This window comes from Jaculus jaculus, chromosome 2, assembly GCF_020740685.1.
Source record: "Jaculus jaculus isolate mJacJac1 chromosome 2, mJacJac1.mat.Y.cur, whole genome shotgun sequence".
Classification (NCBI taxonomy): domain Eukaryota; kingdom Metazoa; phylum Chordata; class Mammalia; order Rodentia; family Dipodidae; genus Jaculus; species Jaculus jaculus.
Window position 1 is genome coordinate 81,249,325 of NC_059103.1, and position 67,817 is coordinate 81,317,141.

Consider the following 67,817-nt stretch of genomic DNA (forward strand, 5'->3'; position numbering starts at 1 on the left):
ACTTTTATGGGAGAAGCAGGATTCACTGAAGCTTACAGAGACAGGGGAAGTTCCATAATGACAGATGAAGCTGGCTCCCTTTCACAGGTGCACACAGGGAGGTATACCACCACCAGCACCATAAGCAAGCACACTCCAGGAAACCCAGGCAGAGTGCAAGCACTCTGTACATCTTTAGGCTGGAATTCAGCTTGGCCCCCCAGTGATCGATTTTCCAGCCAGGTGGTTAGAGATCTAAAAACAAGCTTTAATACACTCCTGAATCTTTTGGAGGACTTCTATTTAAACTACTACATTTTTGCCCCAGGCCCCCAATAGATTCATAACTATCTCATATTGCAAATTTATTTCAGTCTACCTTCAAAAGTCCCTATATTCTTTACCAACTTAAGATAGTCCTAAAGTCCCAAGTTTCATGTGAGATTTAAGATTGTCTCTTAGCTGTGAATCATGTAAAATCAGACATGCTACATACTTGCAATATATAATGGCATAGAGTAAGCATTTATTTGCATTGCTATAAGGTATAACAACAAAAGGCTGTACCAATGTAAACCCAATAACCATCAAACAGACATCAAATAGCTATAGTGTAAGTGCAATATCCATAACCAGTGACCAGTGACAAGTCTCTGAATTTTCCAATTCCACCCTTCCAGTTGGGCTGAGTGATCAGAGAAATTTCTATCCCAAGCCAACAGCACTGCATGGTAGCCCTTGTACAGTCCTGGTATATCTAAATACCTTTGGGTCTCCACTGTAAACCAAGGTCTATCTTCCAATGGCTCCACAGGCATATCAGGGACATTATGCCTTATCTCACTTGGTGCATCTCATCAGTGGCTGCTGGAACCATGTGCACCTTATGACTCACTCCAAGCATTTTTCATGTTTCCAAAACCAATACCAGGTATGCAGAAAACAGCCATGTTGTTAATTTAGGCATGAGATAAATTGTGATCCTGAAGAGCAGGATAGGTTCTTTCCCTTTAGTCAACTCCTTTCAAAAGGATTTTTCTTTCTACCACTTAGTCTTTCTTTAGGCAACCCTTTCATTGTTTCAATGTAAAGTACTTGGGTCACCTTCCTTAAGATGGCTACTATATTTAATAACAATAGCAGGTTCAGTAACTTAAAACTAGTCTCTGTGCTAGTAAATTTTAAACTTGTTTCATTTTTTCCAATTTTAAATACCATATTTCTGTCAGTTTTATATTCTAGCCCAGCACATCAGTCCAGCACGAATTTAAACTTGATCTAACACTCTGGGTATGGGCAGCAGAACACAGTCAGCTCTTAGATCAATAGCCCAGCTCTGTAGTCTTTCTATCCCCTGTGAAAGATCATAAGCCAGACTGGGTGTGGTGGTGCATGCCTTTAATCCCAGCACTTGGGAGGCAGAGGTAGGAGGATTGCTATGTTCAAGAGTTCAAGGCCACTCTGAGACTACATAGTGAATTCCAGGTCAGCCAGAGCTAAAATGAGACCCTACCTCAAAAAGGGGGGGCTGGAGACCCTAGCATGCCCATATGCCCATATCCTCTCTCTCCCTCTCTCTCTCTCTCTCTCTCTCTCTCTCTCTCTCTCTCTCTCTCTCTCTCTCTCTTTGCTCTCTCTCTCCCTCCCTCTCCCTTCACTTTTGTACCTCTCTGTCTGTCAAATAAATAAAAATTTTCAAAAATATATTTAAAAAAAGATCAAATTCTCTCTATACTTAGTACTTTCAAATTCTCACCAGAATAATTCATAAAACTTGGCTTACTACTCTGTAAGGTGTTTTTTTGTTTAAATTTGGTGGTGCTCACTTTTAACTTTTTTTTATTATTGACAACTTCCATAATTATAGACAATAAACCAGGATAATTCTATGCGCCCCCAACTTTCCTCTTTACAACTCCACTCTCCATCATATCCCCTCCCCATCTCAATCAATCTCTCTTTTGTTTGGATGTCATCATCTTCTCCTGTTATTATGTTGGTCCTGTCTAGGTATTTCCAAGCACTGTGAGGTCATGGATATCCAGGCCATTTTATGTCTGGATGAATGCATTGTAAGTAGTTCTAGCCTTCCTTTGGCTATAACATTCTTCCCACCACCTTTTCCACAATGGGCCCTGAACCTTAGGTAGAGATAGTATAGATAGAGATACCTATATGATAGAGACGTTTCAGTGCTTAACACTCCTCTGTCACTTCTTCTCAGCACTATGGTACCTTTTGAGTCATCTCAGCTGAAAAAAGAAGCGTTTCTAACAAAAACTGAGAATAGCATTAATATATGGCTATGACCATTAAGAGAAGTGTTTACCTGGGCAGTTTGGAGAGCATAACATATGCATTTAGCCAGACACCAGCAGGCATTACACCCCTAGGGCTCATGACTTCCCCCATCATGGTTTTTCAATATCAGGCATGCAGTCCCTCCCATAGAGCAGACCTCCAGTCCAAACAGAGAGAAACTGGTTTCTGCCATAACATCATGCCGCTATTGAACCCACTGGCTCATTTGGCCTGGATAGCCAAACTTAAGGCTTGGAGTGCCCACTGTTGTTTATCTCCACTGATGACTTCTCTTTCTCCAATGGAGCTGCATACAGTGGAGCTTTTTCCAGCGATTTTTCAGCTTGTCTACAGGGAAGAGGTTTTCAGCTCAACTCCAGCAATATTTCTCAATGTCCTTGCAGACCAAGCTGTGTGTCTTCAGCAATAGGGTTTGTAAGGAGTCTCTAGTTGCAAGCATCAAATCCATGTCTATTCCCTTGTGGTGGTTTGATTCAGGTGTCCCCCATAAACTTAGGTGTTCTGAATGCTAGGTTCCCAGCTGATGGAGATTTGGGAATTAATGCTTCCTAGAGGGAATGTGTTGTTGGGGGCCGGCTTATGGGTATTAAAGCCAGTTTCCCCTTGCCAGTGTTTGGCACACCCTCCTTTTGCTGTGGTCCACCTTATGTTGGCCAGGGGTTGATGTCCACCCTCTGCTCATGCCATCGTTTTTCCCTGCCATCGTGGAGCTTCCCCTCGAGCCTGTAAGCGAAAATAAATCTCTTTGTCCCAGAAGCTGCTCTTGGTTGGGTGATTTCGACCAGAAATGCGAGCTGGACTGCAACATCCCTCAAAACAAAAGTTATAAAAGGCCAATATCCACATGGGTTAAATTTATTGTACAGCAACACCCCACTTGTAGTACCAATTCTGTCATAGTCAGCATCACATTGCTAGGATGAACTTCCAAAACTTGCAGTTTATGGGAGGAAGAGGATCTATTGAACCTTGCAGATCCATGATGGCTAAGAACCAGACCTCATTTCACAGGTGCACAGAAGAAAGAAATACCACCACTAACACCATAAGCAAATACACTCTAGGAACCCCAGCAGATCTCAAGCACTCACTGTAGACCTTTAGGCTTGAATTCAGATCTGTCCCCAGTGACACCTCCTCTAACTAGGTAGCTAGAGATTTAAATTACAAGTTTTAATAAACTCCTGAATCTATTGGGGTCATCCATTTAAACCAGCACACAGGAATAGTGAAGAAGAGTAATCAAGGGCTGAGAAGATTTCTCAATGGTTAAAGGCTCTTGCTTACAAGGCCTGAAGACCTGGGGTTTCTTCCCAATACCCACATAAAGCCAGAAGCACACAGTGGCACATGCATCTGGAGTTGGTTTGCAATGGCTTGAGTTCCTTTGCACTCATACTGTCATTCTTCCTCTCTCTAATAAAAAAATAAATAAATTTTTAAATGAAGGGTAATCATGGATGGAGAGATGGCTTATCAGTTAAGGCACTTGCCTACAGAGCCAAAGGACCCAGGGTTGATTTCCCAGGACCCATGCAAGCCAGATACACAAGGTAGTGCATGCATATGGAGTTCATTTGCAGTGGCTGAAGGCTCTGCCATGCTCATTCTCTCTCAATCTCTCATAAACAAACAAACAAACAAACAAACAAACAAACTTTTAAAAGGGTAATTGAAAGGAAAAGGGCTAGAGAGATGATTTTGCATTAAGGTGCTTGCTTGCAGAGCCAGAGGACCCAGGTTGAAAACCCTAGGACCTACATATGCCAGATGCACTAGATGATGCATGTGTCTGGAGTTCATTTGCAGTGGTGTGTGTGTCTTTCAAATAATTAAATAAAAATACTTTTTTAAAAAAAATTAAAGGTAGGAGGATCGCCATGAGTTCAAGGCCACCCTGAGACTACAGAGTTAATTCCAGGTCAGCCTGGACCAGAGTGAGACCCTACCTCGAAAAAAAAAAAAATTAAAAAGGAAGGAAAGATTAAATGCTGAGGTATTACATATCATAAAGATAGGCATGGTGGCATATGTCCATAATCTCAGCACTTAGAAAGGGGAGACAGGATGGTCAGAAGTTCAAGGCCAGCCTCAGCTACATAGCAAGATCAAAGCAAGGCCAAGTTATATAAGATACTGACTTATAACAGGAAAGAAGAAAGGGGGGAGGAAAGTAAAGGAGTGAGGGAGAGGAAGGAAGGGAGAGAGGAAAGAAAGAAAGAAAGAAAGAAAGAAAGAAAGAAAGAAAGAAAGAAAGAAAGAAAGAAAGAAAGAGAGAAAGAAAGGAGGATGAGGAAGGAGAGGACAGGAGAGGAGAAGGGAGAAGAGGAGAGGAGAGGAAAAATACCCACATGAAACTGTCTAGGCTCCTTTCCTTTGCACATTGAGCAATGATTTTGTGCCATCTCTGGCACAGGTTATTGGTGCATTCCTGTGGACAAGCAACAGGAGGAGTAGAAAGTCTTGCACTGCAGTCTTAGGTCTGTAAGTGGAACCCTTTGGAAAGGCATTTTTCCTGAGGAACTTGTCTTCTCTGACTGAAACCGATTCACTAAGACTGCTCATTGCTGACCTCCTGCACCCTTGACACTGATCTGTCCCAAAGAGGATGCCAAGATATTGTCTGTCAAATCTATAGCAGAAAGCCACAGCATAGGATCCCCATTTCTATATTACACACAATGCTTTATGTCAAAGTTTGATCAACATGAAATCACATTTTCAAAGGTTAAAGAACAAGTGTCAGTCATTCGAGAACAGTTGACCACTGTCAGTGTCTCACTGGTTGACCTTGAACTCCTCCATGACTCTAGGGTCAATGAATTGTCACCAGAGAAAGATTTTCTGATTATATATTTGAGAAGTTCACTTCTTGGATGATGGTCTTGACATTAGAACCAATTTTATGCTGTACATCTTTGAACAACTAACTAGTAAATTAAAAAATAAATCTGCAAAGGAATCAATCTTTCTTTCAATTGTGCAACTTTCATGCAGTGGCTAAACTAATGTTAATAGGAACTAAACATGTTGATCACTGAAACAAATAACACGGATGTCAATAGCAGCTCAGGTTCAATAAAGGAAATAAGAAGTTAAACAAAAAAAATAAAATTTTCTATATTTTCCAAAACTATTATTAGATATATCCCATTTCACATATATGTTCTAAAAAAGCAAGTATGTGCAAATTTCTCAAGGAAGTATGACATTCCCTTATTATATTATATTATGACTATCATACACATCTTAAATAAATACTGCCCTCAGATTTTTAGATGCACAATATGTTATCCAAATACATTAAGGCTATTTAAAGAGTTCAAGATCAGTATTTCATAGTAAATATAACTCAAGACAGGCTTACTTTGATTACATAACAGAAACAGTCACAAATAATTCTTATTGTTCTAAAATGCTATGGGTTGTGTTTACTAGGTTTTGTTTTTGTAGCTGAGTGATTTTGTGTACCTGAGAAAAACAAAGAGAAGAAAGAAATCAATTTGTATTTTTCTTCCTTCAGTCTCTTCAAGAATCAATGTTATGAATAGCAGAGATTTTAAATGTCATAGATTTATTGTAGATATTCACAGAGACCACAGTGATCAACCTTTTGGGATTTTTTTCCCCCATTCTTTGAAAGTTAAAATTTAACTTATAATTCTCCAAGATACAAACAGTAGGCATTAAATGTGTATTTTCAAGTTCTCAACCATAACTTAAAAGAAAGTAATATCTACCAGAGTATTTGCTGAAGTATAAGGATATAAACAAAGGCTACTTTCTCTAAACATTTATGAAATGTGTTTTTTAACGTTTTGAGCCATGTGATGTTCTGTGTTGTGTTCTCCACATCAAATGAAGTTTGGCTAGAAAAATACTACAGAGCTTTATTGTTACTTAGTAATCTAATCCTTAACCTCATTTGAGTTTCCAAGTCACATAGTCATGTCCACTAGATTTTAAAGTCTATGGACAGTTCCTCACTACTGTTTGTCAGGACTTAAGATGGTCACTGAGTGAAACACAGCCCTGAAACCTTCCACTTAGTAACTTTAGCCTCACATCTACTTGTGGGAGAAATACATGACAGATCTATTGTTCTGTATTAGCAGGGCATTGTCCCAGCATATGAACACATGCAAACTACTCGGGAAGGCCTTTGAATATTTAAGGCAAGACACTAGTGGCTCATCCCAGTGGGAACCACAGAAAAGGGAAACCTGATTAAATTTAATGTCATTGTCACTTCTTTTTTTTCATTGCAAAGAATTATATAGGTAGCCATAGCTACCACACTGTTCAGACAGCATGACCACAATATTCACCCTCAGAGGTTGGCGTCAAGGACTGAATTATTCACTCAAAGAGTGTGATTCATGGCTGGATGTGTTCTTACAAGATTAAAAGAGTCATCAGTACATACAATGTGCACACGTAGTGTAAAAGCAAAGGCTAAACAAGCTTTTGATGAAGTTTTGTGAAAACACAGTCATAAAATTATTAATATTTATTTTAGTATAATTCACACTGATCTCAGATTTCTTTTACCTTTGAAAATTCAATTTGAAATTAAAATTTTTTAATGTAAATAGTGGGAGAACCTTAGAACAAATTGCCTTATTCTGTTCTCAATTTTTTAACTGTACTCCTCCACAGTAACAAATAAGCCATCATGATAACAAAACAATATTTACCATGTGTTAAGGTTATCAAATGACAATTTCTTTTATGTCTCCAAATATACAATCACTTTTCACTTGAATAAATCTAGTAAATGTTTTTATTTTTCAAGTAAGACTATAAAAAATTAAAACTTCAGGGAGTTAACACTTCCTTGTCTAAATTATCTCATACAGAAAAAGCACATAGGCTAAAATTCTTATATACCATGAGGATGTTATTTTTGTTTACAAATATAATGCTTTCCTCTTTAAAAGGCAGTAAAAAGTAAATGAAGGCTGTGGATAACATAGACCACCAAGGAAGTAATTTACGACTTTTTGTAAAACTAGGTGACTGGCACCAAGCTTGCCATCACAGGATACCAGTTTATCAGTTCAAGCCCAGTCCTTGTGGGCCTGACTAAAAGCCACATGGCATGAGTGGCACTCACTGCATTTTTATAATGTGAGTGGAACAAGGACTCCATCTGATTAATTGTGGCTACCATGTACAACTCGGCACCCATCGTAATAATTGACTCTCTTGTTTGATGTCTCAGGACACTGAATGAGCAATGGCATTTAAACCAGCCCTCTCATTCTGATTTCACCAGGAATTGCCAAGTGTCTGGTCAGCCTCCTGGGAAAAATGGGCAATGGTGCCATTGTGCCTACAGATCAGCAGAGAGCTTCCCCGTGTCCCAGTACAGTGGGCACTGGGAAGCACCAAGGAAGTTCCACATGTGAAGGATTGAAGCAATGCTCTTTTATGGCTACCTTGAAAATACATGTGCACATGAGCTCCTTTCTATTTTGTAACCTGCTTGGTTATAATGCATAGATGGATGGATGGATGGATGGATGGATGGATGGATGGATGGATGGATGGACGGACTGACAGACAGATGCCAGACAAGAAATGCATGTCTGTAATCCCAGTACTTGGGAGGTAGAGGCAGGAGTATCACCATGAGTTTGGGACTCGAAATCAGTCCGGTTTACAGAACAAGACCTGTTCCAAAATAAAAAACACAAAAGAGAATATTAATTCTATTATAGAGACCTTAATTTTCACTCTAAACCTCACATCGTCTTCTAGTTAAGATTTTATTGACTGAAATGAAATCATATGTAAAAACAAAATGCCTAAATACAATCTTATTCCACAGTATGAAATCTGCTCATGTCAAATTTGCATTTATAATTTTATTGGTTATTTAAAGCAGATGTCCACAGAGATACCACCTTATTGAGAGTTGGGCTGATAACCATGCAATTTATGAGAAGATAATGCAAGGAAAGGGAGCTTTAGAGATGCAACTTTGCCCCTGAAGTACCAGGGGATGCTTTCCTCGGTGAAATGTTAAACAATGTGCCTTCAACCGTAAGCTGACAATGGCTTTCCTGAGGCTGGTGGTGTGGTCACGGTGTTGATCTTGCCTTTTCTTCTTAATGTGCTCCCATACCAGAGACACTACAATGGTCTTTCACAAAAACTACAGTACAGAGAAGTTTAAGATGCTTCTTCTGTAATGTTTCTTTCTTCCATCTGCAGCTGGGGGTTTACAGCTGGTGGCTTTTTCTTTTTTGGTTACCTGAATAGATTTCCGCTTCCTCACTGTACCAACTAGCTATTCATTGTGGCAACAGGGTCAAATAGAATATGTTAGTGTCTTACCACTTCTGAAATACCTTTCTCCTTTGAACCAATTTTAAGGGTAGCTGATGCTGTTTTCTTCTTGAATGCTCTTAGTTACATTTCTTGATACTTCTCTGATGTTGATATAATATAATGTTAAAATGACATACTGCTTACAATGCTAATATGCAAAGATAAATATAATCGTTATAAAGAAAAATGTTTGAAAACTTTTAATTGAGATCATGTAAGGATTTTTTCATTTTGAATAGGTTACTAACAATAAAAAAGTTATAGCCTAGTGGTGCACACCTGCAGTCCAAGCACTGTGGGGGGCAGAAATTAATGACTACATGAGCCTCTCTCTGAAAAGAAAAGAAAGTTACTACACAATGGAATTACTTGGCTACAACTACTTCTTGATATTGTAGCTGTAGGTATTTGTTAAATTTATAAAAATCTGGAAATAAATCATGAAATAACTGTTTAATTCATATTTCATATGGTATAGCTATGAAAATTAATTTATCCATTATCACTACTAGTTTGATCTAAAACCAAACATTAAAATACCATGCATAAATGAGTTTTTTAATAACATTGTGAACTATATAGTTATAATATTAATAGCAACAATTTATAGATGCTTTATTATATTACAGACATTGTATATAATATTTTATATTATACAAAAGTAATTCTTTCTGGGTGTGGTGGACCATGACTTTAATCCCAGCACTAAGGAGGCAGAGGTAGGAGGATTGGTGGGAGTTCGAGGCCACCCTGAGACTACATACTAAATTCCAGGTCAGCCTGAGCCAGGGTGAGACACAACCTTGAAAAAAAAAAAAGTTTCCTCTTGTTTAAATTAGCAATGTACCTGGCAAAGTTTGGGGAAAACCCAGTGGATTTATACATACTTCAGTGAGACACTACCTCAAAAAAAATTAATTCTCCTCTTATACCTATGAAGTATGTATAAATATCTCCACCGCACAAATAAAGAACTTAGTGATTTGGCTAGGTAAACTACTTAAGGCTTAAAGCAACCAAGTAGGATTTGAAGTCATATAACTCTGACAACAATTTGTTCTTTTTAGAAAATATTATTACTTATTTACTTATTTGCAAGCAGAGAGAGACAGAAGAGAGTCAGACGGTGAGAATGGGTGCACGAGGGCCTACAGCTACTGCAAATGAACTCCAGAAGCATGTGCCACGTCGTTTTCCAGAACAGAAGACGTTCTTTAGGCATGGAACTTTTAGTAATAACAGTGGTCAAGCTCTAAGGAAGCCATGATGAGGTGTCTGCTCTATGTCTTCCTGTGTTCTGCTGGTAATTAAAAGTCTCATGAGTGGACATCAAAATTAAAAGAGAGACTGATTGAGATGGGGAGGGGGTATGATGGAGAATGGAGTTTCAAAAGGGAAAGGGGGAGGGGAAGGGAGGGTATTACCATGGGATATTTTTTTATAGTCATGGAAGTTGTTAATAAAAATTTGGAAGAAAAATAATTAGTTTCATAAACCAAAATAAAAAGATCCCATCACCGGAAAAAAAAAAAAAAGTCTCATGTGTGGCAAGTGATGACTTCTAAGCAACAAAGTAAAAAGACCTCAAATCTGATCAGGAGAATACAATTAGCAAGAGCAGCATGAGTCACAAGTCCCCATGAGCCAAGACTATTCCCAACCACATTTCCTACTTGCCCATGGCCCATTGCAAGTCACCTAACCCGGATTCCAGTAATGAAGTAGATCCCATCCCTCCAGTGGAAGGATATGCAAAGCTATACTGTCACAGGAAGGAAAGCATAAAAATGATGGAAGGGATTGGTAAGGAATTTGCAATCTACACAAGACCTTTTCTTTACTAAAACTAGCATTTCTGTTCATCTATGTGATCCATCCATAAACATCTATAGGAGTAACAAAAGTTAACTAAGAGAAGTTATAGTGTGTTTCACTTTTGGTTGCTATAATACAAGTCAAAAACTGGATGTTTCAAGCAACACACTTATTTTTTTTTTTTCACAGTTCTGTAGGCTAGAAAGTCCCGAGGTCATGATGCCAATGTATGGGTGAGTTCTGGCAAGGGTTTCTAACTGGTTTGTAAATCACAATCTTGCATATTCCTTTAAGGGAAAATGGAGAGTGAGGACAAACTGGTGTGGTTCTTCTTAGATGACACCAATCCAATTTATAAGGCTTCACACTCATGACCTACATATCTCGTAAATACTCACCTCCTGATACCATCACACTGGACAGGTTAGGAATCCCACATATGAATCTGTGGGGATGACAAATGCCTAGTTATCTCCCAAAGCCCCTCCTCCTATGGGTTAGGAGGAGAAATGCATCAACATCCAGCCCAAGATTTAGCTTGCTACTACACTGCATTTAACAATATTTGTCCCAGAACTGCCTCCTCCAACTTAATGTTTGCTTGGACCTTGTGGTAGTTTGAATGTCCCGCACAGACTCAGGTGTTTTATTAAAGCTTGTCTCTAGACACCTGGCTAGAGGTGGTGTCACTGGGGAGGATCCTGGCATCCAGCCCTAAGGTATGTTTGGGATCAGATCTAATTCCAGCCTAAAGTTATACAAAGAGGTCCCTGTGCTTGTTGCTTTTTGGTGAATTTGCTGGTGATGGTTTCTCTCTGCTTGGCTGTATGGAAGCAGCTTCTTCTGCCACTGATAGAACTACCCCCTGGATTTGTAAGCTCAAAATAAATTGCTTCCTCCCCTAAACTGTGCCTGATTTGGATGTTCATCCCAGCAACATGAAGCTGACTACAACAGACCCCTTATGTAGAAATAGACAGGGATTATGTTTAGAATGATGATCATTGTATCACCCTCTCCCAACTTTTTAAAATTTTTATTTATTTGTTTATTTTTAAAGAGGTGGGGAGAATGGGTGTGCAAGGGCCTATTGCCATTGCAAATGAATGCAAGATGCATGTGTGACTTTGTGCTTTACTTGGGTACTAGGAAATCAAACCCAGGATGTCAGGCTTTATAAGCCACCACCTTTAACCACTGAGAAATATCTCCAGCCCATCCTTTCCTAACTTTTAAGAACTATTTTACTGGACTGAAGAGATGGCTTAGCAGTTAAGGTGCTGGCCTGTGATGCCTAAGGACCCAGGTTCAGTTCCTCAGAACCCACATAAGCTAGATACTCATGGTGGTGCATGAGTCTGGAGTTCATTTGCAATGGCTAGAGGCCCTGACATGTACATTCTCCCCCCCCTCCTCTCTCTCCCCCCCCTCTCTCTCTCTCATAAGTACATAAAATATTTTATTTATTGTTTATTTGCAAGTAGAAAGAGAGAGAAGGAGGGATAAGGAAATAGTAAAAGCCAAGGCTTCTTGCCACTGCAAACAAACTCCATACACATGTGCCACTTTTTGCATGAGTACTGGTGATTTGAATCCTGGGCTACCAGGCTTTGCAAGCAAGTTCCTGTAATCACCAAGCCATCTCTCCAGCTCTCCCTCCTAACTTGTATTAAAACCAAGTCTGAAAAGATATTCATCATAAGATCCCACTCCTCCCTGAGGAGCCACTTGCAGTTAATGGTTTCTGGCAGAGACATTTTGTTCAGTGGTGTAGCCATTAGTAAGTTGTCCATGCTCTGGTACAGGCTAATGCAAGTGGCACTCATTAAACTCAGTGGGTGACAAAAGAACAAATGACATAAAAGTAATACAGGGGCTTGTGAGGAAGAAGGGGTTCAGTCAGAATGAGATATGAAATTGTAAAGGGCAGTGAATGATACAAATTTATCATATAAATGAAACTGGCAAAAGACAACTTTTTAAAAGATAGGAAAGATATTCAAAATTGGGATTGTGTACACAGAGAAGCAATTTTTTATATGATGCTGGGGAAAGAACCTAGGCTTCACACATGCAATGGTTGAGCTATTCCCTTAGTCCACGTTAACTTCAGAGTGTTTGGAAAACTTCATCAATGAAGCCACCTACATATCTTGAGCTAGATTTTATAAAAAGATTAGCAATAGCAGATTGTTTCTTTATAGCTAGGGAAACACACAGATCTTCTGAGTCTTCAGTTGTGAGTTTTGGCAATTTTTCTTTATTAAAGAAACTTCTCTATTTCACCCAAATTTCAGAAATTTCTTTTCTCTAGCCAGACATAGTGGCTCACACCTGTAATCACAACACTCAGGCAGCTAAGGCAGAAGGATCATCTATGATCACTATGAACTAGATAATGAGTTCTAGGACTGCCTGAATTATTATTTATGTAGTAGACAGCTTCAGGTTCACTGAGCTGAACTTCTAGACCAGGCAGTTTGCGTGTCTATCATAGTCTTTCCTCAGGCATCCGCTATATTGTTTTAATGTAAAGCAGTTGGGCCATCTTCCTAAAATTGCTACTGTGTTTCACAATAGCAGCTTCGGCCACCTAAAATCAGTCTCAGTGCCTGTAATTTTAACTTGTTTGAGGTTTTCCAACATACAATCTTAAATCTTTCAGTCCAATATCTTTAGCCAAGCACATAGGTCCATTACAAATTTAACCTTTATCAAAATCTCTGGGCCTGGGCAGCAGAATATATGTAACCGATATGCCAGTAGCCCAGTTTCAACAAAATCCTCTGCAGTCCTTCCTTTCCCTTAGAAAGCTCATAAGCTAAGATTTGAAGTTCAATATGTTTGCACTTTGAATTCTCAAATTCCCATCACAATAGTCCATAATACTTGGCTTACTACTACAGAAGATGTCTTCAGTTGCAAGCACCAAGTCCATGTCCATTCCTATAACACAGAAGTTCCAAAAGAAAAAAACCCACATGGTTTGGTTTATCTCACCCCACTCCTGGAAGCAATTTCTGAAGTAGAGAGCTTCAGGTTTGCTGAGATGAACTCTAGACCAGGCACAATTATGGAGGAAGGGATATTTATTGAAGCTTATAGATACAGGGGAAGTTTCATAATGGCAGAAGAAGCTGGCCTGCTTTCACTGGTCCAAGCAGAGAGAGACAGAGAGAAGCCACAAGCAAAAGCCATACCACACAGCACACTTTAGTAACTCCAGGAATAAATAGGCACTTTGCATATCTTTAGATTGGACTGTCAAACCTACCATCACACTTTAGGGTTGGACCCTAAGATCCACCCAGCCAGGTGGCTACATATGCAAACCACAAATCAATAAAACACCAAATATATTGGGGGCCAACTATTCAAACTACCACACATAGTGATATTCAGGCTAGAGTGGGCTATACAGTAAGACACTGTCTCAAAATTAGTTAATTAATAGTAACCACATAGAGAGAGCGAGAGAGCATTTCATGTGGTCTCAACATTCAGCTACATAGTTCTCAGAAAACCTAATAAGTTGCCATTTTGAAACAAGGCATTGTTTGGAATAAATTTGTCATTTAGCTCTAAGAGACAACTGATCTTTCGCACACTTGGTTAGGCACTGGTGATGGTCTTGAAAGGTAAAGGGTAAATTTGAGGACAAGCCAGATTTTAAACTGAAGAGGCACTTGCTAAAGCCCTAAGTTCTTCCACCATTACTACCTAGTTTTTACAGATTCTACTGACTGTAGGGAGGCAAGAAAGGCAGGAAGAGAGATGACAGAAATGTGTTCTCTGACCCAGAGAAACCAAAAAGTCATTCAAAGCACCCAATATCTAGCCCTTTGTATCTCTAAGGAAACTACAAAGATCTTTATAAATTTCAAGGTTTTTTTTCTGTTTTTCTCAAAGTTCCAATAAGAAACATGTTGATATAGTAAAATTAAATATTATTATAATAAGTATAACTATTCAAATTTTCTATAATAAACTCATAACTATAGCAAACAAGTAATACTAATTTACTGACTTCCAATGTGGGTTCTATTTATTTAAATATCTCACTAATACTTCTCAGTTATAGGAGTATCACATTTAAAATTCTTAAGACTTTAAGAGTTGAAAAAATTGCCTGGGTGTGATTGCCCATGCCTTTAATCCCTTTAAATACTTGGGAGACAGAGGTAGGAGGCTCATCATGAGTTTGAGGTCACCCTAAGACTACATGGTGAATTCCAGGTCAGTCTGAGCTACAGCAAGGCCTAAGTGAGGTCAGGGGAAGAGACTGTGCAAAAGAAAGGTGGGAGGGAGGGTCAAACAAAATTCAAGATATTCTAAATACAGACATATGAAAATCTACTTTCTTGAATAACAGCACATTCAGAAGAAAATTTTCACTGCCAGGGATGGGATATCTTCCAGTGAGTTGTTGACCAGGGAGGTCCCTGTTGCCTCAAAAATATAGCCTATTGCCAAGGCCCTTGGTTTCCCATGAGAAAGAGATGGTAAGACCCTATTGCTGATGACTTCACATGCCTGAATGGCAAAGTCACTGAGAAATCAAGCCAGTGCTGAGCAGAAAACCTTTTCCCTATAGCCCAGCCAACTGAAAGCTGGAAAAAGCTGTACTGTATGCAGTCTTATGGGAGACAGAAGTCATCAGTGGTGAAAACAATGGATCCTGGAAACCTCAAGTTTGGCCAGACAGGCCAAATGACTGAACAAGTGCAATAGTAGCATGTCTGCTCTGGGGGAAACCAACTGCTCTCTAATTGGACTGAAGGCCTGCTCTATGGAAGGGAATGCATGCCTGGTACTAGAAACCTAATCAAAAGCCTATGAAAGGGAAGGTCATGAGCCTTATGGGTATAAAGCCTGCTCTTGTCTGGAGAAATGCACATATTACTCTCACCAAATTGCCCTGAAAGCACTATGTTCATATTCATATATTAATGCTTCTGTCACTTCTAGTTAAAGAAGCTTCTCTTTTCAGATGGTAATGACCACTGGGATGATCCAAAAGGCAACATAGTACTGAGAAGAAGAGATAGAGGAGTGTCCAGCACTGAAACATCTCACAACCTCCAAAGCTCAGGGTCCATAGCATAAGAGGTGGTAGAAAGAATGTAAGAGACAAAGAAAGGGTACCACTTCTTACATACAACTATCTGGACAGAAATTGGTCTTGATGTTCAAGATCTTGCAGTATTTAGCAATACCCACACAAGACCCTCATAATAGGAGAAAAAGATGATGACATCAAATTAAAAGAGAGACTAATGGAGAGAGGGAGGGGATATGTCAGAGAGTAGAGTTATGAAGGGGAAAGTGGGGGAGGGGAGGGAAATACCATACTTTATTGTCTGTTAGTATAGAAGTTGTAAATAAATATAAATAAATACATATATATATATATAATTGAAATTGATCATTTCTCAAACAGAATATTTATTAATTACTATATACATATAGTATCAATTATATACATATATTAGTTATTAGGAAAAATATGATCTACTTGGAAGTTTTTACCATCTTCTATTGTTGATATTTACACTTACTAGAGAAATTTAGGGAGACTTCTTAATATTTTCTTCCCTCTACAAAATGTAGAATGATTTGGTCAACAAAATGTCAAAAATATTCATATATTTTGTCAGTTATATGTAGAGAAAAAGTAGTGGGAAGGAAGGAGTTTGCATTTGTCTAATAAGCCAGTCTTCACAGCCCAGAAAACAGCTGGATATGGTGGTACATTTCTGTAATCCCCTCCTACCACACTTAGGAGGATGACAGCAGAATTACTATGAGTTCCACACCAGCTTGCGCTATAGAATGAGAACCTGTCTCCAAATATATGGGGAGAAAAGTCAGATACTACAAAGGCTTCAGAAATAAACACAAACAATGTTGTCTAGTTAAAAATGTCCTAGGGAAGAAAAATAGAGCTTAGGTAACTGATAACCTGTAGGAGGGCAGAGGACCAGCCCACAGAATCACATGATTAAGATATGTTTTTATCCTGTGTAGCCAAATGTTAACCTCAAATTACATTACCTTGAACACATAATTGATCATTCACAAATACTTCAAACAATTTGTGGCTTAAGTCCTGTTGACTTACAACATAGAGTGGGAACTTACCAGACAATGCCTTATACTTTACTCATTGAATACTTTCATTAACAAATTCAGCCTACCAAAAACGTCAAAGGCCAGAAGTGGTGGCATGTGCCTACAATCCTAGCACTTAGGAGGTAGGGTAAGAGGATTATAAGTTCAAGGTTATCTTTAGCTATATAGTGAGTTTGAAGCCATCCTGGCATACATTAGACATTGTCTCAAGAAAAATAAAAGGTGTGGGGAGGGGTTCCTGGAGAGATGGCTTAGCAGTTAAGGTATTTGCCTGTGAAGCCAAAGGACCTAAATTTGATTCCCTGGGACCCACATAAGCCAGATGTACAAGGTGGCACATGCATCTGGAGTTTGTTTGCAGTGGTTGGAGACCCTGGTGCACCCATTCATTCTCTGTATCTGACTCTCTCCCCCCACCAAATAAATAAAAACTAAAAACTGAAAAAAAAAAACCAGAAAAAGCCCCCAAGATGTTAGTGCCTCTAAAGAAAATTATTTTTATTCAATATACTTCTCTATAAAGTTAAATCGCATCTCATTACATTTATAATTATTTTTTGCATTTTCCCTTGAGGAAGGAAACTGGATAAATATGAAAAATAAAAATGGGGGCTGGCACCTGGAGTGGTCGAACAAATCTTTAATCCCAACATTGGGGAAAAAGAGGTAGGAGGGTCACTATGAGTTCGAGGCCAGCTTGAGCTACATAGTGAATTAGGTCAGCCTGGGCTAGGGTAAGACCCTACCTGGAAAAAAAGTGGGGGCTAAAGAGAAGGTTCAGTAATTAAAGGTGCTTTCTTGCAAAATCAAATAGACTAGGTTCAGTTCTCCAGTACCCATGTAAAGCCAGATGCACAAAGTGGCACATGCCTCTGGAGTTTGTGTACAGTGGCAAAAGACCCTAGCACATGCTTGCTCTTCTCCTCTCTTCTCTTCTCTTCTCTTCTCTTCTCTTCTCTTCTCTTCTCTTCTCTTCTCTTTGTTTTCTTCTCTTCTCTCTTCTCTCTCTCTCTCTCTCTCTCTCTCTCCTTGCAAATAAATAATAAAAACATAAAAACAAAAGTGAAAATATAAATAAGAAAATTACATAGTAGGAAATAAAGATAAAATTGTTTAGCTCCTTTCACCAAAAGGAAAGAGGGGGAAAAAAGCAAGAGAGGAAGGGAAGGAAGGAGGGAAGGAGACAGACACACAGACACAGACAGAAAGAAAAAAGGAAGGAGGGAGGGAAGATGGGAGGGGAGGGAGAGAGGAAGGGACAAAAGAAGAAAAAAAGGAGAAAGAAGAAAGGAAGAAAGAGACAAAGAAAAAACAGAGAAGGGAAGGAAGGAGAGAGGGAGGGACAGAGGGAGGGATAAAGGGAGGGAGGGAGGGAGAAAGGCAGGAAGGAAGGAAGGAAGGCAGGAAGGAAGGAAGGAAGGAAGGAAGGAAGGAAGGAAGGAAGGAAGGAAGGAAGGAAGGAAGGAAGGAAGGAAGGAAGGAAGAGTCCTTTAAGATGAAGACTGTTAACTTTAAAATAAAAATGAAATTTGTTAATTCAAACTTGATCCATGAAGTCAGCAAACTCAAGCTTCCTGTGCAACGTGGCCAGGACCCCACAGCCCTTGACACACTGCTATGCTGGGCAGAGCTGGCTGATCAGGCCCATGGCTGTGTGACACATACAGAGAGAATGCCCAGGAGGACACCTAGCGAAAGCTGACTCCAGAAACAACAGCATCTGCAGAAAGTCTGCCAGACGTCCAGGAGCTGCCCTACACAGCAAAGGAAGTGTGGCATCTAGTGGACATTTAGTTTTCGCAATACCATCCTGTATTTTGAAGAGAGATTACATGTGATAGAAGACAGAGGTTTGTGTTTAACAATATTTACAGTTGTTGTTTTAAACAAATTATGTTACCCTCTATGTTAAGTCTGATTTGTAAAAAATTAACTTGTCAGTAAAATTAAAGCTGTCTTTATGAAAAAATATAGAATTTAAAGAGTGAATCTTTTGTGCCTGCTGACTTTTTACTTTGGAAAATATTACAACATGATATTCTTAAATTGCTTACATGAAATAAAATTTAGTCTTTCTTGAAATATTGTTTGATAAAATACAAAGTTTAAGGAGTTAGAACAGGGTATGCTGCCTCACATGCTCAGAGGCTCAGGTGCAAGAATTATCACAAGTTTAAGGCCAGCCTCAGGTACAAGAATGAATCCCAGGTCAGTCTGGACTATAGTGAGACCTTTCCTGAAAAAGAGTTAGAACAAAAAAATATATCATTATCATCTCATAAACTACTTTTTAAAAAATCAGAAGTTTCAAGTGAAACTTGGTAGAATGGGTGTAGGGATGAGGGAAAAGAGGGTACCAAAATATAATGTATCCATACAAAATATGTTGTTAAATAATAATAGTAATAATAAATCTCAAAAAAGAAATTGAGCCTGGCATAGTGATGCACACCTTTAATCCTAGCACTTGGGAGGAAGAAATAGGAGGATCACCATGAGTTCAAGGCCACGCTGAGACTACATAGTGAATTCCAGGTCAGCCTGGGCTAGAGTAAGACCCTACCTCAAAAAAAACAAAACCAATATGTGTGTGTGTGTACTGAACTTCAGACAGAGTCACAATGCTCACAACAAATTTATTTTGGATAACAATAGTTTTAAACTTAAGTTTTAGGGATGGCTTAGTAGTTAAGGCACTTTTACCTGCACAGTGCAAGGATCCATGTTCAACTCAAGTCCCATATAAGCCAGATGCAAAAGGTGATGCAAGTACAAGATGGCACATATGCATAAGGCGGCACACATCTGCAGTTCGAGTGCAGTGGCTGGAGACCCTGGCAAACCAATTCCCCCCTTTCTCATAACATAAATTAAAAATAAGTTTTAAACTTCATTGATTTTAAGCTAGTCACTAATAAAAAATCTGGACAGTGTTCCAATAAATTTGAATATTCCTCAGGATTACCAATAAGTTAATTTGCTATATTTCAAAGTCTTTTTAAAGTTCACCTTTGTCTTGTTAAATCAGTCAAGTGTTTTACCAAATTTGCAAATGTGCAATTTGATATTTACTAAAAGTTTAATGGATTCAAAGCAGTTAAATACTTTTCTATGTATGAACTGATTAGTTTTCAAGTTAATCAAACTTTAAACAAGCTTTTTCTCTACTCTAAAATATCCTTTAATACTGATGTTCTGGTATTTTAATTATGTGTTTATGTATGTTGACAGAGTGGATCCATAAGAGATAGGAAACACTGAAGAATAATTTGTGATTTTCAGGTGGGTGGCCTGAAATGGCTTGGGTGTTATACTGCTTGAGGAAATCAGAACATGTGCTCTGCCCGTTGTTTGGTCCCCCCTAGTGGACACCAAGTAACACTGTAAATTAGAATTTTTAGACAATTATCTCATGGTCGTCAAAGCAATAGAGGTTAGTTCTAAATTCAGCTGAGGAACTAAAGTGGACATGTTCTTGTGATGGGCATAAATCTTACAGTTCATACTTAATTAGGTGTTCCTTATTCAAAATGTGAGTGAAAGACCTTTAAGTAATTAATAAGTATATAAAGAAAATGTTGTGCTTCCAGGCTGGGAAGATGGCTTAGTGGTTAAAAGCACTTGCATGCAAAGCCTGCTGGCCTGGGTTCAATCACAAGACACTCACATAAACTAGACACAAAAAATGATGTGGCATTTGTTTGCACATGCAAATGGCCCTGGAGAGTTACCCCCCCACACTCTGTGCCCCCCCAACATAAAATTTTAACAATAAAAATCAAGAAATAAAACTGATTATTTCAAGAATTAATATCCTGATGATTTGAAAAAATGAGACGTAATTTCCAGTTAAGATGGTGGTGTAAAATGTTAGTGGTAAGACCCTACTGCTGAAGACACCTTATGTGGTTGACATGTAAAATGAAAAGGCATGGCTGGAAGTTGGAAGAGAGTCAGTCCCCAGACAGTCAGCTCGTCCAGTGCCAGAAGGTGATGCATGGGCGACTGGGGGAAAATGACCAATATCTGTCCAAGCAACTTATGGTCTAACCTACTTAGCAGCAAATAACCTGTTGTGATGCCCACACAAGTGCAATAGTGGCACACAGCCATGGTGGGGAACCAACTGCTCTTGATTTGGCTAACTGATTCCCTCAGTGATATGGGACCCATAGCTGGTGCTGGGAATCAAGTCAGAACCATATCCAAACATAAGCCCACTCTCTAGTATCAAGCTACCATCAATCATGGGCTACAAGATGGCCTACACCTATTAAATTCTCTATTAAAAAAAAGTAAGGGTTATCTCATTTGTCCTGATGCTAACCTACTGTCCGTTGGAGAATCTGCTTCTCTTTTTCAGATAGATGTAGATCCTAAGGAGAGAGCCACCCCATCATACCTCAATAGGGCCCCAGCTGAAACTAAGAAAAATTGGCAAAACAAGCAAGAGTGCTGTTTTCCTGATGAACCAGATACCAACACAAGGGGGAAGGAGATCAACACAGAGAAAAATCAAGTCCTACCAAATCAGAGAGCCAGAGCCCCAGAGGTCCCCAACACCTCATCACTGAAGCTGACCAAAAATGAACCCAACATGGCTCAGGGAAATTTTGTGGAAGAGGGGGTGGAAAGAATGTCAGAGCCACATGTTGGGTCATGATATGCAGAGACATTTATCTTACCCATAACTGTGGGCTAACTCCACAATACACGATCCACATACCTCAACAAGGAGGGGCCAAGGGGAGGGGGTAGGTCACAGATGAGCCTATAATGGTACCAAAGTGACTGCATCTACTGAATACAAAACTATTTAATTAAATTAAAAAAAAAAAAAAGATGGTTCTGTAGGAACCACGTCAAAGCAGCCTAGGCTAGGGGGAAAAAAAAAAAAGCAAAATACACTCTTCTACTAAAAAGTGAAAGTGTATAAGAAATTATCAACCTGGGCTGGAGAGATGGCTTAGTGATTATGCGCTTGCCTGTGAAGCCTAAGGACCCCAGTTCGAGGCTCAATTCCCCAGGACCCACATTAGCCAGATGCACAAGGGGTCGCACGTGTCTGGAGTTCGTTTGCAGTGGCTGGAGGCCCTGGCGCGCCCATTCTCTCGCTCTATCTGCCTCTTTCTCTCTCTGTCTGTTGCTCTCAAATAAATAAATAAAAGTAAGCAAAAAAAAAATTTTTTTTTAAAGAAATTATCAACCACAGAAGTAGGAGAGATCCAGAGTGTCTAGAGACCACAGAAACAGGAAGAAGCAGCTCCAGTGGTGATGGCACCAGCTTCACACAGCCACACTCACCAGGCTCTGCCTGAGCTGCAGCAAAAGATAGGTAAGGGGATTTTTCCAGTCACCAGCCTCCATGCAAACTCAAGAAACATGAAGCGTCGAACAGCAGGGACCAGGGGAGCATCTGATAAGGAAGAGGATCTGGGGACCAGTGGAAAAACCTCAGACAACATGCATAGCCTTTCTTCCCCCCCACCTGCCAGCACCAGCAAGCACAAGAGACCTGAGGAAGGGAAATCACCTACACAGTACCCAGAACAGCCTATCAGAGCAATGATCCACTGACCCAGCAAGCCTACCTGAGCCCACAGCACAGCAAAGAAGGACCCAAGTGGGTGTGCAGCATAGCTGAGACAAAAGACATCCCAAAAAGTAATGGGGATTACAACAGTTCAGTGCCCACCAAAACAGCCTGGTGTATAGGCTTGCATTGGAAGTGCTAATTGCAACTTCCATGTCAGGGTAAATTATGTGTTAAATATGATGGATGTTGGATTTGCCATTCTCAAATAAGCTATATTTTGAGGGTTTTTTTGTTTTGTTTTGTTTTTTTTGTTTTTTTTTTTTTTGCTTCCCGATTTATAGTGCCTTTCTCTCATCTTCTGTCATTCATTAGGGCAGGGGCTCACTTTGTCACAAGCTGACTGTGCAACCCTCTACAGACCAGAAATCTCAGCAAGCAAGCTGACAGGATTGAGGCTGTGGGGAAAGACACATCCTTAGGGATTTTACCTTTGTTACAGGATCTCTTTGTATTAATACTTACTCTTGCATAAATACTCTGTGCTGGTTTTTATTGAATGTGTATATGTTTAGTTAAATTTTAGAATTTTCCTATATTTTGTGCTACCTCACCTATTATTAATTAGTTTTGTACTCAGTGAATACAGTCAAATCGGTACCATTTTTTTGTCTCCTCCCTGTCCTCCCCCTCCCCTGGCCCCTTCTTATTGAGGTATATGGGTCATGCATTGTGGAGTTAGCCCTCAGTTATGGGTAGGAGGAAATGTCTCTGTGTATCATGACCCAACATGTGGCTCTGACATTCTTTCCACCCCTCTTCCACAAAATTTCCTTGAGCCATGTTGGGTTCATTTTAGGTCTGTTTCAGTGATGAGCTCTTGGGGCATCTGTGTCTCTGGATATCTTATTTGGGAGGAATTGATTGTTTTCTATGTCAATTTCCTTCACCCTTGTGCTGGTTCCAGGTTCACCAAGAAAACAGCATCCTTGCTTGTTTTGCCAATTATTCTTAGTTTCAGCTGGGGCCCTTTTGAGGTATAATGGGGTGGTTGTCTCTGTAGTATCTGCATCTATCTGAAAAAGAGAAGCAAAATCTCCAACAGAGAGTAAAGTTAGCACCAGATAAATGGGATAACCCCCCCTTTTTTTAAGAGAGAGAGAGAATTTAATAGGTGTAGGCCCTCTTGTAGCCCACGATTGGTGGGAGCTTGATAATGGAGAGTAGGCTCATTTTTGGATATGGTTCTGACTTGTTTCCCAGATCCAGCTATGGGTTCCATTCCACTGAGCAGATCAGTTAGGCAAATTGAGAGCAGTTGGTTTCCCACCATGGCTGTTCACCACTACTGCACTTGTGTGAGCATCACAACAGGTTATTTGTTGTTAAGTAGGTTAGACATGAGTTGCTTAGACAGATATTGGTCAATTTCCCCCAGTTGCCCATGTAGCACCTTCTGGTGCTAGATGTGCTGAATGTCTGGGGACTGACTCTCTTCCAGCTTCCAGCCATGTCACTCCATATTATGTGTCAACCACATATGGTGTCTTCAGCAGTAGGGTCTTATCATTAACCTTGGTGGGTCATCAAGTATTCTGACAAAAATCTGTCATTCTTTTTTGTTCTATCTTTGTCTGGTTTTGGTATCAGGGTGATGCTAGCTTCAGAGAAGGAGTTTGGTAGGATTCCTTCTTTTTCTCTTTTATGGAAAAGTTCAAGAAACATTGATGTTAGATCTTCATGAAGGTATAGTAAAATTCACCAGTGAATCCATCTGGGCCTGGACTTTTTTAGATAGGAGATTTTTTGATAACTGCTTGGATCTCCATACTTGTTATAGGTCTATTTAAGTGGCTTATCTTATCTTAATTTAATTTAGGTAGGTCATATAAATAAAGTAAATCATCCATTTCTTTCAGATTTTCAAAATTAGTGAAGTATATGGTTTTATGGTATATCCTTATGATTTTTTGCATTTCTCTAGTATCTGTTGTGATGGTGCCCTTTTCATCTCTAATTTTATTAATTTGTATCTCTTCTCTTTCTTCTAGTCAGATTTGCTAAGGGTTTACCAGTCTTGTTTATCCTTTCAAAGAATTAACTCTGTTTCATTGATTCTTTGAAATTTTTTGTAAGGGTTTCTATTTCATTAATTTCTGCCCTAATATTTATTATTGGTTTGCCTTGTTCTTTCCCAAGGCCTTAAGGTCAAGCATTAAGTTGTTTACTTGCAACCTTTCTAATTTCTTACTATAGGCACTTAGAGATAAAGTTCCCTCTTAGGAATGCCTTCATTGTGTCCCCAAAGGTATTGGTATGTTGTGTTCTCATTATCATTTGACTCTATGAGTTGTTTTTTTTTCTATGAATTTTTTTATTTCCTTCTTCATTTCTTCATTGACCCATGTTTAATTTAGTGTGGTCCCTGGCCTCCTTGGGGCTGCTGTACTTCTGTCTCTCAGGGGCATCCCAGAAACTGCAGAGCAAGGTCTTGAGTGGTTGTGAGTATGATAGGAAGAAACACCTAGGAGACAGCTTCAGAGAACAGCTCCTTTACTTGTCAGGGTAATGGGGTTATAAGCATTTGTGAAAGAGTGGGTAGAGGTACAGGTCATAAGGGGATTGATTAGTTCAAAGGTCCTGCTGATGATTGATTTGCATGTAGTTATGTCATGGATGAGCAGGGAAGTGACACAGGGTCTAAGTGGTGGGGAAAGGTATGGGGTATGGGTTGCAGAGGGACTGGCTTTGCAAAGGCTGTTGGCTGATACCTCATTAACATATAGGGATGTGCCAGGCAAGTGGCAAGAGGTCACAAGGCTCTGGGGAAAGTGAATTTGGAATGTCCAGGTGCTCTTGGCTCAGGGAGGGAGCAGCCTAACTCTTGCTAGTTTCAGGGACCAAGGTTATTGGGTCAAGGCCTGCTGTGAGCTCCTTTGGCCTGGAATCCTTAGCCAGGCCTGACAGCTCAGACACACTTTAACCTTCAGTGGCCCAGGAACCTTACCTGTGCCCAACAATTTAGTAGTGTATTGTTTAGTTTCCATAATTTTGTGAATGCTCTATAGCTTTTCTTGGTATTGATTTGTAGTTTGATCTCATTGTGATCAGGTAAAGTACAAAGAATTATTTCAATTTTTCTGTTAAGATTTGCTTTGTGTCCTAACATATGGTCTATTTTACAGAATGTTCCATGTGCTGCTGAAAAGAATGTGTATTCTGTAGCATTTGGATGAAATGTCCTGTATATATCTGTTAGGTCCATTTGTTCTATGACTTCATTTAATACAGATGCATCTCTGTTATTTTTTGACAGGAATGGCCTGTCAGTTGATGAGGGTGGGGTGTTAAAGTCACTACAACTGTGTTTTGTCTTATCTGTGACCTCAGTTCTAATAGCATTTATTTGAAGAAGTTTTCTTCTTTAATTTTTTTGAAAATGCCTACTATGCCTTTGGAATTAAATTCTTGTCCTTCTACTATACCCAGAATTCTTATGTTTGATCTTTTCATACTGTCCCGAATATCTTGAAATTCCCATTCATAACTTCATAATTAGTTTGTCTTTTTCTTTGTTGGACTGTATTAGATCTGCCACCTGGCCTAGTTTAGATATTGTTCTCTTCTTCAACCACTCTACTGGTGAGATTTTCTACAGAGTTTTTTATTTTATTGACCGTGTTCTTCATTGCTAATATTTCTGGCTGGCTTTTCTTTATTACTTCTCTTTCCTTATTTACATTTTGTATTGAACCCATTATTTCATTAAATTAGTTTCCTGTGTTTTCTTTGATTCCTTTGATTTTTCTCTTTGATTTCTTTGAACCTGTTTATAATCATTCTTTCACAATATTTCTCAGGCATTTCCTCTAAATCAGTCTCATTGGAGGTCATTTCTGATTCATTAATACTTTTTGGTGGATTCATATTGTCATGATTTTTTGTGTTTCTTCCATTATAGTGTAGAGAATTTTGCATCTTGGGTTAATTTAATGCTTGGATTTTCTAGTTATCTGCAGTATTCTTAGATGCATCAATTAATCTAATGTTATATATCTTCAGGTTAGGAGCTTAACATTCTAGATGTGGGTCTTAAGACTCCCAGAGTAACCACAAAAGTGACCCTAGGTGGTGGGTTTTCCTGCTTATGAGAGTATTCAAGTAGACTGAGTGGACAAAATATAGGCAAATCCTAAAATTTAACTAAACAATGTACACATTCAATGAAAAACAGCAGAGTACTTATGCAAGAGTAGGCATTATGACAACCAGATCCTCTAACAATGTCACAAGTCCGTAAGCATGTTTGTTGTCCCACACCCTTAATCCTGTCAACTTGGAGACTAAGATTTCTGGTCTATAGAGGGTTCCAAGTGAGTTTTTGACTGAGTGAAACCTTTCCCCAAAGAACAATAAAAGAGGAAACAAAGTGACTATAAATCAGGAAGCAACAAATTACAAGCACAAAATATGGCTTATTTAAGAACAATGAATAAGCCGGGCATGGTGGCACACACCTTTAATCCCAGCACTTGGGAGGCAGAGGTTGGAGGATCGCCATGAGTTCAAGGCCACCCTGAGACTACAGAGTTAATTCCAGGTCAGCCTGGACCAGAGTGAGACCCTACTCAAAAAACCAAAAAAAAAAAAATGATGAATAAGACCATTCTTAAGATTTAACATATAACTTACTCTAAGATGGAAGGTACAGTTAGTATTTCTGATTCAAGCCTACATACCAGGCTTATTTGGCAGGTACTAACCTGATGTAATCTCAGTTACCTTTGGAGATGTCTTTGGTTTCAATTATGTTGCACACCCACTTGTGTACCTCTTTGCTGCTGTGTAGGCTCAGGTAGACTGGCTGGGTTGGTAGGTTGCTGCTCTGATCACCTGTGTCAGGTGCTGTGTAGGTGAGCTCCCTTTTCCAGGTTTCTGGTGCTTGCTGGTGCTTGTGCTGGTGTTGGGGGAACAAGGCTATGGATGGTGGCTGAAGTTCTCCTGCTGGTCCTTGCAATCTTCTTCCTCACGAGCCACTCCATTGGTCCCTGCTGTCCTCCCTTCATATTTGAGTTTGTGAGGAGACTGATGTGAGTGGAAAATCCTTTCACCTGGCTTTCCCTGTAGCTCAGGTTGAGTCTGGCAGCTGTGGCCAAGAGGCTCTGCTGCCTCCACTGTTGGAATCTCTTCTGCTTGTTTCTGTGGTCTCTACGATCCAGGTCTGTCCTACTTCTCTGCTGTGGTTTATAATTTACTATACACTTTCCCTTTTTAGTGTATTTTTCTGTTTTGGGCTTTTTTTTTTTTTTCTTTTTCTTCCCTAGGCTACTTTAGTGTGATTCCTATGACACCATCTTAACTGGAAGTCTCTGCGAGCCTTTTAAGAACCACACCTACCACCTTAAGCTCCTACCCTGAAGATATATAATATCAGATTGGATGATACATGTAATAATACTAGAGATAATTAGAAAACCCAAGCATCAAATTAATCCAAAATGAAAAATCTCTACATTATAATACAAAAAACACAAACAAATCAAGACACTTAATTCCACCCAAAACTATAAATCCATCAGGAATGACCTCCAGTGAGACTGATTTGGAGAAATGGCTGAGAAAGATTCCAAAAGAATTATTATAACTACACTAAATGAAATTAAAGGGGAAATAAAGGAATTGAAAATGACACAAGAAACCAATTTAATGAAATAAGGAGGTCAATACAAGACATGAATAAGGAATTAGAAATAATAAAGAAAAAAAACAATAAAAAAAAAGAAAGTCCACTCAGAAATACTACCAATGGCCTGGGCATGGTGGCACATGCCTTTAATCCCAGTAATTGGGAAGCAGATGTAGGAGAATCATCAGAATTTCAAGTCCACCCTGAGAGACTTCCAGTTAAGATGGCAGCATAGGTACCACGCCAAAGCAGCCTAGGGGGGAAAAAGGCCAAAAAAAAACTCAGCAAAATACGAACTTTTACTAAAAAGTGAGGTGTATAGGAAATTGAAGCAGCAGCGGAGAAGTAGAAGGGATCCAGAGCATCCAGAGCCAGCACAGGCCGGCAAAAGCGGCTCCGGCAGCTCGGCCAACCGCCGCGGCGGCGGCACACCAGAAAGCTGCCAGACTTGGCTCCAGCCACAGGAAAAGCCAGGTGTGGGAGCTTCCACTCACACTGGAGCTCTCCACAACTCAGGAAACATGAAGGGAGAGTGGCAGTGAGCAGCAGAGGAGCAGACCACAAGGTAGAAGAACATGTGGAGCAGCGAGAGAACCAGAGCAGCTGCAGCTCCCTCCCCTTCCCCACTGCCTGAGCCCAGCTCCAGTGAACAGAGCAGCGGTCCTGGGACCCAGCAATGCCAATTTGAGCCGACAGCAGGACCCAAGCAGGAGTAGAGTTCAGCAGCAACATCAGTGGCTCCAGCACCGGTAACAGCGGCCCCAGCAGTAGCAGCTCCAGTCGTGGCAGCAGCGGCAGACCCAGCAGCAGCAGACCCAGGAGCGGCAGTAGCAGCAGACCCAGCAGCAGCAGCTTCAGTGGGAGCAGTGGCAGTGGACACAGCAGCAGCAGCTACAGCAGCAGTGGCGGCTCCAGCAGTGGCAGCTACAGCAGCAGCAGAGGCAGCAGCAGCGGTGGATCCAGCAGCAGCACCTTCAGCAGCAGCGGCTACAGACCCAGCAGGGGCAGCTTGAGCAGCAGCAGTTCCAGCAGCAGGGGTGCTGATCTGCAGGGCCACACTTGCCAGGCTCGGTTTGCCCCGCAGGAAAAGCCAGTGCCCAGCTCCAGAAATCAGAACAGCAGCCCGACGACCCAGGCAGCAACTTGACTGAGACCAAAATCATCCAAGGTAACTGGGATTGCACCAGGGAAGGGTCTCACTTGGTCACAAGCTGACTTGGATACCTCAACAGACCAGAAATCTTAACCTCTTTGTTGATAGAGGATCTGGTCATCATAATAAGTACTCTTGCATACATACTTGGGGCTGTTTTTGATTGAATGTGTACAGTGTTTAGTTAAATTTTAGAATCTACCTGTATTTTATTCCACTCAGCCTGCTTAAATACTCCTATAGCAGGGAAACTCAACCCCTAAGAACATCTTTGTAGATACTCTGAGAGTCTTAAGAGCCACACCTAACACCTTAAGCTCCTACCCTGAAAATATATTACATCAAATCAATTGATACAGCTAAGAATACACAGCTAGCTAGAAAATCCAAGCATTAACTTAATCCAAGATGCAAAAATATATACATTATAACACAAGAAACACTAAAAAGCAAGACGATATAAATCCACCTAAAAGTATTAATGCATCAGAAATGTCCTCCAGTGAGAACGAGTTAGAGGAAATGCCTGAGAAAGAGTTCAAAAGAATGATTATAAATATGTTCAAAGAGGTCAAAGAACAAATCAAAAGAATCAAAGAAGAAATCAAAGAGGAAATCAAAGGAATCAAAGAAGAGGCAGGACACCAATTTAATGAAATAAAGAAGGCAATACAAGACATAAATAAGGAAATAGAAATAATAAAGAAAAAGCAGTCAGAATTACTAGCAATGAAGAACACAGTTAATGAAATAAAAAAAACTCTGTAGAAAACCTCACCAGTAGGATGGATGAGGGAGAGGACAGAATATCTAAGCTAGAAGACCAAGTGGCAGATCTAATACAGTCCAACAAAGAGAAAGACAAACTTATAGAAAAGTATGAGTGGGAATTCCAAGTCCACCCTGAGACTACATAGTGAAGTCCAGGTCAGCCTGGGCTACAGTGAGACCCTACCTCAAATAACTAAAACAAAAATTATAATAAAAATAAAAAATAAATACTACCAATGAAATACACAGTAAGAAAAAAAAAAAAAAACTCTGTAGAAAGTCTGACCAGTAGAATGGATGGATGAAGGAGAGAACAGACTATCTAAACTAGACCAAGTGGCAGATCTAATACAGTCCAACAAGAAAAAGACAAACTAATAGGAAGGTATGAATAGGAATTTCAAGATATTTGGGATACTATGAAAAGATCAAACATCAGAATTCAGGGTATAGTAGAAGGATAAGAATTTTATTCCAAAGTCATAGTAAGCATTTACAACAAAATAATAGACAAAAACTTCCCCCAAATGGGGAAAGATATGCCAATGTAGATATAGGAAGCCTTTAGAACACCAATCAGGAAAAAAAAAAAAAAAAAAACCCTGGAAAGAACCTCTCTGCTTCATATTATAAGTAAACTACCAAACACAAAAAACAAAGAAAATATATTGAAAGCAGTTAGAAAGAAAACACAATTCACCTATAAAGACAAGCCCATTAGAATAACAGCAGATTACTCAACACAAACTTTTAAAGCCAGAAGGGCTGGGAATTATGTATTCCATGTTCTGAAAGACAACTGTCAACCAAGAATACTTTGTGCAGCAACGCTATCCATCCAAAATGATGGAAAAATAAGGCTATCCCACAACAAAAACAGGCTAAAGGAATGAATCATAATTAATCTAACTCTACAGAAAATGCTTGAAGGGATGCTCCATGCTGAAGAGAAAGAAAAGCTCATATATGAATAGGGAAAAATAAACCGTACTCAAAAAACACTTAATACAAAGGAGTCAAGTAAGCACTACAAAACAAGAAGAATGGTGAATGGGATATTGTTTACAATTATGGAAGTTGTCAATAAAAAATTTAAGAAAAGAATGGCAAGTACAAATACATAACTTTCAACATTAACTATTAATATCAATGGTCTCAATGCCCCAACCAAAAGACACAGGCTTGCAGATGAGATTAACAAGGAAGAGCCTTCTAGTTATTGCCTCTAAGAAACTCATCTCTCCATAAAAGACAGACACTATCTCAGAGTGTAAGGATGGAAAACAGTATTTGAAGCAAATGGTCCTAGGAAACAAGCAGGTGTTGCTATCTTAATATCTAACAGGATAGACTTCAAACCAACATTAGAGAGGAAAGATAAAAGATATTTTATTACAGAGGAGTGCTCAGTCCTGAAATACTTCTATCACATCCTCAAGGCTCAGAGTCCATTATGGAAGAGGTGGCAGAAAGAATGTAAGAGCCAATGGAAGGGATGGACTCCTTACAATGTGCTCCCCAGACACAAAATGGCCTGATACACAGTGCCTGATACTACCTACACAAGGCCATCATAATAGGAGGAAGAGATAATAAAAACAAAATAAAAGAGAGACTGATTAAGAGGGAGAGGGGATATGATGGACAGTAGAGTTTCAAAGGGGAAAGTGGGGGGAGGGAGGGAATTACCAAAGGATATTGTTTACAATCATGGAAGTTGTTAGTTACAAAAAAAAGTTAAAAATAAATAAATAATAAAAAATAAAGAAATTAGGTGTGGTGGCACACACCTTTAATCCCAGCACTCGGGAGGCAAAGGTAGGAGGATTGCCATGAGTTCAAGGCCATCCTGAGAGTCCATAGTGAATTCCAGGTCAGCCTGGGATAGAGTGTGACCCTACCTCGAAAAACCAAACCAAACCAAACCAAACACAAACCCTAAAGAAATTGGCCTTGATATCCATGACCTTGCAGTGCCTAGCAATACCTTCATAAGACCATAATAGGAGAAAAAGATGATGACATCAAAATAAAAGAGACACTAAGGGAGAGAGGGAGGGTATATGATGGAGGGTGGAGTTGTGAAGGGGAAAGCGGGGGAGGAGAGGGAATTATCATGGTTTATTATCTGTAAGTATAGAAGGTGTCAATAAAAAAATTATACATTAAAAATGTAAAAAAAGGGCTGGAGAGATGGCTTAGCGGTTAAGCGCTTGCCTGTGAAGCTTAAGGACCCCGGTTCGAGGCTCCGTTCCCCAGGTCCCACGTTAGCCAGATGCACAAGGGGGCGCACGCGTCTGGAGTTCATTTGCAGAGGCTGGAAGCCCTGACGCGCCCATTCTCTCTCTCTCCCTCTATCTGTCTTTCTTTCTGTTTCTATCGCTCTCAAATAAATAAATAAATAATGACTCCATACACAGCTGACATGTAAAATGGAATGACATGGCTGGAAGCCAGGAGAGAGTCAGTCCCCAGACAGTCAGCGTGTCTAGTGCCAGAAGGCGCTACATAGGCGACTGGGGGAAGTGACCAAGATCTGTCCAAGCAACGCATTGTTTAACCTAAGTAGCAACAATTAACCGGATGTGATACCCACACAAGTGCAATAGTGGTACACAGCCATGGTGAGGAATCAATTGCTCTTGATTTGGCTAACTGATCCACTCAGTGGTACTAGACCCTTAGCTGGAGCTGGGAAACAAGTCAGAACCATACCCAAACACAAGCCCACTCTACAATATCAAGCTACCATCAATCACGGGGTATAAGAGGGCCTACACCTATCAAACTGTCTATCAAAAAAGTAAGTGTTATCTCAATTTTCTGGGTGCTAACTTACTCTCCGTTGGAGAATCTGCTTCTCTTTTCCAGATAGATGCAGATCCTAAGAAGAGAGCTGCCCCAACATACCTCAGAAGGGGCCCAACTGAAACTAAGGACAACTGGCGAAATGAGCAAGGGTGATGTTTTCCTGTGAACTGGATACCAGCACAAAGGGGAAGGAGATCATCGCAGAGAAAAATCAACTTCTACCAAATCAGAGAGCCAGAGCCTCAGAGGCCCCCAACACCTCAGCACTGAAGCAGACCAAAAATGAACCCAACATGGCTCAGGGAAATCTTGCGGAAGAGGGGGCAGAAAGAATGTCAGAGTTACATGTTGGGTCATGATTTTCAGAGACATTTATCATACTAATAACTGGGGGCTAACTCCACAATGCACGACCCATTTTCAATAACAAGGAGGGTCTAATGGGAGGGGGTAGATCACAGATGAGCCTAAATAATGGTACCAAACTGCCTATATTTACTGAAAAGAAAACTAATAAATTAAATTAAAAAAAAAAAGTAAAAAAAATGTGACATAAGAAATGTATTTGTAAATTTTCTTTTTTTTCTAAGACAGTCTCATTCATAAGGCCAAGCTGGGATCAAACTTACTAGACACTCAAAGAGGACCTTGAACTATAATCTGCCCCTGCTTCCATCTCCCAAGTACTGAGAGTACAGGTATGAGACACCACACCAGATGTACAAAGTGGCGCATGTATCTACAGTTTGTTTGCAGTGGGTACAGGTTTGGGTGTGCCCATGTTCTCTATGTCCCCCCCTCTTCTGTCTGCAAATAAAATTAAAATTAAAAGCTATCTTAGTCAATGTTTTGCAGTGATTTATAACCCATGCAATAGTATTTCTTAAAAAAAAAAAAAAAAAGCCAGGCATGGTAATGCATGCCTTTAATCCCAGCACTAGTGATGCAGAGGTAGGAGACCCATGAGTTCAAGTTGAAGGCCAGCTTGAGACCACATAGTGAATTCTGGGTCAGCCTTGGCTACAGCAAACCCTATTTCAAAAAAAAAAAAAAAACCCTCTTCTCATATAATGATGTATTAGGCCTTAGCATATAATCTTCCTTCTATCTATTTGTAGAATAATTAGAGTAAATGAAAGAATGAGCATACAGAATACAAAGAATTAATGGATTTTTAATGCAATACTTGAGTTTAATACAATTTTCTGGGTTTGCATTGTTGGTTTTTGTTATAATTACATTCATGGTCTGGAACAAAAAATTCTGACCAAAAATAGCTGATGGGAGGAAAGTTTTTATTTAGACTTACATTCTTGAAGAGAAGCTTTGGAATGGCAGGGTCAAGCAGGACATGAGCAGAACCTAGACACCACTGTCTTCCACAGCAGGTGGAAAACAACAGCAGGAAAATGAGCCAAACTCTGGCAAGGGAGAGCTGGCTATGATGACCCTAAATCCTCTCTCAACAACATACCTCCTACATTGCAAGGCTACCCCTCCTAAATTTCCACCAGCTGGGGACCAAGCATTGAGAATACTTGAGTTTATGTGGGACATATGATTCAAACCACTATATAACCTCTAGTTCATCACTTGAAAATTGCCTTCAAGTTGAAATTATTATCCAATAGTTCTTTCTCTGCCACCTAGTATCAGTTTCTTTCTTCCTCAGGCAGCACTGAGTTGCCTGAATTGCTTATAGTGCACCAAGATGACAGGAATAAGCCATTACTCCAAGCAGAAGACACAATTAAAAAAATAATTAATATTTTATTTTTATTTATTTATTTGAGAGAGGGAAAGAGGCAGTGTGTGTGTGTGTGTGTGTGTGTGTGTGAGAGAGAGAGAGAGAGAGAGAGAGAGAGAGAGAGAGAGAGAGAAAGAGAGAGAGAGAGAAAGAGAGAGAGAGAATCAGCATGCCAGGGCTTCTAGCCACTGCAAACGAACTCGATACATGGGCCACCTTGTACATCTGGCTTATGTGGGTCTCAGGGAATTGAACCGAGGTCCTATAGCTTTGCAGGCAAGTGCCTCAACCACTAAGCCATCTCTCCAGCCCAGGAACACAATATTAAGCAACATTTAACATATCTAAACCAGCTCATTTAATCCTCACAGCATATGTACATGGTGGACTTCATTTTATCTTTATTTTGTATGTGAGGTAAGTGAGATAGCAGAGGTTTACTGCCGGAACCATGCAGTTAGGAAATGGTAGAGTAAGGCTGTAGCCAATAATGCTAACTCCAAAGTCTGTGCAATGCTAATAGGAGTATTAGTCATAATCCAGTAAGCACATACATTAACATTCAATAGAAATAAATTATCATGACCTCAACTTTGGGTAACTTTTATCTCTAATATTACTAGCATTGGCCTTAGGGTATAGAGCACTTGCCTAGTATGTGTGAAGTCTTAAGTTTAATCTTCAGTGCCATGAAATATAATAATATTACAGGGGTGGAGTAATGACTTAGTGGTTAAGGCACTTGCCTGTGACGCCTAAGGACCCAGGTTCAAATCTCCAGTACCCATATAAGCCAGATGCGCAAGGTGTCACATGCATCTGGACTTCATGGGCAGTGGCTAGAGGTTCTGGTATGCCTATTTTCTATTTCTATCTCTCTAATAAATAAATAAAATATTTTTTAATTGAAAACATTGCTATCATATGCCATAGATACAGATATTATTTTAAATTCATATTTGCCTGAAAAAATAAGCATCAAAAATGTCATTTGCAGAATCTATATTAATATTTAAAATGAAGAAAAATGACAAGACTCTGTACCAACTTGCAGCAAGAAAATAATGTATCTAATTTGGGATCTTCATTTATTTTCCATTTAATTTTTTTTTCTGTCTTAAAGTTGTGAACTTCTTATAACCTTTCAAAGACAAAGAATTAAAGGGGGATTTAATTTTTCTCTAAAAACAGCTGGTATATTTAAAAGTTTGGAAGTTCTTCAGTTCCAAGTAATAAAAAGTTGAGGTTTATACAAATTGTATTCTTCAGGGAAACTTGAAGGTAGATTAGCTATACCATATGTTAAATGACATGAATTTCAAGATATTTATTGAAATTATGAAAAAAGGAAAAATATCAATTCTATCAAATTAACACCTTTGTTATGCTTATTACCAACCTTTTAATTTTTCCTTCAATAAAATGCTTTCTGACTTTATTACTAATACAGTTCTACCTTTTATAGTAAACTTAACTTCAGTGATATGATTTGACATTCAGAATTATAAGAGCAATAGAGATATAGATGAGTGGTAGAGCACCTGTCTAAGATGGCAAGGCCCTGCATGCAATTCTCAGCATAATGAAATAAAAGATGCATTACAAGGATATGGTTGTAGCTCAATGCCAGAGTCTGAGCAGTATTTTCAAGGTCACTGTTGCACCAGTTGGCACATTTGGTCTGGCTGGCTAAGCCATAATGCTTTTAGGGTCCACTGCAGGTTAAGACCTTGATGACTTCTTCCTCCCCCCACCCCCATACACACCAGCAGGCTACATAGCAATCTGCAGTATTATAACAGCCAGTCAACAGGGAAGAAGCTTCCAGCCCAGCTGAATCTCTTGGTGTCCTGCAGGCCAAGCATGTGGACTCTTCAGCAATAGGATCTTACCTCCTAGTTTTGGTGGGCAACCAAGAGCCTTGGCAATAATCTGTAGCTTTCTTCTTTTTATATAGCCCAGGAACCCAGCCCATGGAATGGTACTGCCCACAGTTAAGGTGGGTCCTTCCACTTCAAGTAACCTAAACTAGAATATCCCTCACAGATGACCAATGATTTGTTACAATGGTGATTCTAAATCCTTTCAAGTTGACAATCAGAGATTAACCATCACAAGCAATCGTAAGTAAAATGAACTCTGCTGGAGGCATAAAAATACCTGCCTTCAAATCACACTGAAGAAACAAAGTGAAAAAAACAGACATACAGACCAGTGAAACAGAATAGAGGACTCAAAAATAAACCCATATAGACATAGCCACCTAATTTTTGACAAAGTTATCGAAACATATACACATAATTTTGTTTGGTTTTTCAAGGTATAGTCTTTCTTTATCTTTAGCCCAGCTGACCTGGAATTCACTATGTAGTCTCAGGGTGGCCTCAAATGCATGGAAGTGCTTCTACCTCTGCCTCCTAAATACTGGGATTAAAAACATGTGCCACCATGCTTGGTTATACATGTAATTTTTGACAAAGTTATCAAAACACATGCTAGAAAACAGCTAGCCTGTTTAATAAATTGTTTTGGCAAAACTGTAGGTTCACCTGCAGGAGAATGAAATTAGATCGTATCTCTTACTGCACAAAAATAAATCAGAAAATGGAACAAAAACATTAGTAGTAGTAGTAGTAGTAGTAGTAGTAGTAGTAGTAGTAGTTTTTGATGTAGGGTCTCACTCTAGCCCAGACTGACCTGGAATTCACTGTGTAGTCTCGGGGTGGCCTTGAACTCACACTGATCCTCCTACCTCTGCCTCCTAAGCACTGGGATTAAAGGTGTATGCCACCATGCCTGGCCAAAGACCTTATTTTAAATTGTACAATACTGAAACTACTACAGAAAAATTAACAAAAAAAAAAAAAAAAACAATTCAAGGTATAGCCATAGGCAATGACTTTCTGATTGGGACTCAGATATCCCAGAAACAACCCCAATAATTAACAAGTGCAATTATATGAAATTAATAATCTTATAGACAACAAAGGAAACTATCAGTAGCATAAAAAACAGACTACACAATAGAAGATAATCTTTGCCAGCTATACTTCAGATATGGTGGGCTAGATGAGATGGCTTAGTGGTTGAGGCACTTGCCTGTGAAGCCTAAGGACCCAGGTTCAACTCCCCAGAGCTCTCATAAGCCAGATGCACAGGTGGTGCATGCACCTGGAGTTTGTTTGCAGTGTCTAGAGGCCCTGACATGCCCATTTACTTTCTCTCTTTCATAAATAAATAAATTAAAACATACTTTAGATATGGTGTTAACATCCAGAATATATGAAGAGCTACATAATTTGAACACCAAAACCCCCCACAAACTGCCAATAAATAAATGAGATAATCAATTGAACAGATAATTCACACACAAAAAATCACAATATTCAATATCTTTAGCATTAGATAAATACAAATTAAATCTTTGTGATTCCTTCTTACCTGAGTCAAAATGACTATTTTCAAGAAAACAAATGACAACAAATTCTATAGAAGATGTAAGGAAAGAAGTTCCATTAGTTACTGCTGGTAGAGGTGTAACCTGGTTTCAGACATTATGAAAATCAAGATGAATATTTTTCAAAACATAAAAATAAGGCTAGAAATGGTACAGTGCCTCCCAAGATAGACAAGTCTCTGGTTTTCATCCCAGCACTACAGAAAACTGAGTGTGAGGCTCAGAAGATGGATCCATGGTTAAAGGTACTTGCTTACAAAGCCTGCCTACCCAGTTTCAAACCCCAAGTACCCACATAAAGCTGAATGCAAAGTGATATATGAATCTGTGACCCCTGTACACTACAATAGTGGAGATGGAACCAGAGAATCTGGAGCTCACTGGCCAGGTCGTCTGATGTTCCCTAAGTCTGGCAGTTCAATTGAAGCAGCATGGGCCCTGTCTCAAAGAAGGTGGAACCTCCTTCTCAGTGGTCTGGCTATTTCTATTCTACCTAAATTACGTAATGGAATGAATTGCAAACAGATAAAGCAATTATTCCCTTAGTTGATGAATGTGTTGATGTTGACATATGGAATAAATACTTCGAATATCAACTACGTCTTTAAATGAGTGATGGGAAAACATGCTGGCTCTACTGCCCGTGAGTTGTTGTGAAATGCTACATGTACCACAGAATTCATGAAGCTATTATCCAGAGGTGCTGAAGAAAATTCCAAAAGAGGAGATCCAAATGTGCATTGAGCAGTGACAGCATCTTTGGAGTAATACTGTGGCTTCCAACAGCCCTAACTGATCACAAGAACTAGCCTTTATTTGTATGTGTAAATACTGTCCATCAATCCATGACTTTTTTTTTTTTTTCGAGGTAGGATTTAACTCTAGTCCAGGCTGACCTGGAACTCACTCTGTAGTCCCAGGATTGCCTCAAATTCACAGAGATCCTACCTCTTGAATACTAGGATTAAAGGCATGTGTCACCACTCCCCATAATCCATCACTTTGATGTATTAATAACACAAGGGGAAAGGGAGCAACACATGACATGATCATACAGCAAAGTTCATAATTAATAAAAAAAAAAAAGAACTCAAAAGACAAAACTTTGAGTAATAGGAATCTGTCATTGTTTTATGTATGTACTTGCAGGAGTTGCCAAGACCAATAGAAGAACTAAACGGAAATTCGTTGAAAAAGGAGTTCTTAAACTTATGTAGATTTTACTCTGGAGGAATAAGTGTGATTTGTTTCTATGGGGTGAGAGAGTAGCTCCCAGAATATCAATGTCATTAGCAATTTGAAAGACCTAAAGTCATTTATTTTATTCAATGATATGGAATATCTTTGGTAATTGCTTAGACAACGCAAGAGAACAAGAGAAAAGGCATCCATAGTTTGAGTGGATATTGTTCTGGATAATTCTGGCTTTGAACTTGTTACAGGTTTCATATTAGCTGAATTCTCATTGTCTTCTAAATTAGCCACTGAAATTCATTTTTTGTTTGTTTTGGATACTCCTATACTTGACTTTAACTAGATAACCGAACAAATAAAACACAGTAATCCTAAATTTATGTATAAGTAAACTACATTAAAAATAGGTAGATGAATTTGCCAAGATCATATATTTTGGACTTTCCCTCACCCAGTCTGTGCAATGCCCCAGGTTACTCCTGTCTTGTATGCTGAATTACAAGAGGCATGCTTAATTTTATTCAAAGGTGATTTAACTTACAGGTGACAAAAAAAATGGGAGTCTATGACTCTGTTTCAGCAGGCTGGGTTTCTGTGCAACATCCAAACAACTAAAGGTGGAGCTGTAAGTAGGCCTATAGTCCAGACCAGCTGAGGAGCTCACAGCTGCTGAGCCCACTGGGCCACTGGGAAGTTTGGCATCTTTTAGTTGATGGTCCTATCTATCTTAGCTGAGGAGCTTGTCTTGTCTAGAAAGATGTGAATATCCCTTCCATTCCCATACTAGAGGTGCATGAATCTAGTGATCTGGCTGCTCCCTCCACTGTGAGAAGCCCAGTTTCTCAGCATTCACTTACTTGCCTATATGCTGGGTGAAGTTTCCTTGGACAGATTGCTCCACTAGAATGTTTTGAGAATAGGAGTTTTTAAGCTAGTTACTTATATTTCCGTTAGAATTTAGTCACTATTTTCAAGTTAAGTGCGTAATTTTAGGCTAATTAAATGAACTTATTTTTAATTGGGTAGAATATAAACTATAAATGAGTTCTCTTTTTTTCTATTTGAAATGTTTTTATTTATTGGAGAGAAAGAGAGAAGGGGGTCTGATAGAATGGGCACGGCAGGACCTCCAGCCACTGCAAACAAATTCTAGATGCATGCACCACTTTGTGCATCTGGCTTACTGGGGGACGGACTCTGGGTCCTTAGCCTTTGCAAGCAAGCACCTTAATGGCTAAGCCATCTCTCCAGCCCAAGTTCTGTTTTTAGTTTTTTGTTTTTCTCCAAGTTCTGTATTTTAAGTTAGTTAACTTTGTGTTTTTCTTAACAGTAGACCACATGGTATTTATTATACCAGGAAGCATAAAATTTTAGGTAAATTTGGGTTCTTGAAAAAATGGCTCAGTGAAAACATACATCTTAACTCTTTGTAAAGAGATATTTCTTGTAACTGTGATGCTTGAACACTTGAAAAAAACTGTGATGCTTGAACACTTGAAAAATAAAACTTTCCTCATAAGTGAATTGTAACTTCTTATACTATATTTCATTTTAGTAATCTGTTTTATTTGCACACATCTGTATTTTGATTACTATGTGAAATGAATGTTAGGAAACACAAAATTGAACATTGAAACAAGTGTTATTTGAATAAATGTTGATGTCTTTTATATTCTAGCTATGATAGCAAATGAAATTATTAGTGCACAAGTATTTCAAATGAGCAGATTTTAATTTGCAGTTTTTGAAAAACACTTTAAATAGATTGAATTTAGATACTTCCTACTGTAAGTTCATTTTATATTATACTTTTTATTGGCCATTACCGCAGATATTAAATATTAAAAATTTATGTCTGATTTTTTAAACATAATTTTTGAGGTAAGGTCTCAGTCTAGCCCAGACTGACCTGAAATTTGCTATGTTGTTTCATGCTGGCCTCAATCTCACAGCAATTCTCCTACCTCTGCCTCTTGAGTGCACCACCAGGTCCAGCTCATATCTGTTTTGAGACTGATATTGGAAATAAACTTGGAATTTTCTGACACTGGAATAATAAAATAAATTTTTGCTGGGTGTGGTGGTGCATGCTTTTAATCCCAGCACTTGGGAGACAGAGATAGGAAATCGCTGTGAGTTTGAGGCCACCCTGAGACTACATAATGAATTCCAGGTCAGCCTGAGCTAGAGTGAAGCCCTACCTTGAAAAAACCAAAAAGAAAAAAAAATTATTGAGAAAAGAAAGAGGTGGAGCACAGACACCTCGAAGTTCTTTGACTTCCTCACATGCACCATGGTATGTATGCCTCTCTACACATACATGCACACACACACATATACATACACACATACATACCAACACACACATACACGCACGCACACATAAGAACTCACATACACATGTACGCACACACACATACACACACAAATAAATATACAACTTAAAAAAAATTTTTTTTGTTCATTTTTATTTATTTGAGAGCGACAGAGAGAGAAGGAGGCAGAGAGACACAGAGAGAATGGGTGCGCCAGGGCTTCCAGCCACTGCAAACGAACTCCAGACGCATGCGCCCCCTGTGCATCTGGCTATCGTGGGTCCTGGAGAATCGAGCCTCAAACCAGTGTCCTTAGGCTTCACAGACAAGCACTGTACTGCTAAGCCATCTCTACAGCCCAAATATACAACTTTTAAGTAAAACTGAGTGTGGGGCCAGGCATATCTTCTGAGCTGGAGAGATGGCTCAGCATTAAAGGCACTTGCTTATAAACCTGACACCCTGGGTTTAATTCCCCAGTACCCATGTAAAGCCAGATGCATGAAGTGGTACATGCATCTGGAGTTATTTTGCAGTGGCAACAAGCCCATTCTCTGGAGTGCCCATTCTCTCTCGTTCCTTCTCTCCCTCTTTCTACTTCTCTCCCTCCTTCCTTCCCTCTCTCCCTCTCTCTCTCCTTGCAAGTCTATAATAAATACAAATAAGTTGTTTAAAAAGATAACTTCTAAACTGGTCATGGTGGTGCACGCCTTTAATCCCAGGATTTGGGAGGCAGGGGTAGGAGGATTGCCTTGAATTCAAAGCCACCCTGAGGCTACATAGTAAATTCCAGGTCAGGCTGGGCTACAGTGAGACCCTACCTCGATAAAGCCAAAAAAAAAAAAAAAAAGAAAGAAAGAAAGAAAGAAAAAAAGAAAAGAAAAGATGCCTTCTAACAACCCTGATCTGAACATGGTGCTGCATGCCTATGCTCCTAGCATCTGGGAGGTGGAGGCAGGAGAATCAAGAGTTCAAGGTTATCCTCTGCTACATAGAGAGTTCAAGGCCAGCCTTGAGCAAACAAACAAAAATTAGCATTGTGGGTTTTTTCATGCCTCTTTTCCAAAATATTTGTCTTTAAAGTTGCTATTTTAAATCAATGACTTTTTACAGCTTATTATCCCTAATTTGCTAACAACTTTATTACTAAATACAGTTTAAAGTGTATTTGTTTTTCTTTCTAGCACAAAAGCAACTGATCATATCAGCAACCCACTCATTCTAATTCTACTTTCTACATCTCTCGACTTAAAGCCAGCACATAAAGGCTGGAGTGAGTCACCTTATCCAACACCTGCATAGACAGGATCCCCTAACACTAAGGCTAATTCCATGAAGATTTTATCTTTCTTATTTTTCTACACCTCTAATAATCCTAGCTTAATAACTAGACATGAAAGTGTATCAGAAAAACACTTATAAGAGAGAAAAGAGTAACTGTCCTATATTTCACAAGGCAGAGCAAAATCGGGTATATATAGAGGACAGTGGTCACCATGCTTACCTAACAATGCACAGCAGAGCAGAGCAAATTTCCAGTCTATACGTGTTCTGGATTGTCTTTGCCTGCCTGAAAGCATCCAGAGGTCTTTGCAGAGTCTTCCTGATGCACACCACCTACACACTTCCTTTGTCCAGCTGAGTCCTACTATCCATCTGTTCTCAGTCTAGAAGTTTCTTCTCTTCTTCATGTTGGTGCATAGCAGAGGCCAGGCACAGTGTCTGGCTAGGTTGTGAGTAACAAGTGAACTAACTTACATTTGCAGAAGTAGGGAAAAGAACCACCACAACCGAAAAGCTGCCCTGGGGGTGGTAGTTCACACTGAAATCTTAGCACTTGGAAGGTCAATGATTAGGAGTTCAAGGACAGTCTTGGCTACATAATTAGTTCAAGGATAGCCTGGACTACATGAGATCCTGTTTCAAAAAAGTTTAGCTCCCAGATTATTAACAGTCATTTGGGCTGGGCATGGTGGCACATGCCTTTAATCTTAGCACTGGGGAGGCAGAGGTAAGAGGATCTCTGTGTGTTCAAGGCTAGCCTGAGACTACATAGTGAATTCCAGGTCAACCTGGGCTAGAGCAAGACCCTACTTCAAAAAGATTAAAAATAAACATAAACAAACCTAGTGCTAGAGAGATGAATCAGTAGTTAAGGCACTTGCCTGCAAAGGCTAGCGACCAAGGTTTTTTTGTTGGTGGTGGTTTTTCAAGGTAAGGTTTCATTCTTGCTCAGGCTCTCCTGGAATTAACTATGTAGTTTCAGGGTGGCCTTGAACTCAAGGTGATTCTCCTCTCTGCATCCCGAGTGCTGGAATTAAAGGTGTGCACCACCACACCTGGTGCGACCGAGGTTTTGTTCCCCAGTACCTGTGTAAAGCCAGATGTACAAAGTGGTACGTGCATCTGGAGTTCACTTACAATGGCTGGAGGCCCTGGTGTGCCCATTCATAGTCTCTGTCTCTCTCTCTCTCTCTCTCTCTCTCTCTCTCTCTCTCTCTCTCTCTCTCTCTGCTTAAAAAAAATAAATCAAATATTTTAAAAAAGAAATAAGGGCTGCAGATATGGCAAAGCCAAAGGACCTAGGTTTGATTAGGTAGTACATGCATCTGAAGTTCATTTGCAATGGCTGAAGGCCCTGGTGCGCCTATTCTGTGCCTATTCTCTCTATCTGCCTCTTTCTCTCCCAGATAAATAAAATATTTTTTAAAAGAGGGCAAATGGTGTTGGCTTAAGTAAGAATATCAGGGAGAAAATATTAAAGAGAGACTGAGGAATGAGTGATGAGAAATGAGTAGTGAAGAGAGTTATACCCATGGCTACCCCAAGTTTAGAGAAATTACATAAGTGGCAGGCCCAGAGTTTAGAGGAGATACCCACATGATAGAACTACAGTGTAAGGAAAATGCATATGTGGTAGACTCAGAAACTAAAGGAAAGTCATATATGTAATTAAAGTAAGAAGTTACTCCAAAGTATAAAACAGAGGTAAGCAGAAACAGTGCTCTGCTCTTCCCCTGAATCCAGCCAGGTTGCAGAAGTAGGGAGTGGGGGGATCAGACGTATATGGTGTCCTGCTGTGGCCAGGGCTAGGAGAGGGGGAGAGGGATAAAAAAAGAGCTGGAAGCAGCCTTTATAGTGGATTGAAATGTATTCTTTATTCAGATTCATGTATGTAAAGGGAAGACCAAATTGGTTTGTAGATTCAAAGAAGAGGCTGCAGTGCCAGCCCACCTAGGTGGTAAAGACTGCCCATCTAGGTAGCTGCTAGGCTGTGGACGACAGGGAGAGAGAGAGATAGTGAAAGAGAGAAAGAAAAAGAGAAGGAAAGGAAGAGAGGGAGGGAATGGGTGCAACATTAGTGGTTAAGGTGCTTGCCTGCAAAGCCTAATGACCCAGATTCAATTTTCCAGTACCCACTTAAGCCAGATGCACAAGGTGGAACTTGTGTCTAGAGTTCACTTGCAACTGCCAGAGGCCCTGGAGCACCCATTTTCCCTTCCTCCCACCCCTAGCAAATAAATAAGTCAATAAAAATTATTAAGACCAACCTGGGACTACAGAGTTAGTTTCAATCCAGTCTGGCTAGAATGTCACACTACCTCAAAAGGGAGAGGGGGCCGAGGAAGGAAGGAAGGAAAGAAGAAAAGAAGGAAAGAAGGAAAGAAGCCAGTGAGGTAGTGCACGCCTTTAATCCCAGCACTTGGGAGGGGAGGCAGAGGTAAGTGGATCGCTGTGAGTTCAAGGCCTCCCTGAGACTGCGTAGTGAGTTCCAGGTCAGCCTGGACTAGAGTGAAACCCTACCTCGAAAAAAAAAAAAAAAAAAAAAAGAGTGAGCAAGCCAGGCATGGTGGCACACGCCTTTAATCCCAGGCAGAGGTAGGAGTTTCATCCACAGTTCGAAGCCACCCTGAGACTACATAATGAATTCCAGATCAGCCTAAACAAAAACAAACCAAAAAAAAAAAAAAAGCTAACAAACAGAAAAGATATGCAAAGGAAGCCATTTCTTGAAATGGAAACTTCTAAAGAAGGTGCCCTAAGCATTGCTAAAGTGACAACAGAGGCTTAGTAGATCGGTTTGGTGATAAGCAGCTGCTGGTTGAGAAGACTGACTGCAATTTTAAAATTGGGTAAAAATTCTATCAGACATTACTGCATACTACAGAGAAATCTTACATGTGTGAAACAGTTGATTGATGCAACAAACATCATTGTCTTATCTTAAGAAAGTTTCCCAAATCACCAGAGCTAGAGTAAGACCCTACCTTAAAAAAATAAAAAAAGAATAAAAGAAATTGTCACAGCAACCACCACAATGACTTGGGCTGGAGAGGTGGTTTAGTGGTTAAGCGCTTGCCTGTGAAGCCTAAGGACCCCGGTTCAAGGCTTGATTCCCCAGAACCCATGTTAGCCAGATACGCAAGGAGGCGCATGGGTCTGGAGTTCCTTTGCAGTGGCTGGAGGCCCTGGAGTACCATTCTCACTCTATCTGCCTTTCTCTCTCTGTCGTTCTCAAATAAATAAATTTTTTTAAATGAACAACAACAAAAAAATACAAAAAGAGATTATGACTTGCCAAAGACCCAAATGACTGTCAGCATGTTCTAGCCATAAAATATTTTAAGTGTGTGTATAGGTGTGTACCCCTGTGTGTGCATGTTCACGTGTGCACATATGTATATGGGTGAATGTGCATGTGAAAGATACAAGACAACTTTGAGTGTCCTTCTTCAGATGTTGTCCACCTATCTTGATACAGGGTCTCTGATTGGCCTGGAGTTTACCAGCCAGCCCCAGAGATAACCTTTCTTTGCCTCCCTAACAGTAGTGCTGCCGCAGTGCCTGGCTCTTCTTAACATGAGTTCATGGAATTAAATTCAGACCCTCATTCTTGCATGGCAACCACTGTGCTAACTGACCTATCTCTCCAGGCCCATAAAATAGTTCTAAATTATTGTTGTTTAGACATAATACCATTGCAAAATTGCTTGAGCGTAATGTAAACATTATTTTGAAATGTACTTGGAAACAAAAATGTCCGTGTGAGTTGTACTGGGACATTCACTTTATTATAGTGGCCTAGAACTCTAAGGTGTGCCTATAGCCTATTTCTACTCAGCTATACACCTTTATAGAACTTGTAGCACAAGGCAAGAATTTGCATTTGTAAACATCTAAAAGATAAATATGTTTAAACACAAAAATGTTAGTTCTTAGGCTAGCTGCCTCTCCCTCCCGTTCCCCACAGCTATAACAGGCACTGTACTGTGACTCTCTGGGTCTGTCTATTCTTCACTGATGAAATTGACCAGCATCCTACTGTGATTCTGTAATTCTCATTTCCCCCAAAGGAATTTAGCAGGGTCCTAAGTAACTTTTGTGACCAATGGTGTCATAGGACTGAACCGTGGATATCCAGCTGTCTGCACAGGCACAGTCACAAGACCCCCTTCCTCATGGTGCAGTAATGCCTTCCCCACAGAAAACCCTAAATTGACCACCTTTTCCTTCTAACTAATCACAGGCCTCTTGCCTTTCACTTCAGATTCTGCAGTTCTCACCTAGGGTAGAATAAATCTTATGGTCTCAAGGAATAATTTGTCTCAATGTCCTCTTGAATCCAACCTTACTGAAAGGAGGTAGAGGAAAAAATACAGTATCAAAAATAAAAACTGGGGCTGGAGAGATGGCTTAGTGGTTAAGCACTTGCCTATGAAGCCTAAGGACCCCAGTTCGAGGCTCGGTTCCCCAGGTCCCACGTTAGCCAGATGCACAAAGGGGCGCACGTGTCTGGAGTTCGTTTGCAGAGGCTGGAAGCCCTGGCGTGCCCATTCTCTCTCTCTCTGTGTCTTTCTCTCTGTGTCTGTCGCTCTCAAATAAATAAATAAGATTTAAAAAAAAATAAAAAAATAAAAAATAAAAACTGAAGCTGGGAGTGGTGGCACATGCCTTTAATCCCAGTACTTGGTGAGGCAGAGGTAGGTGGATTGCTGTGAGTTTGAGACCAGCCTGAGATCACATAAGGTCAGATGGGCTAAAGAGAGAGCCTACTTTGAAAAAACAAAGAAAAAAGGTTGTGGGCTGAAGAGATGGCTCAGGGGTTAAAGGGGCTTGCAAAGTCTGACAGCCTGGGTTCAATTCCCATGTAAAGCCAGATCCACATATATCTGAAGTTCAGTGGGGAGAGGCCCTACTGTACCCATTCTCTTTCCTTCTCTTCCTTGTCTCCTTCTCCTTGCAAATAAATAATAAAATGTTTTTTTAAAAATTGTGTGTGTGTATGCACATGAACTATTTTCACTGCTGTCACTACAAGGTCCTCTAAAAATCAGATAAAAATGCCTGCTCTTTTCTTTGTCAGCAGGCAGCCTGAGAGGCATGTTAACTCCACCTAGTATTATCAAATTCACTAGGACAAGTTCCCACTACTAATAGTAACCATATATTCCTTATTCCAAAATATCCCTTACCATCCTAGAAACAGAGTGCCTTTTGTCTCATGAAGTCCTGACCCATGACTCTTCAGGCCTGGGTTGTGTCCTTCAAGGATCTATGTACAGGAAAGAAAAAAACAAAGAACTACTTCAGGGTTTTAAAATAAATCAGTGTCAATTGTGGTGCCCTTGAAACCATAACAAGTTTGTTTGGGCATGTAGTTAAGCCAATTATTTTGAAAATGTTACTGAGATGTTCAGTAAGCAACCACCTCCCAGGCCCCCTTTGCCTACTTTCCCTGCCATTGTTTGGAACTTCTGTTTGAAGTACAATAGCCTCTTTGTTTGCAGAGCCACAGGTAAAATATATTCATGCTCAGAGGTGACAAGATCCCTTCATCATTAATCCCAGATTGACCCCACCTCACCCTCCAGAACTTCTTAGACTGTAAAAGTTCTCCTGAACCTGCCTGTTAAAACCAAGTCCTTTTACCCTGTTCTTGTCTCTTCTAACCTCCACAACAACTCCTTTTTCCTTAAGGCACTTTAAGTGGAGATACTAAGTAGCATTAAGGAGCAAAGAACCTTTTCTTTACCTAGCCAACCAAAGGAATCATCTTGAAATAAGCAAACATAAGATTAGTAAAAAGGGAAAACTTTCTGTCAAAAAAAGAAAAAAAAAAGGTTGTCAATAGTGACCAGAATTAGATGGGCACAGGTTTAACATCCAAATTGCATGATGATTTTTTCCATTACCTAGCAGCTTTCAGAAGACCTACTCACCAGGCAAATTTTCAGGCCAAGGTCAGTCTTGTGAAAATTTTGTTCCACCTAGACAAAGCACATGAAAGCAATATAAAACATATATAAGACTGAGAAGATTTAAATTTTTTTCTCTAAGTATATTTTTAACTTTTTGTTGAAAATTGCATAAGTATAGACAATATGCCATGATCATAATCTTTTCCCACAGCCCCTATTTCTCCCTCCAAAATCTCCCTCCACAGAATCCCTTCTTCTTTCCAATTATATACTCTTCTATTTTGATGCTATCATTTTTTCCTCCTATTATTCAGGTCTTGTTTAGGTGATGTCATGAGTGTCAAGGCTAATTTGTGACTGGGTGACAGCATTGTGAGCAGTCCTCTCCTTCCTTTGGCTCTTATATTCTTTCTGCCATCTCTTTAGCAATGACCCCTGAGCACTAAAGGGAGTAATAAAGATGTCTCAGTGCTGAACACTCCACTGTCACTTTTTCTCAGAAGTTGACCATTTTTTTGAGTCACCTCAGTGGTCACTGCTATCTGAAAAGAGAAACTCTTCTAATCAAAAGTGAGACTAGCATTAATATATGGGCATAAATATAAGTATTTAGAGTTTGGTAGGCATAATATATACTTCTATCCAGACAACAGTAGTAGTTTTCCCAATAGGGTTTATGATCTCCCCAGCTATAGACTTTTGACTAGGTTTTCAGTACCAGACATGAATTCCCTACTTTGGAGTAGGCTTCAAGTCCAATCTGAGCAGTTGGTTTTCCTCATAAAATACATGGCACCATTGTATCACTTAGCACATTTGACTTAAATGGCCAGCTATAAGGCTTGCAGTGTTGATGATTTTTCTCTCCCCCAAAAGGCTGCATGTTGCATAGCTCTTTCCAGCATACTAACAGCTAGTTACGAGGCTTCCAGCTCACCTTCAGCTTGATTTCTCAATGACTTGCAGTCTAATCTTGTGGAGTCTTCAGAAACAGAGTCTTACAATCTAGTTCTGGTGGGCAACCAAGAGCCTTGGCAATAGCCTGTAAAGTTTGGAGGCATCAGGGGCCTCCATGGCCAACAGCTCATTGGAAGGTATACCTTTAGCAATGAAATTTTCTAATAGCAACCTATGGCTTCTGGGCACAACATTATCCACCACCACAGGGTAGTACTGTGTTCTTGTTCATAACAACTTAAACGTTGATTGACCCTTCTCTCTACCATCCCCTTCCCAGGCCCACTTAGACCATTCCACCCCTTGTATTTTGCCCCTCAACCTGTATATCTACTATATCCTCCCCTTAAGCCTTCCCCTCTCCTCCCTCCCTTATAGCTCCTTTCTAGCTTTCTGGCCTCTACTAATAAAAATAGAATAAAAGTAAAAGTACATTTTTATTACCCTGGTCTTTTCCATTCTTTTATACACTGTTATTAGTTCAGAAGTTTATGCATCATGTACACTAAGTAACCAGAAAATATTTTAATATATTTATTTACTTGTGTATGCACTCTGTGTGTGTGTGTGTGTGTGTGTGTGTGTGTGTGTGTGTGTGTGTGTGTACCCAAGGGTCTCCTGCAGCTGCAAACCAACACAAAATACTTACTTTACTTTTTGCTTCTGGCTTTATCTGTGAGTTGGGGAATTTAACCCTAGCTGGCAGGATTTGTAAGTAAGTGACTAAATGTAGAGCCCTCATATCAGCCTCAGAAAATATTTTTCATCTTGGAACTCCATATAAAATTCATAGTACCCAGGCATGGTGGCATTCACCTTTTATCCCAGTACTCAGGAGGTAGAGGTAGGAGTATTGTTGTGAGCTCCAGATCAGTCTGAACTAGAGTGAGTTGTTACATTTGGGGAAAAAAACAACCCAAAAACCTCATAGTAGCTGTGATGAATGTTAAAATAATAGGAGCCTGTTGTGTCCACCACATCTACACTAGGCCCCAAAAGCTGGAAACCAGAAAGAATCCTTCCAAATAACCAACCTGAGACTAAATCGTGGAGAAAATCAAAATTAGAAAGCACTGGGGAAATGGCACAGTGGTTAAAGGTGCTTGGTTGTAAAGCCTGCTGACCTGGGTTCAATTCCCCAGTACCCATGTAAAGATCATGCACCTGGAATTTCTTTGCAGCAGCAAAAGGCCCTGGCATACCCATATTCATACATTCATTCCCTCTCTATCTCTCTCTCATAAGTAAATAAATAAGAGAGAAAAGAACCAAATTTCTCAAACAAGTTAGTTTCAGTTATTATTATGATAAAATTCCCTCAGTCTTCACACTTTCACAAAAGGTAGGATGTGCTGGAGATTTGTTCAGTGATAGAGGTTTTCTTAGCATGCATGAAGTCCTGACTTTCTCACTGCCACAAAATAATAATAATGATGATGATGATGATGATGATAATAATAATAACAAATAAATAACAATGGACTGTTAGCCAGTTAGTTGTTCTCTTGCTCTATTTTGTGGCCCCATCTTCTAACTTGGACAAGATCAGACAAGTACAGGGTAGTATTGCCACTGACAAAGAATTTTATTTTTATTTATTTATTTGAGAGAGAGAGAGAATACGCAACATTGCAAAGGAACTCCAGATGTATGTGCCACCATGTGCATCTGGCTTACATGTATTCTGGGAAGTCAAATCTGGTTTCTTAGGCTTCACAGACAAGTGCCTTAACTGATAAGCCATCTTTCTAGCCCCAGAAACAACTTTGAAATGACCAATGTATGTTTTATTGTTTCTGTTTTGTTCCGCCTTTTACTACCTATTAAAAAAATTTTTTTCTGCTGAAAGAGACTAATGCATTCTATTTTATGGAATGAAATGCTGCCCAATTCTAGAATTGACAATAATGCCAAATGTTGAGCTAAATTGGTACAGTTTTGTTCTTTGACCTTGATATCGGTTGACGTGGGGATCATTGGTCACCAGGACAAAATTGAGCAAAACAAAACACACATCACTAGCAGAAGCTGTTAGGAGAAGCTGCACATTCAAGGGGGATGAAGTGGGCCAGAAGAGACAAAGCTCAGTAGCACAAGCAGCCCCACTGAACAGGGTATTTTGTTGTTGTTGTTGTTTTGTTTCTGTGGTGGTTTGATTCAGGTGTCCCCCATAAACTTAGGAGTTCTGAATGCTAGGTTCCCAGCTGATGGATATTTGGGAATTAATGCCTACTGGAGGGAGTGTATTCTTGGGGGCGGGCTTATGGGCTTTATAACCAGTGTCCCCATACCAGTGTTTGGCAAACTCTCCTGTTGCTATGGTCCACCTTATGTTGGCCAGGGGGTGATGTCCACCCTCTGCTCATGTCATCACTTTCCCTGCTATCATGGAGCTTCTCCTCAAGCCTGTAAACCAAAATAAACCTCTTTTTCCCAAAAGCTGCTCTTGGTTGGGTGATTTCTACCAGCAATGCGAACCGGGATGCAACGGTTTCATTTTGTTGTTGTTTTTCCCCCAAGGTAGGGTCACCCATAAGCCCAGGCTGACCTAGAATTCACTATATAGCCTCAGGCTGGAATCACACTCACAGCGATTCTCTTACCTCTGCCTTCTGAGTTCTGAGATTAAAGGTGTGCATCGCCATACCTGATGAGAGTTGGGTTTTTATGCCCTATCATGTGAGCACTGGGGGCTATCTGCAAAGCACAAGCTGTTCAGCTCATTTTCTTTCTCTTACATGCTGGCTGCTACATGTAGTTCTACACACACTTCATCTATGCATTTTAAATCTTCATACAGGGATATACACTGCAGCCTTATAATAAGCTCCCAGTCACCTTCACACACACTGCAGTGATTCTATACTTGCACCAGTGGCCAGATTAGTTGGCCTGTACACAGAGGTCCAACCGCCTATTCAGCCAAAACATGAAATAATAAAAATAGATATCAAGAGAACTTCTAGTTAAGATGCAGGCATAAGAACCATGACAAAGCAGTCTAGGGGAGAAACAACAACATATATATATTCTTCTATTAAAAAGTGAGATGTATAAGTAATTACCAACTACAGCAGAGAAGTAGAAGAGATTCAGAGCATCAAGAGACCACAGATGCAGGCAGAAGCAATTCCAGTGGCAGTGACACCAGGTCCATGTAGTCACAGCTGCAACGCTCAGCCTAGGCTGCAGGAAGAGCCAGGTGAGGAGATTTGCTCCTCACACTGGCCTCCTTGCACACTCAAGAAATGTGAAGGGAGGACAGCAGGTACAAACAGAGCAGCTCATGAGGAAGAGGATTGCAAGGACCAGTGGGAAAATTTCAGCCACAATCCATGGCCTCTCTTCCTACATCAATAGCCCAAGCACCAGAAAGCACCAGAGCCCTCACCTATACAGCATCCAGCCCAGGCAATCACAGCAGTGACACACTGACTTAGCCAGCCTACCTGAACCCTCAGTGCAGCAAAGACAGACCCAAGCAGGTGCACAGCATAATTGAGTCCAAAGCCACTCCAATGGTAACTGGGATTACACTAGGTCAGGACCTGCCAAAAAAGCCTGGTATATAGGCTTACATCAGAAGTGCAAATTGCACCTTCCATATCAGGGTACATAATATGTTAAATCTGATGAAAGGTCAGATTTTCCATCCTTAAATAAGCTATATTTTGGAGCTGTCATTTGTTGCTTCCTGGCTTATAGTGCTTTTGTTACCTCTTGTATCCTTCACTGGGGAAGGTTCTCACTTGGTCCCAAGCTGATTTGGAATACTCTACAAACCAGGAAGCTTAGCCTCCCAGTTGACAGGATTAAGGGTGTGGGGCAACACAAATCTTAGGGACTGTGATGTTGTTAGAGGATCTGGTTGTCATACCTACTCTTGCATAAATACTCTGTGCTATTTTTCATTGAATGTGTACATTATTTGGTTAAATTTTAGAATCTGCCTGTATTTTGTCCTACTCAGCCTACTTGAATACTCTCATAGCAGGCAAACCCAACCTCTAGGGTTACTCTGGGAGTCTTAAGAGTTAACTCAACATTCTAAGCTCCTACCCTAAACATATATAACATCAGATTGATAGCTACATCTAATAATGCTGCAGATAATTAGAAAATTCAAGCATTAAATTAATTAATCCAAGATGCAAAAATCTCTACATTATATACAAGAAACACAAAAAAGTCAAGACAATATAAATCCACCAAAAAGTATTAATGCATCAAAATGACCTGCAGTGAGACTGATTTAGAGGAAATGCCTGAAAAATATTTCAAAAGAATGACTATAAATATGTTCAAAGAAATCAAAGAGGAAATCGAAACAATCAAAGAAGGCACAGGAAACCAATTTAATGAAATAAGGAGGTCAATACAAGACATAATTGAGGAAATTGAAATTAAAAAAAGAACAAATACTAGCAATGAATAACACAGTCACTGAAAAAAAAAATCTGTGGAAGGGCTGGAAAGATGGCTTATCAGTTAAGGCATTTGCCTGCAAGGCCAAAGGACCTTGGTTCAATTCCCTAGGACCCATGTAAGCCAGTTGCACAGGGGGCACATGCATATGGAGATAATTTGTAGTGGCTGGAGGCCATGGCATGCCCATTCTCTCTCTTCCTCTCTCTGCATCTCCCTCTCTCTCTCTCAAATAAATAAATACATAAAGTTTAAAAAATACTCTATAGAAAATATAATCAGTAAGATGGATGAAGGAGAGAAGAGAATATCTAAACTAGAAGACCAGGTGGCAGATCTAATTGAGTCCAAAGAGCAAGACAAACTAGTAGGAAAGTATGAATGGAAATTTCAAGATATTGGGACACTGTGAAAAGATCAAACATAAAAATTCAGGGTATAGTGAAAGGAGAAGAATTTCACTTATAGAAAAGTATGAGTGGGAATTTCAAGATATTCAGGACACTATGAAAAGATCAAATATAAGAATTCAGGGCATAGTAGAAGGAGAATAATTCCACTCCAAAGGCATAGTAGGCATCTTCAACAAAATCATATAAGAAAACTTCCCCCAAATTGGGAAGGAGATGCCAATGCAGGTACAGGAAGCATTTAGGACACCAAACAGGCAAAACCTGGAAACTCTCCTCACCATGTTATAATTAAACTACCAAATATAAAAACCACAGTAAATATATTGAAAGCAGTTAGAGAGAAAAATAAAGTCACATAGAAGGGCAAGCCCAACAGGATCACAGCAGATTACTAAACACAAATTTTAAAAGCCAGAAGTGCTTGGAACGATGTATTCCAAGTTCTGAAAGATAGCAACTGTCAACCAAGGTTACTTTATCCTGCAAAGCTATCCATTCAAATAGATGGAGAAACAAGGACATTCCACAACAAAAACAGGATATAAAGGAATATTTCTTTTTTTTATGCACTGTTTATATATTTTATTTTTTAATTTATTTATTTGAGAGAGAGAGAGACAGACAGTGAAAGTAGGTTTGGGGCCCACAAGGGCCTCCTGCCACTTAGTGCATCTGGATTTGCATAGTTATGGGGAAATCAAACCTAGGCCATCATGCTTTACAAGCAGAGTGTCTTTAACTACTGAGCCATCTCTCTAAAGGAATATTTCAAGACAAAACCAGCTCTACAGAAAACACTTGAAAGGATCCTCCATGCTAAAGAGAAAGAAAAGCACATATATAAGAAACCTGGAAAAAAACCAAACCATACCAAAATACTAGTTAATACAATGGAGCAAAAGTAAAACTGGAAGAAGTACAAACCAAGACAAATGGCAAAAATAAATACATACCTTTCAATAATAACTATTAATATCAATGGCCTCTATGCCCCAAGCAAAAGGCATAGGTTTGCAGACTGGGTTAAACAGCAGGACCCTTCAGTTTGTTGCCTCCAAGAAACTCACCTTTCTACAAAGGACACTATCTTAGGGTGAAAGGTTGGAAAATGGTGTTTCAAGCAAATGGGCCTAGAAAACAAGCAAGGGTAACTATCCTAATATCTGACAAGGCAGACTTCAAACCAACATTAGTTAGGAAAGATAAGGAAGGTCACTTTATATTAATTAAAGGAACACTCTAACAGAAGGACATTATAATCCTAAACATATATGCACCTAACATGGGGGCTTCCAACTTCATAAAAAAAAAATGATATTAGAACTAAGGTCACAGATAACACCAAACACAGTGGTAGTGGGTGACTTCAACACCCCACTGTCATCAATTGACAGGTCATCTTGGCAAAAATAAACAGAGAGGCATCTGGATTAAATGAAGTCATAGAACAAATGGACTTAACAGACATATATAGGACATTTCATCCAAATGCTGCAAAATACACATTCTTTTCTGTGACACATGGAACATTCTCTAAAGTAGACCATATATTAGGACACAAAGCAAATCTTAACAAAATCTAAACACAGGAAAATTGAAATAATTCCTTGCATTCTATCTGATCACAATAGAATCAAATTACAAATCAATAGCAAGAAAAGCTATAGAGCATACACAGAATCATGGAAACTAAACAATACACTACTAAATGATGAATGGGTCAATGAAGAAATCAAGAAGGAAATCAAAAATTGACAGAATAAAATGATAATGAGAACACAACATACCAAAACTTTGGGACACAATGAAGGCAGTCCTAAGATGAAAATTTATAGCTTTAAGTGCCTATATTAAGAAAATAGAAAGGCCACAAGTAAACAACTAAATGCTTTATCTTAAAGCCTTGGAAAAAGAAGAAGAAGGCAATCCAAAAATCAGTAGATGGGAAGAAATAATAAAGATTAGGGCAGAAATTAATGAAATAAAACAAAAAAAATCCAAAGAATCAATGAATACAAGAGTTGCTTCTGTCAGGTGTAGTGGCATACACCTTTTATCCCAGCACTTGGGAGGCAGAGGTAGGAGAACTGCTGTGAGTTCAAGGCCACCTTGAGACAACATAGTGAATTTCAGGTCAGTCTGAGCTAGAGCGAGACCCTACCTCGGGGTGGAGGGGGAAGAGTTAGTTCTTTGAAAGGATAAACAAGATTGATAAACCCTTAGCAAACCTGGCTAAAAGAAAGAGAGAAGAGACAGAAATTAATAAAATTAGAGATGAATAAGGCACCATCACAACAGATACCCGAGAAATTAAAAAAATTATAGGAACTTGCTATAAGAACATATATTCCGAGCTCTCTGCTTTGGTTTTCACCAACAAGGTCTTACTATGTACCCGTGGCTAGCCTAGGACTTTCTATGTCAATAGAAAGTGATTCTGCCTCTGTCTCCTGAGTGGTAGGATTACAAACTACCACACCAGGCCTCCAAACAATTTTCAAATGGATACTGAAATCCAAATCTGAAATTTTAGGAGCATAGTGGTGCATGCAGGCCTTTAATCCCAACCCTTGGGAGGCAGAACATAGGAGGATCGCTAAATTTGAAGCCAGCCTAGAACTACAGAGTGAGTGCCAGCGTCACCCTTTACACTACAAAGCTGGCGGGCACTATGGGGAAAAAACAAAACAAGAAGAAAGTGGAGGAAGTGCTTGAAGAAGAGGAAGAGGAATATGTGGTGGAAAAAGTTCTTGATCGACGAGTTGTCAAGGGAAAAGTAGAATATCTTCTAAAGTGGAAGGGTTTCTCAGATGAGGACAATACGTCGGAGCCAGAAGAGAACCTGGATTGCCCTGACCTGATTGCTGAGTTTCTACAGTCACAGAAAACAGCACATGAGACAGATAAATCAGAGGGAGGTAAGCGAAAAGCCAACTCTGATTCTGAAGATAAGGGAGAGGAGAGCAAACCAAAGAAGAAAAAAGAAGAGTCAGAAAAGCCACGAGGCTTTGCCCGAGGTTTGGAGCCAGAGCGGATTATTGGAGCTACAGACTCCAGTGGAGAGCTCATGTTCCTGATGAAATGGAAAAACTCTGATGAGGCTGACCTGGTCCCTGCCAAGGAAGCCAATGTCAAGTGCCCACAGGTTGTCATATCCTTCTATGAGGAAAGGCTGACGTGGCATTCCTACCCCTCAGAGGATGATGACAAAAAAGACGACAAGAATTAACTCTCTTGAGTATCAGCCCCTGTCACCTCTTGACTGTGGGCTTCAAGCGGGGAGGGAAGGAATTCTACTTGTCTTCACACCATAAAGGTGGCTTGAGAAGATGTCCTTTAAAGAGCCAGCATAGTTTCTGTGCCCTGCAACAACCCAAGTGCTTTAAAGCTGTTCCAAGCTGTGTAGTTTGTACGCCCATCCCAGTGGAGGGGAAAGGGTAAGTGTTTCAAGGCAACCCATTCTGCACTTTGCTGAGAAAGGCAAAGGGCCTTCTATGAAGGACAAAACCTGCAGAACTGGGTGTGTGGGAGAGCAAAAAAGATACTGTGGATCTTCAGAGAGCATCTCCACAACCCACAGCCTTCTTCCCAATAGTGTTCACTGCATTTTTACAGAGTAGCATGTGTGTAGTTTTTGGCTATTACTGGTGTATTAATGGGGGGGGGGACAGGGAGGAGATGGACAGGACGATTGTGGTTAAAATTAGGGGCCTGATTGGGGAAATGGTGAAGCAATGGAAAGAACAGCTAACTGATGATTTGGTTCTAGGTTCAGAATACTTTACCTTTTCAAAATATTTCCTTGGCACCAGAAAGGTGGACAGTGGAGACTGCTTCAAACCTGTGACGTTTCCTTCCTGAGCATCATGTTGCCCATAAAGGAGAAAGCCAGTTCCTACATTAACCAAAGCTAACATTTTTAAAGATGGAAACTGAAGCAGGAAAAGTTTTAATTGGAGAGTATATTCAGGCAGATCATTTTGCCTCAGAGGTGCTAATATTGAAGTTAGGAGGGGAAAACAGAAAGACCCTTCATTTCCAATCATGGAGTTACAAATAGCAGTTTTTAAACCACTGGCTGAAGCATTGTGGGAAGGGCGGAGGGTGGCACAGGAGATAGGAAAACACTTGGAGCCTGTTTTTTTTCAACTTTGAACTCTGAAACTTAGTGGCAGGGTTCAGTAACTAACAGCACAAATTTCATTGAGTCAATTCAAGGGTTGAATACTTCAAAAAGCCCTGGTCTCAGGAGACAAATAGTTTTCATATTGGGGTATAGATTGACTTGAAAACACAAAATAAAACCTAAAGATTAACATACCCAAAATGCTCTGTCTTGAATCATAAGACCCATCAATTCTTGGTATTGTCTAGACCTACATCTAGAGCTACATTGTTAAATCACTTTAGGCATGTGTTAGATGTCTGAAATTTTTGTTTAAATGTAAACTTCATACCATACTGTCAGTTTTTGTCTTAATAAAACTATAGATTTATAAAAAAAAAAAGAACATATATTCCATTAAGTTTGAAAATCTGAAAAAAAATGGATGATTTTCTTGATTTATATGACCTACCTAAATTAAGTCAAGATCAGATTAACCACTTAAATATACCTATAATAAGTAAGGAGATCCAAGCAGCTATCAAAAATCTCCCAACTAAAAAAACTCCAGGCTGGGCATGATGGTGCACGCCTTTAATCCCAGCACTCAGGAGGCAGAGGTAGGAGGATTGCCATGAGTTTGAGGCCACCCTGAGACTACATAGTTAATGCCAGGTCAGCCTGGACCACAGTGAGACCCTACCTCAAAAAACCAAAAATTAATAAATAAATAAATAAGTAAAAATAAAACTGCAGGCTGGAAGCTGGAGAGATGGCTTAGCAGTTAAGGCATTTGCCTGGGAAGCCAAAGGACCTAGGTTAAATTCCCTAGGACCCAAGTAAGCCAGATGCACAAGGGGCATATGCATCTGGAGTTCATGTGCAATGGCTAGAGGCCCTGGTGTGGCCATTCTCTCTGTGTATTTCTCTTCTCTCTCTCTCTCCTTGCAAATAAATAAATAAAATTTTAAAAAATGTCCAGGCCCAGATGGATTTACTGGTGAATTTTATCAGATGTTCATGGAAGAACTAACATCAATGCTTATTAAACTTTTCCATAAAATAGAAGAAGGAATCCTACCAAACTCTATGAAGCCAGCCTCACCCTGATACCAAAACCAGACAAATATAAAAAAAAAGAAAAAGAAAATTACAGACCAATCTCCCTCATAAACATACATGTAAAAATTCTCAAGAAAATATTACCCAAGAGAATAAAAGAATATATCAGAAAAATCATTCACCCCAACCAAGTATGCTTTATCCCAGAAAGGCAGGAATGGTTCAACATATGCAAATCAATAAATGGAATGCACTATATAAATGGACTGAAGAACAAAAATCATATGATCATCTCGTTAGATGAAGAAAAAGCATTTGACAAAATCCAACATCCCTTCATGATAAATGTTCTGCAGACACTAGGAATAGAAGGAACATATCTCAACATAATAAAGGCTATTTGTGACAAACCTACAGCCAACATAATACTAAATGGGGGAAAACTTGCTTTTCCATTAAAATCAGAAACAAGACAAGGGTGTCCATTGTCCCCCCTTTTATTTAATATAGTACTGGAAGTCTTAGCCATAACAATAAGGCAAGAGACACATATAAAAGGGATACAAATAGGAAGAAAACAGGTCAAGTTGTCATTATTTGCAGATGACATGATTCTATATATTAAAGACCCTAAAGACTCTACTGGCAAACTGTTAGAGCTGATAAACACCTATAGCAATGTAGGAGGATACAAACTAAACACACAGAAATCAGTCACCTTCCTATATGCTAACAACAAACACAGAGAGAATGAAATCAAAGAATTACTCCCATTCTCAATTGCATCAAAAAAAAAGTACCTTGGAATAAACCTAACCAAGAAAGTGAAGGATCTCTACAATGAAAATGTTAAAACACTCAAGCAAGAAATTGAAGAAGACACTAGGAAATGGAAAGATACCCCTTGTTCTTGGATTAGAAGAATCAGTATTGTGAAAATGGCAATATTACCAAAAGCAATCTACAAATGTAATGCAATCCCCATCAAAATACCAATGGCATTCTTCTCAGAACTAGAAAAAAAAATCCAAAAATTCATTTGGAAGTACAAAAACCTTGAATATCTAAAACAATTTTGAGCAACAAAAATAAGGCTTATGGAATCACCATACCTGATTTAAATCTATATTACAGAGCCATAGAAACAAAAATAGCATGGAACTGGTACAAAAACAGACATGTAGATCAATGGAACAGAATAGAGGACCCAGATGTAAGTCCAGGTAGCTATAGCCATCTGGTCATCAACAAAAATGCTAAAAATATTCATTGGAGAAAAGATAGCCTCTTCAGCAAATGGTGCTGGGAAAACTGGGTATATATCTATAAAAGGATAAAAACAGATCCTCATCTCTCTCTATGTACAAGAACTAAGTCCAAATGGATCAAAGACTTTAACATCAGACCTGAAACTCTGAAACTGCTAGAGGAAAAAGTAGGGGAAACCCTTCATCATATTGGTATTGGTAAAGACTTCCTGAACATAACCCCAATTACTTAGGAAATAAAACCACAGATTGACATGTGTGACCTCATAAAATTATAAAGCTTTCGTATGGCAAAAGACGCTGTGAATAGAGCAAAAAGGCAACCTACAGAATGGGAGAAAATCTTTGCCAGCTACACATCCAATAGAGGATTAATATCTAGTATATAAAAAGAACTCAAAAAATAAATAACAAGAAATAAAACATTCTATTAAAAAATGGGCTATGGCACTAAATAAAGAGTTCTCAAAAAAAGAAATGCAGATGGCATATAAGCCTCTGAAAAAAATGTTCTACATCCCTAGTCATCAGGGAAATGCAGATTAAAACTACACTAAGATTCCATCTCACTCCTGTCAGATTAGGTACCATCATGAAAACAAATGACCATAAATGCTGGAGAGAATATGAAAAAAGAGGAATCTTTCTACAATGTTGGTAGGAATGCAATCTGGTCCAGTCATTGCGGAAATCATTGTGGAGGTTCCTGAGTCAGCTAAAAATAGATCTATCATATGACACAGCTATAGCACTCCTAGGCATATATCCTAAGGACTCATCTCACTAGAGATAACTTGCTCAACCATGTTTATTGCTGCTATATTCAGAAGAGCTAGGAAATGGAACCAGCATAGATGTCCCTCAACTGATGAGTAGGTAATGATGTGGCACATTTACAAAATGGAGTTCTACTCAGAGGTAAACAAAAATGAAGTTATGAAAATTGCAGGAAAATGGATGGATCTGGAAAGGATTATACTTAGTGAGGTAACCCAGGCCCAGAAAGCCAAATGTTACATATTCTCTCTCATATGTGGATCCTAAGTCCAAATGATTGCACTTCTATGTAAATAGGAATAAAATTCAGTAGCAGAGGCTAGAAAGGAGATATAAAGGGAATAGAAAGGAGACAGGGGCTCTTAATAGGGTGGGATTATATATATGTAGATGGAAGAACAGATTAATGGGGATGAAAAGGCCTAACTGAGATCAGAGGAAGAGATTGAGTAAAGGAAAGGTAGATGGAGGGCTAATCAAAATCTAGGAGGATATAAGTGAGTCATGTGGAAATCTTTTTGGGGAAATGGAACAGTCAGAGGCCATAGATTGTAACTAGAAAATGTTCAGTGCCAGGGATGGGATACCTTCCAGTGAGTTGTTGGCCAGGGAGGTCCCTGATGACCCCAAAACATTACAGTCCATTGCCAAGGCCCTTGGTTTTACTCCAGGAATAGATGATAAGACCCTATTGCTGAAGACTCAACATACTTGGACTACAGGGTCACTGAGAGATCTTGCTGGAGCTCATCCAAAAACCTCCTCCATGTAGACCAGCTCACCAAAAGCCAGAATAGGCCACACTGCATGTAGTTCAATGGAACAGAGAGAAATCACTGGTGAAGATATTCAACAGTGGGCACTGAAAGCCTTAAATTTGGCCAGTCAGGCCAAATGAACCAATGGGTGCAATTGTGGCATGTCTGTTGTGGGGGAAGCCAACCACTCTCTAATTGGACTGGAGACCTGCTCCATGAGAGGTAATATATCACTGATATTGAAAACCTAAAACAGGAGCAGTCATGAGCCCTAGGGGTGTCTGGTTAAATGTATATACTATGCTCATAAAACTACCCAGTAAGCACCTCTCTTAATGTTCATACTGGTATTTTAATGCTACTCTTACTTTTGGTTAGAGAAGCTTCTCTTTTCAGATGGCAGTGATGTTGGGATGGCCCAGAAAACACCATGGTGCTGAGAAGAAGTGACAGAGTAGTGTTCAGTACTGAAATATCTCTTATCACATCTTCCAAGGCTCAGGATCCATTGCAAAAAAGGTGGCAGAAAGAATCTAAGAGCCAAAGGAAGGGAAGGACTCCTTACAATATGTTCCTCCAGACACCTGGATATCCATCACCTCACAGTGCCTGACACTACCTACACAAGACCATAAGATGATGACATCAAAATAAGAGAGACTGATTGAGAGAGGGAGGGCAGCAGATACTCTGCTGACCAATAATACTGATACAAGATTTTGGTTTCAGAAAGGAATTACATTCTATAAAGATGCAGGAGAGGGAAACACATGTACACTCAGTTACCCACTTCACTTAGTCCTACAGCCCGGGTCTTACCTGAATCAGGATGAGGGAGTGGTGGGTCCAGGTGGGGCTCTTGGCTATGCCCTTACTGGCTCCATACCTGCACATCCCACCTCCTCAGCTCTCCCCTGCCCTGCACTCCTGGAAGACTTGGGCAAGTTTTTCACCTACAAGGGCTGCACATCTTCTATCAAGACTCTGTGGGTGTGGTTGCAAGTTCTGAGAACATCTAGCTACAATTGGTACAAGACATGGGAAGGTTTGACCCTGAAGTTTCATCATGTAATTGCCCTTGATTTCTTGGGCTTTGGCTTTAGAAACAAATTGAGACTACACCAATATTTCATATATGAGCAGGCCAGCATCATGGAGGCACTTTTGCCCCACTTGGGGCTCCAGAATTACAGGATCAACCCATTGTCTCACGATTATAGAGACATAGTTGCTCAGGAGGTGCTGTACAGGTACAAGCAGAATCGATCTGTCCGGCTTACCAAAACAGTCTCTGTAAAATGGAGGTATCTTTCCTGAGACCCTCTTCTTTTCCAAAAGCTACTCAAAGATGGAGGTGTGCTGTCACCCATCCTCACCTGGCTGATGAACTTCTTTGTGTTTTCTCAGGTCTTATCCCAGTCTTTGGACCACACACTTGACCTGAGAGTGAACTGTGGGACTTGTGGGCTGGGACTTGCAAAAAATGATGGAAACCTGGTCATTGACAGTCTCTTACAGTGCAGCAAGCAGAGGAAGAAGTTTAGAAGATGCTAGGTGGGAGCACCTGCCTCTGTGTCTATTCCTGTTCATTTTATCTTTGGACCTTTGGATCCTGTAAATCCCTATCCAGAGTTTTTGAAGCTGTACAGGAAAACGCTGCCATGGTCCACAGTGTGGATTCTGGATGACCACATTAGCCACTACCCACAGCTACAGTATCCCTCACCTAGAGAAAAGCCTGGGATACACATGCATACACAAACACACACACACACACACACACACGAAGCAAAGCATGAGAGCCCAAGTCAAAGATTTCCTTCACATAAGAGATCAGGGACATCATATATGTAACAAAGCAAGAAACCATCCCAGAACAAAATACATGTAAAATCCAGGTGTGGTGGTGCATGCCTTTAGTCTTAGCACTTGAAAGGCAGAGGTAGGTGGATCACTGTGAGTTTGAGGTCACCCTGAGACTACATAATGAATTCCAGGCCAGCCTGGGCTAGGGTGAAACTCTACCTCAAAACAACAACAGCAAAAAGGTTCTGAGGTAGTAAAAGAAAGTAATGTGATGTGGGAAAGGGGGAAGTGACAGCAAAGACAGACTTAGAGACTAAGAAAAGTTTATTGAACTTCTAGACAATGATACATAAAGGGTAGATGACTTATAGAAGTATCATAGTCTAAGAAGAGGAAGTGGCATCATTGCTTACAACCCTCCTGGGGCTCACTTATGAATTAAACATCCAACTAGAATGAGTCTTGTCACATGGCTCACATGGGACTCAAGAGGCTGACTGAGGAGGGGCCAGCCTGCTTGCTGTACTACACTTACAGAAGCACAAAGCTGCTGCCAGAGTGTTGGGCCTTGAGAGGCCCTGAGGTGAGGCCTAGTGGAACTTCCTGAGCCTAACTGCCTCTGCCCAGCTATGACTCAGCAGGGGGGCAAATGGCCTCTGGTCTGCTATTTCCACACAGGAAATTAGAATTCCTGCCCCTGGGCACTTAGAACTCAGCAGGGGGCCAAAAGGCCTCTGGCCTGCCACTTCCGCACAGGAAGTTAGAGTCCCTGCTCCTGAGCGCTTAGAACCAATCATCTCAGAGGTCGCGGTATGCTATTGGCCCTTAGATCTCACCCCACCTTAAAGTCTCCGCCTTCTTTCTCAACATTATATAAACACCCACCTGTAACAATAAAGTGAGTTCCTGCTTCTAAAGGACTCTTGACTCAGTGTGGTTTTCTCCGGTTATCCCAGGCTCATCATCCCCCCTCAACCCCTAGGGAGGAACCAGCAGGCCTGGTTTTTCCCTCTGCACTACCTGAGTGGGAAGGAGCCCAACACCAGAGAATGTTATCTGAGCCAAGCTGGATGACACTGGACCAGATGTGGGTTCTAGTACTGCCAGGACAGGCAAGGCAACATCTGTTTTCCTTGGTTGGGTCTCTGTCCCTGACTTGACTGACTATAAACTATTGTGCTCATTTCTGTTTCAGTACCACATATGCCACCACCAAAGGAAAAATAAATTAGTAATAATCACTTTGTAAGGCTGGGGGGATGGCTTAGCACTTAAGGCACTTGCCTGTAAAGTCAAAGGACCCAGGTTCAATTCCCCAGGACCCATGTAAGCCAGATGGATAAGGTGGCGCATGCCTGGAGTTTGTTTGTAGTGGCTGGAAGCCCTGACATGACCATTCTCTATTTCTCTATCTGTCCCCCCTTTTTAAAAATAAATAAAATAATTAAAAAAAATCGGGCTGGAGATATGGCTTAGCAGTTAAGCACTTGTCTGTGAAGCCTAAGGACCCGGATTTGAGGCTTGATTCCCCTTCAACCCAGGTTAGCCAGCTGCACAAGGGGGTGCATGCATCTGGAATTCGTTTGCAGTGGCTGGAGGCCCTAGCATGCCCATTTTCTCTCTCCCTCTCTCTATCTGCCTCTTTCTCTCTCTCTCTGTGGCTCTCAAATAAATAAACAAAAATAAATTTAAAGCTGGGTGTGGTGGTACACACCTTTAATCCCAGCACTCAGAGGCAGAGGTAGGAGGATCATAGTAAGTTCAAGGCCACCCTAAGGCTACATAGTGAGTTCCAGGTCAGCCTGGGCTAGAATGAAACCTTACCTTGAAAAACCAAATAAGGAAGAGAAAGGAAGGGAGGAGGGTACTTAATAGGCTGATATTATATATATGTAAGTACAATGATTGCGATGGGGAGGTAATATCATGGAGAATGGAATTTCAAAGTGGAAAGTGTGGGGGGGAGGGAATTACCATGGAATATTTTTTTTAATTCATTTTTATTTATTTATTTGAGAAAGGGAAAGAGGTAGAGAGAGAAAGGGAGAGAGGGGGAGTATGGGCGCACCAGGGCTTCCAGCCACTGCTAACGAAGTTCAGATGCATGCCTCTGGTGCATTTGGGTCCTGGAGAATCAAACTGAGGTCCTTTGGCTTTGCAGGCAAGTGCCTTAACCACTAAGCCATCTCTCCAGCCTGGGATATTTTTTTATAATCATGGAAAATGCTAATAAAAAAATAAAAATAAAATAAAAAAGAAAAAAAGAAAAACCAAATAAAAGCCGGGCGTGGTGGCGCATGCCTTTAATCCCAGCACTCGGGGAGGCAGAGGTAGGAGGATCACCATGATGAGTTCAAGGCCACCCTGAGACTACAGAGTTAATTCCAGGCATGGTGGCATACACCTTTAATCCCAGCACTTGGAAGGCAGAGGTAGGAGGGTCACTGAGAGTTCGAGGCCACCCAGAGACTACATAGTTAATTCCAGGTCAGCCTGGACCAGTGTGAGACCCTACCTCGAAAAACTAATATGTGTGTGTGTATGTGTGTGTGTGTGTGTGTGTATGTATGTATATGTATATATATATATATATATATATATATATATATATATATATATGTATGGATATGTATATATATACACATATATATACATACACATACACATATACTTTTTTAAAAATCACCTTGTCCCCTAATGCACCCCAAACATTACCTGTTGTTGCTAAGGCTCTTGGTTTTGCCCACCAGAACTAGATGGTAAGACCCTATGGCTGAAGACTTCAAAAGCTTGTTTCAGGTCTCTGAGAAATCAAGCTGGAGATGAGATGGAAGCCTCCTCCCTATTACCTAACTATCAGGATGCTGGAAAGAGCTATGTAGCACATAGTCTTTGGGAGAAGAAAAGTCATCAACGGTCTTAACCAGCAGTGGACCCTGAAAGATTTTTAGCTGGACAGCCAGGCCAAATGTATCAACTGGTGCAATGGTGACATGTCTGTTTTGCAGGAAACCAATTGTTCTCTGATTGGATTTGAAGCCTACTCAAAGGAAGGGAATTCATGCCTGGTACTGAAAACCTAGTCAAAAGCCTATGGCTTGGGAGGTCATAAGTGCTAAAGAGGAAAGTATTACTGTTATGTGGCTAAATACACATATTATTCTCATCAAACTTCCTGCTAAACACTTAGATTTATGTCCATATATTAATACTACTCTGAATTTTGGCTAGAGAAGCTTCTCTTTTCAGATGGCACTGACCCCTGGAATGACTCAAAATGGTCAAAGTGCTGAGAAATGGCAGTGGCATGTTCAGCACTGTAGCATCTCTATCACATGCTCCAATGCTCAGGACCATTGTGGAATGTAAAAACCAAAGGAAGGGGAGGACTGGTTACAAAGCTATCTTCCAGACACAAAGTGGCCTTAATACTCATGACCTCACAGTGGCTGGTGCTACCTACACAAGACTTGCAGAAAAGGAGGAAAAAGATTATGGCATCAAAATAGACAAAAGACTAACTGGAAAGAAGGGATGCAGTAGAAGGGAGATTTGAGAGGGAAAATGGGAGTGAGTATTGGGCGAGAATTATGGTTGTGATATATTATCTATATTTATGGAAATTGTCAATAAAAAGTTAAAAAAAGAAAAAAACAAAAAGTTAAATCATCTTGTCTTCTTATCAAATAATTAAGCAAAACTGTCTGCCCCAACATTACCCCTAAGGACCACAATGATAATTATTTCTTAAAAAAGGCATACCACCAGCTACATTTGTTTCAGGAAATGGCCAGGT

The 67,817-nt window shown here is 40.0% G+C and overlaps 1 protein-coding gene and 2 pseudogenes across 1 annotated transcript; all 3 read left to right on the plus strand.

Annotated features, from left to right (window-relative positions):
• The first annotated feature begins 21,966 nt into the window (after nt 1–21,966).
• LOC101609381 lies at nt 21,967–39,483 on the plus strand (annotated as a pseudogene).
• Nucleotides 39,484–56,885: 17,402 nt separating this feature from the next.
• Nucleotides 56,886–58,694, plus strand: LOC123458854 (chromobox protein homolog 1-like). Its single transcript, XM_045144674.1, has one exon. The coding sequence runs from the start codon at nt 56,917–56,919 to the stop codon at nt 57,472–57,474; it is 558 nt and encodes a 185-aa protein (XP_045000609.1). The 5' UTR covers nt 56,886–56,916; the 3' UTR covers nt 57,475–58,694.
• Nucleotides 58,695–63,044: 4,350 nt separating this feature from the next.
• LOC101609087 overlaps nt 63,045–67,817 on the plus strand; it is a 14,543-nt pseudogene continuing 9,770 nt past the window's right edge.

Coding starts and splice junctions, on each gene's coding strand:
- LOC123458854 (XM_045144674.1), top strand. CDS start 56,917: ATGGGGAAAAAACAAAACAAGAAGAAAGTGGAGGAAGTGCTTGAAGAA.